Source organism: Crotalus tigris, unplaced genomic scaffold (genome assembly GCF_016545835.1).
Source record: "Crotalus tigris isolate CLP2741 ecotype Arizona unplaced genomic scaffold, ASM1654583v1 scf7180000019259.915256, whole genome shotgun sequence".
Taxonomy (NCBI): Eukaryota; Metazoa; Chordata; class Lepidosauria; order Squamata; family Viperidae; genus Crotalus; species Crotalus tigris.
In genome coordinates this window covers 80,429-148,094 of record NW_024097459.1, presented here as the reverse complement: position 1 = coordinate 148,094, position 67,666 = coordinate 80,429, and the positions used below count along the sequence as shown (strand labels likewise).

Genomic DNA, 67,666 nt, shown 5'->3' with positions numbered 1-67,666 from the left:
TCCAGAGACAAAAGTAACTGTAGATATATGGAAAATATGTTTCAATGACAGATGAACACAATAGGATGCAACCTTAGATATTGGTAATCTCAGTATCCCCTACGTTTTGACTGCACTGACTTTAGCCTCCAAAGTTTATTTAGCTAAATGTTTTCTTTGAGTTTCTTGACAGTGAGAGAGAGTAGTATTGTAACACATGACAAATATTTCTTAAATATAGAAATAAGACTTTTGGCTCAATAACTAAGAACTAGAACAAAAAACAGCGTCCATTAATATTTAATATATTGATTTAATAAATCAAATTAATATGCCTCCAGGAGATTCCAGATAGTAGCGTATCAGAAGGAAATCAAAATGTTTATGAATAGGTTAGCACATTCTCATTAATATTTTCTTTATTACTTCATTTTTAATGAAAAATGAAGAGTTTCAAAACAGATTTATATTCTCACTCCCCCCCCCTCTCTCTCACACACAAACCTCATCAAATAAAACAGGTTCTAAGCTAAGATAGGCTGAGAGTTAAGCCCCTTTGTTTGGTAAATGGCTGCTTAGCTTTGCAGGTTTTGGTTTCTCTCTGCTGCCTTCTAGCTCTTCTTGATATATTTTCTTTTCAGTTTTATCTATAAGCTGGTCAGAATTGCTATGGAGTCAAGCAGCCTTGAATTGAAATAATAAAATAAATAAATGGATAAATAACCAGTTGAAAAAAATGCTGTATAAAAAAACCAACTCTGTCTATTTCTTCATGTATAAGTCTTAAATTGATATTTCTCACTTCTTAATTTCTTTTCTGACACTACTTTCTCACAGTTAAAAGATTGTTTCCAAGCAGTTCTGTCACTGAAATTCAATGGCAAAATTCATTGTCACAAGTTTTCAGGAGAAAGGAAGAAGGGACATCATACTGAAGCCTTAGAAGGTACTCATGAGAGTGGTACAGTGGTTAAGATAGCCTGAAAATTGAAGAAGTACAAGTTAAGTCCAGCTTCAGCCACCAAAAGACACAGAATAATTTGGGGCAATCACTTATCACTCAGCCAATGTACACCCAGTTTTTATGGAAAAACCTGGAGGACTGAATGCTGCCTTCAGCTACTAGAAGAAAGGTAGCTATCAACTGAACAATAAAAAAAGTACAGCATAGAGTTGTCCACTGTTATAATATTCTTACACTTATCAAAGAATAAAGAAAAGATCTCCTTTGAGCTGACTCCTGATGATTTCATGGACACATCCATGTAGTTTCCTTGAACAATAACAATATAGAAGTAAATGACAATGCCTTCCTTTGAGACTTTTTCAACTGTCTACTCTCGCCACTAAAGCTTAGTATTTCCTTGCATATTCTTTCCAATTACTATTGAGATAAAATCTGTTTAGCTTTTTGAAATCAGTGTTAATTAGATGCTGTAGTCTCACTGTAATGAGATATACATCTAAGTTATTCCTAAAATAGTACTGCTGTTGATATTTATATTGGCAATAGCATTCTCAGATTGTTATGAATACCTAAATTGATACACATCTGTATTCCTTTCCAACATGCTCAAGGGAATGTTAAGAGTCTTATATAGCAACTGTCACTATTACATCTTGAAAACATGATCCTACTTGTTCGAGACTTTCATCATCACAGATAAATTGAAAGAAATTCTCCCAGAAAGAGAAAATGGAAGATAGTCACAAAGTCCTTTGCTGTATTTGAATCATCCAGGACCTGTCAGAATATTCCTAGTTTCTTTCAAGCTTTGTGATCACTGGTATTGTAGGAGGTATTGTGAATTGAATGCCAAATTATGCATGCAATTAAATCCAATGAGAGGTTGCCCTGCTTAAACAACATAATTAATGAGGAAACGATACAGAGATGATTGTAGCAGCTTTTTTTAAATGGTTGCCTAAATAGCATTTTAACTCTTTGGATGCTAATCTGTTAAAATATACCAAAGCTATTTTTTTTTCAAAGCTCACAATTTTCAGAATATCCAGAATTGCCCAGAATCTTTCTTTATATCAGCCAGATAAATAAATAAATACTATAGCTCAAGAAAAACGACAGAAGATCTAAAGCACATTGTGTTTCTCATGGAAAGTGTTTCCTAATGTGCTTCTGTTTTATGTTTTTGGAATATCTTTCTCAATTATTTCATTATAAAAACTGATATGCTTCCAAGAATAATTTCAGACTCTTTACAAATCTGATTTAAAAAAATTGGCAATGAAGATAAAGGAATGCTATAACATATATATTTCATATAGAAATCAGAAAATTAGTAATGCTTTTTAGGGAGGAAAGTAATATTTGGATAGCATTTGGTACCTATCAATAATTTCTGTGTTAATGACATATTTCCACTATAGAAAACTGAGGAAGAAAGTTTGCTTGATCTTCCCTTCCCCCACATCCTGTAATGCAATCTTTCTAAACTTCAGCCAACTTTAAGATATGTGGAGTTCAACTCCCTGAAATCCCCATGCTGGCTAAGGAACTCTGGGAATTGAAATTCATACATCTTAAAGTGGCTAAGGTTGAGAAATAATGCTCTAAATGCAGGGGTGTCAAACTACTGGCCTGTGGGCCGGTTGCATCATGCGGAGGTTGCGCCCATCCCAGCTCCGGCAATGTGAAAAAAGTCATGATACGCTGCAACACGTCACGTGACATGGTAAGTTTGACACCCATTCTCTAATGCATGTCTTTCCGTGGTGGGATTCAGCCGGTTTGCACCAGTTCAGGAGAACCAGTAGCTAAATTTACCTGAATTTGGAGAACCGGCTGGCTTCTGGAAGTCCAGTTTAGGCCTCGGAGGCCTCCCAGGCCTAGAACAGCCCACCGGAAGTGCATGATGCCACTTCCAGAAGTCCATTCTAGGCATCGTCGGCCCAGGCCTGCATCACATAATAGAACTGGTTGTTCAGATATTTGAATCCCACCACTGATGTCTTTAAAACCAGTTTTAGGAAACATGGCTGGAAAAGTGCTCTTTTTAGTGTATTTGGTTAACTGCAATGGAAAGAAAAAAAAATCATAGACAAAATGTATCATCATATGATCTAGTTAGGCACTTGAATTCTGGAAGGTTGGTATCCTGGATAATAATACTTCTATGAGGGTAAAAAAAAGCTTGTTTATTGAGAAACAGAAGCCAAGCCAAAATTAAATAAATTACTGTTCAATTTTATATTAAAATATATATTTCCATAGGGATAAGAAAATGTTTACAAGTTTAATAGTTCTTTCAATATTAGGATAGCTTCTGGACAGATCCTAATGTTGTTAATCAAAAGATACTGGGCAGCTATTCAATTAACAGAAAATATAGTAAGAAGGAAAAAAAACAAAAGCCTGGAATAGTTAAAAATTAAATACAATGAAGAAGAAAGCAGTTGGATAACAAAACTGCATCTGGAAGTCTTTTGCAATTAATCAGGATCAGTTACACCAATTACTTGGCAGATGCTATTAGGAGGAAGGAATGAGTGGGGTGGGGTACAGCAGTATGAGGGACCCTAGCAATATTTTGAAAAAATATTCCCTGGAAGCAAACTAGGGGAAATTAAAAGATGACTGCAACACAGATGGTTGGAGTGAATATATTTACTGATGAGCCAGTTCAAGGAGATATGTTTCCTGAGCTGCATCTGTGTCTTGTTATGTTATGAGTTCAGAGTGGCCACATCATCACGAAATGGCTTATATACGCCTCAAACCTTTCATGATATACATTTGTATTCTTTTTGCTATAGGGCAGAGATGGCTATGCAACTTCCTTTTGAAGTTTCCTGCTGAACTTCACCTGTGATTACTAACATTGAACTTAATAATTTAAAAACTGTGCTTCAGGTCTTCCTGAGTACTTTGATAAACTGATGGCAAAAAAAGGATAAATCTTTAGAAACTGGATGTGAAAGAAGATATCCAGTTTCAATTGGTCCCAACAAAAACTTCCAGACCTTGAATGTAGACACTGAATTACTATCTTATAATAATAAACATATCGTAATGAAGCCCCTAATCTGCTGAAAAATTCTTACTCTTGAAATTCCAATACTGAACTCTAAACTTATACAAGATGAAAAGCCTTCATAATTTGATAAGATATTTGACAATGTATGGATCTAATAAGAAATTCTTCTTCCCTCCATCCTTCCCATATGACTTGTTCCTCAGGTGTTGTGCAAATGAAGATATAGGATTAAACCTTCCATCCTGGAAAGATTGAACAAACATGTAAGCATCCTGTTTAAACAATCTGTTGACTGAATCACAAATCAGCTCAGTGCTGGTCATCTTGAGTGCAAAAGGACAGGGATAGCACATTTAAAAAAATCAGAACTGGAAAAAAAACTTTTTAAAAATCTTTTTCCTTAGGTGAAAAGTTGCAGTCCCTCTAATTTGGGCATTTTGGGCACACACAACATAAAAACCTAATGTTTTGCCCAGCACAAAAATTACCCTATTTGTAATTATTTCAATTCTTTAGCTGAAAGTAATCATGGGAAAACTGCAAAAGTCCTTTACAAAGCTTTTTGTATCTTAGAAAGAAATATGTTTTTAAGAGCTTTTCTACTCTGGCTAAAGTTACTCAAGGGGAAGCTGTGGACCACCAACTCTGAGCTATCTCCATCTTTGCAAGCCTGCTTCCCCAAAGGAACTTCTTTGACCCAGCTGAAGTCAGTGTCCGTAACAGACTGGAATTAAATCCAGTCAATGAAACCCTGAAGTGATCTTGGTTGTCTGCTGGTCTAGATTTGTGGTTATACTCTCCAAAAGGCTAATGAACCTTCTAAAAATTAAATTTAGTCCCCCCTCTCCCCAAGTAAGCTGCCACCTTAATCTTCAGAATAATCTTCTGACCACAGTAGCCTCAGCTGAATTGGGTTCCATCACTAGGAAAAAACACCAACTGAATCTGATCATCTGTATTCAGATCAGACAAAGGAATAGCATATCAATGCTCAGGAGATTTGTGGATTTGGGAAGTTAGGAACTGTACTGGATTGATTTAGACTCAGGGTATCAAACTGCCAGCCCACGGGCCGGATGCATCATGCCGAAACCATGATCACCCCATTGCCGGCAATGGAAAAAAAAGCCATGATATGACGCAACATGTCATGTGACGTGAGTTTGACAACCCTGATTTAGACAAACAAAGCATCGGTGAATACTAATTGATAGGACCCACTGCCTTCCTCAAACTTCTGGAGGCTTTGATTACAACCAATCCTTAAGAATTAGGACCATGTAATAGAAAGGTACACTGCTCCTCCTTTCTGTCTCCAGTCTAATTCTTATATGACTTTATATGTAAGTTTGGAAATGTAAGAAAGCATCAAAATACATTAAATGACTCTCCAGTGGACAATAGCATTGCTTAATGGGGTGGACAATATGATAATAGGATATGCATGCTTAGCTTCACTGTTCTTTGTTCTGCTTCAAAGGATAGCTTTTTTGTGGCCAAGATTTTCCAAAACCTAATGTGCCAAGCAGATAATGATAAACTAAAGGTTGCAACTCATGTGACCTACTCCGTTTTTTACTTGGAATCATTCTAGTAATCAAAGCATTATCTTTGATGGGGATTCTTCCCATCTATTGATGCTCTATCTTACAGGTGAGACATTTGGCATTCCCTTTCAAAACTTTGGGATCTAATTAGTATATAACTTCATCAAATGATTAATTTGTAACAGACAGATTGTCTGATCATAACATGATATACCCTTGTTGTGGTGGGGAAAATAGGAAAAGGAAGGAGTGTTAAATATGTTCACAATCTTGAGTTATTTGTACATCATGGAATTGGGGGATTTAGGTACTGCTGCTTTAATTCTACATAGAATATTATAGTTTACTAATTTGTTTATTTAAACACGTATGCTTTACTTTTTGTTTGAAAGGGGCCTCTAAATTGACTTTAAGATCAATAAGCTCAAAGCACAAAAGGTACACTAAATAGAAAAGGAAAACTAGAAAAGATAGCCCCCAGGGGATAAATTTGTACAGTTCTTTTAAAAACTAGCTATATCACAGCTGGCAGCTGGAAGCTTTAAGTTTTCTTATGACAACTGGATGGAAAGAATTCAACTGCCAGAAGGAGCCAAAACTACTTTGTGTTTTTTCATTTTGCCAGGATGATGGAATGGCCTTGCTTTTTTCCCCCTTCTTACTCTTCAGCAGAATTGATGATGGTTTTGATTTTATCTGTTTTGATACACTAAAGCAAAAGAGAGCATGAGGGCAGTAATTAAGTATGATAGATTAGCATGTTAATTATCCTTTGTTTCAGGTGCCCCATTTGAAATTGGCTATCACATCCTGTGTATATCAAAGCATTAGGGGGAAATCCAGTGTGGTCTGCTTACTAATTTAAATGTGGTCTGAATAAAGCTTAGCTACCTTAATACCAGTAGCTGAAGGACAATATGGGAAGCCCACATGAAGACAAACTCCACTTCTGTTGCATTTGCTTGAAATTCTGACTGTTTATACTGAATACACTTTGACACAGTGGTATTTTCATGCATTATAACATAAAATGGAGCATGTTTCAACTGGATATTTGTGGCCATTTTTTCTCTTTTGATTCCCTCTCTCTTAGACCCTTGTTGGAGCCATCTGTTCTTTATATTTAGTGTTGAAAGTATCTGAGGTTGGGTTCTATGAGTGGACTTAGCTGTGCGGGCATGGAAAATGAGCAATGAGACAGTTGAGTGAAGCAGAAAGGGGTGTTTCTTCTCTTTCCTTTATTAGCCTCACTGAACTCATAATTAAAGTTAATAACTAATTTCTTTAGGAAATTATTGATATGACGATTTCCTGGGCACATTTCTCAGTTCCATACAGAGACATAAATTACATCCCATAGTTAGCTTCTCTTGAATGTGGAGCCAACAAGTGCTTTCATTCGCATAGAGCTTCTGGGAACTGAGAAAGCTATATTGCTAAGAATCATTGTGTGGACCTTTGCCTTGAGAACAAAGTCATACCAGGATCATTGTGATGCAATGGTTCAAATTTTGGACTAGGAACATCCAGAGTCAAGTCCATCTTCAGCCACAGAAGCTCAAAGGGTGACTTAGTGCTGCTCGTTCTCTTTCAGCCCAAGCTACTGTATCTCACAAGTTGGTTGAGAGGAAAAAGGTTGAGAGTGTGCTATATGTACAAGTATGCTATCTTGGACTCCAAAATAAAAATCTAACACACACACACACACAGGTAAAAGAACTCCATTGATTTGATTGATGAAATCAATTATACTTGCATGATTAATGTACAGCACCCAACTTCATGAGGTTGACTCATGAGTTAAAAGTCTTGATACATTTAAAGAATATCTCTGCTTATGCTGAAAATAAGAAAGGTGGTGTTGGAAAGATTCTATTGATTTTTACTTCAGCATTGCAAGATTTGTATTATATGATATTTTATATAAGCCAGGAGAAATGATGGAATATGGGACCATCTGGAAGGAATTATAATGGTGGGCTCCTTGGTTGCTTTATTGCAGATGTTTCTGCAAAAAAAAATAAAAAAAAATCAACCAAGCTCAGAGAGCACCAATGACTCCACAGTTCAACCCTAAACTAAAATATTCTCTTCTATCGGAATTATAACTACATGGTTTCAGCTCAATCTGGGCCACCCCTAGGTGTTTGTCAGTTCCTTTTTCATAATTCTGATCGAAATGATTTCAGATCTGCCCTTTAGAACTGCTTATGAAACTGGCAAGATGAAAAGCTTGGTACTAAATTAATCAGGAGTAGTTGCTATGTTTGAACACAATTTCCATTTTGCACATGAATCCTAATGCAGACTCAATTCATCAGAATGAATTCAAGAGTGAAGAATGTAGTCTGTTTTAGAAGTTAAAAGAGCACATCAGCATTTTTTTTTTTAAAAAAAAAACTGTTTTCCCTGCCCAAAACACAACAGATAGGCTTTCTATAGAAGCAGGAAATTCAGACAAATGTTTGCTCTACTTGGTTGCTAAGCAACATGGGACCAAGGCTCATAATTAGATCTGCTCACCCGAGTGACCTCTTTGTTAACATACATTTTTATGCTTTTAATGAGAAATGAATGCTTAGTTTTACACCTTCTAGGTGTGATTGCCCTGACATTGCTATTCAGACATCTGTGAGGATAATTAAACCAAGAATTGTAGAATATCTGAGATATTAGAATATGATAAATGACACAAATAGGGCTCAGTCTAAACTCTTCAAAACAGCTGTAGGTAGAAACTGCATCAGATATCTGTTTTCCTGCCAAAAGGCAAGTACTCCCTACTACAGAAATATTATTTCCACTTTCTTCAAAATGATCATCTTCTCCCCATGTGCTGCACATAATATTAAATCTCTCCCAATAAATGGATTAGCCTTTGAAAAGCTGGATACTTATATGTTGTGGGCACTGTTAGCTTGGAATTATGATACCTGAAAAAGGTGGAGATACCTGGTTCTCTACCTGCAATGCTTCCCATAACCACAGGGGAAATGACACATAAACTTGATTGCACATGTGGTCCTTGACTTATGACTATAATTTAGCCCACAATTTTGGTTGTAAATCGCAATGGTCATAAAGCGGGCCACCATGTGTCCACAACTGATTTTATGACTTTTTTGTGGTGCTTGTTAAGTGGACGTATGATCCTAAAGTGAACACATGGTCATTAAGCAAACCCTTTGCTATAGGGTGTTTTTTGCTGGAAACTGAAAATAAACATCAGTATCTGGCAAAAGCATCATAAATTGTGGTCAATATCACTGCAGGGAATTGCAAACAGCTATAAATGCAGGCTGGTTGCAAAGCACCCAAAATGCAGTCAGTGAGGGAGAGGCAAACATCAGAACTTGACAGTCCATTTTTCAAAATAAATATATAAAGGTCAATGGACAGATTCAAATTCAAAGGTGCAAATGACAAGAGATGGCAATTTTAAAGGAGGTGAATTATTAATGAGAACAAATATGTTATTAAATGATCATAGATCCAAAATTCAAAGCCTATGATTTCCTGATTTACCTGACTTACCCCCTAAGGAGTAAAATCACCATACACTTGGCAGTTGGGATAGGTTGGTTACACCTGTCTGTTGGTATCTAAGGAATGTTATGTGCCTCATTGTTTCACTGTGTGAATGATTCCTTATATGATTTCCATCTTTTGTGTGATAAACAATTGTGATTTTTATCAGATGCCTTGTGAACCGATAGGGCAGAATTGAATGCACGACTGCCCTTGTTTGGATTCATACTTTACATTGAGCCAAAATACTAAAAGTCAAACTCAGGTATTACGTTAGTAAAATAATAAAGGTGGGACATAAATAAATACTAAGTTAAAATAAAATAAACTTAAGTTTATGCCTTTCAGTATCATGGAAATCTAGGAAAATATGTTTTAATTAAAAGAATATTCAAGAATGCATGCATGGAATACATCTAGAGACCTGCATTCCTTATTATTCCACATGATAACTGTGAAATAACTGGACAAGAAAGGGTGGGAGGAGTAATTAAGGGGTGGGGGGGACATAATGTGGTATTGTATTGAAATCCCATGCTAGATGCAGGAATCTAATGGTATCTCATTAAATATCTATTTCAGGCTAATTAGACCCCTCCCATTCCTAAAAATGGTAAGTCATTTTATATCAGCAGGCCGTTATTTAAATTTCAGGAAAAGTCACTAAGGCAGTAAGACAGCAATTATTGGTGCCTTTGAAATTCTAACTTGAGCAAGATTGTGCGTCTACATTAGAAGGAACTTACAAGCATGACTGCAGCTTGTATTGTGTTTCTCATAATTTGTGTCGCTGTCTGTACAACATTGTCAATGCTTACTTTCCTCTTGTGGGAATACAGCCAATAGTCTAATATAGATTCTGCCAAAACTATAACTGATTCACAAACCATACCTCTACCAGGACAACTTTCATTTATGGTAACATTTCTTGGATTTTTTTAATGACTTAAATTATTGCATTTTTCCTAAATATACGATTTTTGATAATTTGGGAGGCAATTTGCATAATCCCCAAATGATTTTGAACATATGGCAATTTAAAGTATGTTATGGCAGTCCATCTGTGCACTGTATCTGATTCCAGCCAGGTCAATTTTCAGTGGGCGATGGATTGAGGAAGGTGGGGTAGGGTTTAAGATTTTCATACTTTTGCTGGTCATGAAATAGAGCAAACAGATGGTTCATAGTTATCCACAGCAGACTTTGAAGCTACATCTCATTTTAAGGTCCATCTACATTACTGTTAGACCCATTTAAGCTGTAAAGTGGAGGTGGAAGGAAGTGACCTATTGTTTTCTAAATCCTTTTCTAAACACCTGCAGGCTTCCTGGGCCTCATACCTATTTTTAACCTCAGAAACAAGTATGCTGTCTTGAAAAAGCATTTGTGGATTCTCCAACTTAATTTCTCAATCAGAATGTTACTTACTGGTAGGAAATGTGGGGTAGGGACTGTGAGGATAGGTAGCTACTTAGAATGGCTTATTTAAGTCACCTTATTGTTAAACTAAGTTGCAGGCGTGGAAGTATTTTTTTATTTGGGCTCCTCTTTTGTTTTTAGTATGTTTTACTATGTTTAAAAGAAGACTAAATCTATATCAAAAATATCTCACTTGAGAGATTGAAGGCTTGGAGGAGGGGTATACAATGATGTAGGAGGGATGAAGAAAAAGTGTTGTAAGGGGTGGTGCTGGCAGAAGCCAGCAGCATCTAGAAGTAGCCTGTGAAATTGATAAAAGAGCATTGAATTAAGGAAATTAGTGGCACTCTGCACCAAAGTTATAAAACCAATAGAACATAACCATATAAAATCTCTCATCAACAGAAGCAATAAAAACCTGTAATGGACTTTCGTGATAGAACCAGGAATGCACAGCTGTTCTCTTTCCCAATTCACACTGTGCCTCTGTGCCTGATTTTAGGCACAGATCTAGTACTATTCCAAATGATTGATAAACCTTTTTATAAACTTACTTATGCAGGAATAATAAATATAAGATCTGAGAAGCACTTCAAAAAAATTGGTTGTCAGGGCTTGTATGGAAAGCTCCCTCTGCAAAAGCTATCAGCTGTGTCTGGCCTGGAACCCAAGCAAAAATGCCCCCAAGGACCAGTGCCTAGTGACTGGAAGGGAGGTTTGTGTCTGCTGCAGCCTAAAGCTAGCAATAGATAGGCAGATCCCAACCCATCTTCATTCACAACTACATCACTGATCAATTTTCCATGACAAAAGATGTGTTGGGAGTTTAGGGGAAATACAACTTAGAAGTTGGATAATTGAGACCGATTCCTTGAATGGAGAATGAGAGAAAGGTAATATCATGAGGATATGTGTTATCAAAAGAGTTTCTGGGCAAGTTTGAGCTACTTTTAGGGGAAGGCGAGGATGAGCTCTTTGGGAGGAAATAATGCAGGGCCAGCTGAGCCAGCAGGGATCCTGTGTGCTTTTTGTTTATGATGACTACATAGAAAATTTGAGGAGGATGCTTAAATATTCCAGGCTTTAATTCAGACAAGAAATGCAGAAATGATTTGTTCAGATAAGACATGAAGAAATAATTCAGACTGGAGGCTAAAACATATAAAGAACGGTTGCAGGAATTGGGTATGTCTAGTTTAATGAAAAGAATGACTAGGGAGGTGAAATGATAGCAGTGTTCCAATATCTGAGGGGCTGCCACAAACAAAGGGGGAGTCAATCTATTCTCCAAAGCAGTGGTTCTCAACCTTTTTAATGCTGCGACCCCCAACCGGTCGTAAGTCGAGGACTACTCAACTGGTCGTAATTCGAGGACTACTCAACTGGTGCACCGTTTGCAGAATGGGACTTTTGGCGGTCCCAGCAGGGCAGAGACAGCCTGGACAATTCCTATTGGCTTTTGAAAGCCAATAGAATTAGACTCTATTCAAGAGAGTCTATTCTATTGGCTTTCAAAAGCCAATAGAATAAAAGGGAGTAGCACAGCTAAGGAAAAGGGGGAAAAAATGGCGGACTGTGTTGTTTGGCGACTCCCGTGAAATGGTCGTTCAACTCTAAATGGGGTCCCGACCCACAGGTTGAGAACCACTGCTCCAAAGCACCTGAAGGCAGGACAAGAAACTGTGGATGGAAACTAACCAAGGAGAGAAGCAACCTAGAACTAAGGAGAAATTTCTGACAGAACATTTCCCAAAGGAAAATATCATTATTATGGTCCCTTCTTCTCTACCCTGAAACATGGTAATAGGAAGAATTTCTGTCTGAAACCTTTTCTTTTTACTACCTCTTTTTCACTTATCCCATCTTATATAAAGGGGACAGTGTTCTGATGCCTTCAGTGCAGCTGTCAGGAAAAGGCAGTAGAGCCAAAGGTCTCTTTCTCAGGACATGTTCCAGTTGGCTTCCTTGTCAGACAGCAGGAAAACAGGGCTTCTGACAGCTGTTGTGGGGAGGATTAAACCATTTGCTAAGAACCAGGTGTCATGGCAAAATCGGCTCATGTTACCTTATTTATAAATCCTCAAGTAGTGAGCTTGAACAGGGCTCTTGTTGCTTGTGTGTGAACAGGCAGGCTGGGGGAGGAGTTTATGGTGATGAAAAAATATTAGAAAAGGCAGGTGTGTTGCATGATTTTCACATGCATTTTACATGCTGCACATTAGGCGCAATAGCTTTCATTCTCTTAGCTGCATTTGTAAACATCTGCCACAACTTTATATTTTATCTCTCAAAAGTTATGAATTCTGTATGGAGAGATACATCCTTCAACCATATATTTCTTTCTGATTTATATGACTTATTTGCATAGTACAGCAGTTAGTTGCTGCCTGTCCTTGAAATATTTTCCATTTTTACCTGAATTGTCACTGGAATTAAAGTCACACCTCATTGCTGTCTTTGGACATCACCCCAATTCCTTAAAATTGACTCCTCTGTATGTAATGGATTTTAATATGGTTTCACCCACTATCCAGGATAGCTACTTTTCTGTTTCTTGGGTTAAAAAAAATGACTATCATACTGAGTATTTTTTCTTGTGAATTTCCTTTGAAAAATTATTTTAACTGGCAAGAGTCAGAGAGCCATGTAATAGCCACTCTAAATGTCCACATTAATTTGTCAAGAATCCAGAAACCTGTGGCAAACCAATGGTCTTGACACATTAGATTGTTGAGAACATTGCAAAATGCCTACCAGAAACCATCCAGATCCATGAAGTGCCTGGGTAGGTCTAGGGCAGGGGTAGGCAACCCAAAATACTCAAAGAGCCACTTGGACCCGTTTCCCACCAAAAACAAAACATCAGGAGCCGCAAAACCCTTTTGATATCTAAAATGAAGATAACACTGCCTATATCCTTTTTTACCTTTATTATAGGGGTGTGTGTGTGTGTGTATGGACATTTGTGTGTGTGTATCTATATATGTGTATACATATATATATACACACACACACACACACACACACACACACACATTAAAAATAAAAGTAAAAATATGACTCTTGGGAATATCCATACTATTAAAACAATGATCACCAAGAGAATGCTTTAAGAGAATAAAATTACATACACACAAAGTTAAAAAAAGGATATATGCAGTGTTGTCTTCATTTTAGATGTCAAAAGGGTCTCTCTCTCTCTCTCTCCCTCCCTATCTGCCCTTGGTCTGCCACTCCTCTTCCCCCACTCTCTTTCTTCTCTCTCTCTCCCTCCCTCCCTCTCTCTCTTTTTCTCTCTCTCTTTCTCTCCCCCTATCTGCTGCTCACCTGGCAAGCTTCAAGCTGTTGTCCAACAAGCTCAGGGGTAAGCAACCTCGTCTCTTTTATGACTCATGGACTTCAACTCCCAGAATTCCTGAGTCAGCCTAGCTGGGCTAGCTAGCTCTCTCCTACCCTTCCTGCTTCCTGCGCAGGAAAGGGAGGAGCTCCGCCCAGTAAGCTTTTCAGCTCCTCGGAGAACACTGTGAGTGCACTCTCTTTTACACATACACACACACACAAAAAAAAAACACAAACACACACACACAGAGAGAGAGAGAGAGAGAGAGAGAGAGAGAGAGAGAGAGAGAGAGAGAGAGAGAGAGAGAAAGCAGGGAAGCGCAATTGCCTCTCTCTGTCTCTGTCTCTCTCTGCAAAGGCAGAGGAGGCTGGGAGCCACAGGGGAAGGCTCAAAGAGCCGCATGCGGCTCCAGAGCCGCAGGTTGCCGACCTGTGGTCTGGGGCTACCTACTTCAGATGATTTTTCTCTTGCTTGCTAAGCAAGGTCCTGGGGGACTTCTGCAATATTATTTTCGAGGATTCTAGGCATCTGTTGGATAAAGTTGGGGGAGCCAACTCAATGCTATGTACTGAGCCCGCCCAGAGAAAAGCCACATTGCTACAAAATGCAATTTCCACCTGTACCTCCTTAAGCATTACAATAGGATACAATAATTAAGTTTTTAAAGCTGCTGTTAGATCAAATAGTACAAAGTCACGCTAGCCTGATCTTGTCCATCGGGTAACCAAAGCCATCTCTGTATCAAAGAGGAATCTAAACACAGAATAGAAAGGATTCAAAAGAAAGGATTCTAAAGCTTCCTTTTTCCGCTATGTATTCAAGATGGACAATGATGAACATTTATGTTATTTATATGCAGTGCTTTTTTTGTAAAAAAAAAAAAAAAAAGGTGCCGGAACTCACACACGTCATACAATCTGCCTTGCCTACCCTACAAGGTTCCATCCCAAAAAGGTGCCTGAACTCCATTCTGGGCGTTCTATGACAAAAAAAGCCCTGTTTATATGTAAGGGTGTAGGTTTATACATATGTTGTATATAGCATGTTTAAAGGTGTGTTATGTGTGTGTACACTTTTGAGAGCAAGCAACAAAATTTCATTTTTAATGTGTGCCAATGTGCCCACAGTAAAAATTGACAATAAAGGTTATCTATTCTATAAACAAGATATTTCCTTTAATATTTTCTGAAATCAAGTTAGTTGTCCACAGGATCCAACACTTTTAATCAGAATGACAAAAGCAGTATCATGCAATCAAATGTTTTGACCCTTTTGTATGTATATACATTTACACTAAGGACAGAATTGATCTCATGATGCTGCTTTTAAAACCCCACCTACCCATCCCCATCCCAACATGTCCCGAATCTCTGACTATCTTATGATTAATGATTGTAGCTATGATATATGAAGTATGACCTATCACTTTGTTGTTTGTATGTACAATAAGAGTTTATGTATTGGAGACAAATTCCTTGTGTGTCCAATCACCCTTGGCCAATAAAGAATTCTATTCTATTCTATTCTATTATTATTTTCCACTAGCTTGGATAAATATGAATGTTGGACATTAGCCAAAAAAATTTCATTGGTTTTATAAGCAAGGATCTCACCAAATGATGGAGATGAATAATAATCTTGAAATCACTAGCAGTCCAGAATCCTTTGAAATCCTTATAACTCTTCAATTGTTATGTTAAGATATAGTTAATTTTTTATTATTAAATTTGTTTGACACCCATCGTGCTGCAAGATTATTTCTGTGAGATCAATCACTTTGGAAAAATAATGTGATCTTCAACTTATTGGGAAGCTCTTTACAGAGACTAAGAAAAGTGCTTCCAAGCCTGTGGAAAAAAGAAAATGTATGCTTGTTTCTATGCCTACAAAAGATCTTTCAGCATCTTTTGATTCCTTCTAAGGGCAAAAGTAGCGTGTGTGTTATGCCTCTGTTTAATTCATTTGCAGGAGTAAAAAAAACACACTCAAGCATCTCCAGTTAACAGTCTCCTGATGGTCTTTAAAATTTGGCTGTTTGCTTTCGGTAGCTGAAACAGAAACATATTTTGTGTAATTAGACAGCACTGGCACTTATGGCTTTTTTTGTCTTCTCATTCTATGAAAATTATACAGTGCCTTCACTGACATGTCCTAAATTATTAACAGAAGTTAACATTTTAAATAGATCTGAGGTTGTATAAACTAAACTGAACTCTATTGCAACTTGAAGGGGGGATGTTAGATTATTATACATACAGATGTCCATATTCAGGAAGGGACAGGATCTACTTTCTTTTAATCAAACTGTATGCTCCTCATTAACAAAAGGTTATATTAATTCCCAAATAATGAAACATTGTGTATTAATCACTTTGATAGTACAGAGTGGTACTATCATTTGAAAGAAACAGGGATTCCATGGGCACAGATTCATATGCCTAGAGAAAGCTTATCCATACGAGATATCCTGATCCCATCAATCTCTTCTCATTTATATCTCATCCTTCCTTTCAGAGGGCTGAGAGGTATATATGGAAGTAAAATATACCTTTATTTTATTCCACAAGAGAACCCTGCCAAGTGATCCAGGTTAAAACACAGTACCTGGAACAAAGTCGCCACTAAATTCCATGATCAAATAGGACTCAAGCCTGGAATTAAAGGCTCGCTATGGTTATGCAGCATAGTTCTTATTGTACATTTCCCCCCAGAATATAAGGGTTCTGATTTGTCTTTAGTATCTACAAGATTTTAAGTATCTCCTAGAAATTTATAGTAAATACAATGTTCCTGATGTGTATTGTAGCTTTTTGACACAAAGGCTTTAGTGAGTTTCATTAAATAACTGCTGTTATAATTGGTTTCTTCATTTTCTTATGCAGACAATATAACAGTTTGCTAAAGAATGTATGAATGTACAAACAGTCCCATTTGGAGACAGATTGGAGAGGAATGTCACTTTTATTAATAAACTCTTGGGGGTCCCTGGAGAAAACTACATTTTTGCAACTATGTTCAAACACAGTAAGAAATTCAAAATGAAAATACAAAATCAGGAAAAAGTCTGGTAGAACTCGGGATTTCAGTGAGGCATCTAGAGTTTAAGGCTTTGAAGGCAAAAATCAAAGATGAATAATTCTTGCTCATCGGGATGTGGGAGTGATGGGAAGGCTACCAGTAACACAGCACTCTTTAGACATATTCTAATACAGGATGGATTGTGGTTGGTGAGACAGAAGTAATTATTTTCTAAAAAGAACAGTTAAAACCAGAAGGATAAACTGGCTATACCAATTCCACTCATCTACATTCAAGTCCCACAGTCTGTCTCTTTTTACAAACTTACATCTCATCTTTAACTTCATTGTCAAGTGCTTATTCATTTGCCTTGTGCATAATCCAGGAATCAGTGCACACACAAAAAAACAGAGCTTAAAAAAATAAATCCAATCACACACAACAGACATACACATAAGTGCATGTAACACACACTCACACTTGTGACCTAATGCTCTGTTGCAATTTGACCTGGAGATTAAGTGAATACATTTGGCAAATTTGAAGCTTATCCAAACGATCAACACTGGCAAGCACTACCCTAGGAGACTTCTAGTTCCATTTATGAAATACATTTTGTCATATAAGTTATGCTTGTGGTAGTAATGTCTAGCTACTTATATGTGTTAACTTGTTCTATAGAAACCCTCTTCTTCACTGTTTCCTCATCCTGGTCCGAGTCTGAAAAATATTTCTTTCCCTATTCTTACTTCTTTCTTTCTAGTTTTGGGCAGAACAGTTTTAGCAACTGAAATGATGAATCTTGGAATTCAGACCCAGACTGCTGTGTTAAAGTCAAACCCTGACTGAGTCTGTTCTATTGTGGTGTGGACTTTCTTGCCATGGGGTTTGGGCTTGACTTTCCTTCCTTCCTTCTTCTCACACCTGTTGGCTTTGTCTTGAGAGTTTGGTGTGCTCCCACGAATTGGGAAGTAAAACAGCGCCTTCTTTTTGCCACCTGCTTGGGGCTTTAAGATCTCAGTCTCTTTGTTTTTTGCAGGCAGCCAGCAGGACTTCTGTCTTAGTAATCTGTCTCTATCTGGCCGGACACTCCTTAAAAATTTCTTGAAGAGATTGGCTGTGAGGGAAAATTTCCTACAGAATTCTTGGGACTTGCTACTTGGCAGAGATGCCTCATTTTTTTCTCCTTTTCTGTCTATCTCTGGCAAATCCAACCAATTACCAACTAGATCAGCAAAGATGTTATCACCCAGAATCAAAGGTTGTCTGTTTCTACTTTGAGACATTAATGAGCAAGTCCAGTCTTTGTTCTCATCAGAAAACCAACAATCCTTACAAACTGACTTAGTCTCATATAAGCAGCTGGTATCTTGAGTAAGCCAACTGCTTGTTGTGTTGTCACTAGATGACTCCAACATTCTTGGTGAATGATACTCTGTTGTGCTCGCAGCTGAAGAGGGTCCACTGTCATTCTCACTACCTATGCTGCTAAGGGATGAAGCTATGTGTTCATGGTTAGTGTCTGGCAAAGAAATATGGCAACATGAGCTGGTAGAGTGTGACACAGGAGTTGAGCATAAAAAGGCTGAAGATCTGTAGTTGTCCAAATAATGTTTTCCCAGCAGGGTCTCACTCTCTTGGCTGGCATCAAACTTTGCCGTTGGCATCTCCTTATTGTTTTGACAATACTTATGCTGGCCAATTCCTGAAACCTGGTTTGGGTCACTTGAAATCTCCAGCTGTTCCAAAGCTGTCTGGACCTGGAGCAGTTTCAGTTCTTGCAGAGCACCCATCATGCAGTTCATCTGTTCATGCAGCCCGTCCCCAACCTCCTTCATGGATAACTGTTGCAAAAGAAAAATGCAGAGAATAAAGGCAGAATTCAGTAATATGTATAACTGAAATATATGTGAATATAAGTGAAATCAACTGTAAATTACTTCTGTATCTTACATGTATCATAATATATTCCATTACATTCAACTTTCATCCTGATTTTTAAATGTTCAGTTATAAAGTTCTCACATTACATGCCTCTGCTTATTATTATTTCTAGTTGCTAATAACAAATAAGACATATATTTTGAGATAATTTGATCTGAATGCATTAATTGGTTGCATCATTTTTGGTCTTCTTTGTCTTTCATCATGCTTTTTATTATTGAAAGGATGATTTTAAGTAATGAGCACATACCAAATTTTATTCCTTTATTTTCTCAGGCATGATATATTTTTAATCAATCATCAAGAAACATTTGAAGAAATTACCCCTATTATCATGTGAAATTTTATTGTTACCAACAAAAGATGGTTTAACTTGTCTTAATTCTCAAAAGCCATAATCACAAATCTATGACTTTCCTATTTAAAAATTCAAGAATTATATCCACAATCCCTCAACCTTTGTTTATTCAGCTAGGTTTACAAAGACATTGTGGGAAAAAAACCTGACAATCTTAACCTGTATTTCGGTCAAACTCACTGTAATCACTTTCTGTGCAGTGCTGTTGTAATGCAGCCATAAAATTACCACCTATATGCATGGCTTACAATTACACCTCCAGCATAATCCGCTTTCATGTTACTAAGCATGCTCTATCTGCAATTTCCATGTCTTTGGGAGCCGAATGTCACTGACATTGTTCTTCAGAAACCCGTGGCTCTATGACCCTGCAGCTATTTCCAACTGTGTTCTTCTGTAATAAGTTTCAAAACCGAATTCAGGAAGAGCTGAAGTAGAAGCAAGAATCCAGTCTGCCTGCCAGAATGTATACAGTATATAGCTGCTGAGCACGCTCCTTAAATTCAGTTACCATTTCAAAATTCTGTCTTTCTGGCCAGTTTACAGATAAATCTAAGTCCAAATCAATCAACCTTCTGCACAAGCCACAGCTATTTTCTTTTTATAGACCAGCTATTATGTTACTCATGTGCAGAATCTTGGAGGGGGGGGGACATCTGTTATCTAAGCCTCAGAGAAAACTATCACCTTACCTCTTTTCCAGGTTTGCAGTACTGTCTCTCTTTCTAATCTTTTCTGCCTTGTAAATGGAACACGCTCACTCTCTTTATCTGAAGCTTTATAAAACTGACTTTGGAAACATCTTGGATGCTCTCATTGGACACTTCCCATCAAATTTCCTTGCAGGCCAAGTGGTGTAATCAGGCAATGATGAGTGACAATGGGTCCTGAAGTAATGATTATGGCTGATATGAAAGTCAGCATATGTTGTATAGCCGGGCTGTGCAGTTCATTGATTCAATTAACCCCCCCTTTTGGGGAAAAGGAGGGGGGAATCCTCCTAAACTAGGTCTCATGTGAGAAGGAGCCATTAGGAAATATGAGTATTTCAGAAGCCCTTGTTCTCTGCTTCTACTGAGAGAGGAACTGGAAGAAATACAGCACTAAGGGTCTTCCCTAGAGAATAAGATCCATCACTCATAGCATTATGGCCTGAACAAAGATAAAATTTGTCCAGATTTTAAGGCTGGAATATTCACATGAACTATCTTAAGTGGCAGAACTATAAATTGAATTTCTCCTTTTTTTAAACATCCACACAACAATCCTGTGAAGTATGTTGGGCTAAGAGAGAATATTTAGCTCACAGGTATCTATTAAACTCAGCAGAAGCCGGTGGATTTGAATTTGGGTCTTCTGACCCCTAGGCCCACATTCTTATTTATTCTACCATACTGGAAAGATCTTTTTATTAGAAACCTTACAAGTGAAGGGCGGGGGGGGGGATAGTGTTAGATTATTATTAGGCATCAATGGCAGTTCCAAGTAAACCTGTATGAAAGCCCACATTTTGCTTCCATCACTTTTTCATTTCCATTTCACTGCTCCAAGACAGGAACAGTTGTCCTCTTATTGAAGGAGAGGTACCCCAAAACACTCACTCCTTTTCAATCTGTCCATTACTGACATGGCAGCAGTGCTGTTTTCAATGGTGGAACTCCTTTCCTCTTTCTATTATAGAGAGTTGAATGCATACTATGGTCCAACAGAATCCACCAGGGCCAAAGGACTATGCCAAAAACGTTTTATGAATACCGTACTTGCTTATTCTTACACATTTTAAGTGCCAGAAACTGCACATACTGTAAATTAAACGTAAGGCAGTAAATTCAACTATTCTTGCAAGAAAACTTTAAAAATCTAATAGAAGTCAGAGAAGGCTATAATTTAGCAAAGAATGTAAGATTGTGATGAGAAAAATGTCAGTAATAAAAGTAAAGATTCAATCTACTTGGCAAAAAACACTGCTGTATCACAAATCTTGCTAATGGGTATAGGTATCTAGTTCAAGCCACAATAATGTCATTGGCATCATGATATTTATACAGATGACAGAAATTGTGGCCCCAGCTGACTCTCCATAGACATCCAAGTTAATAATTTATTTGGTATCTAACTAATACCATCCTATGTGCATTTTCTTAGAAGTAAATTAATTCAATAATACCTATCACAATATAGAGCCGGCTTGCATCACATTATTAACTATACTTTCTCAAAAGCAGATCCTCTTTTTATTTTATTATTTTATTTATGTTCTTTTCTTTTTATTCTTTTTTTTATTGAAAAGTTTTACAAAAAATTACAAAATACACCCCAAACCCACCCCCCTACCCCACTTCCCAGAGCTGATAATAAATAAATATAATAATCATAATTTAACTAACATTAACCAACTATATAAATAAACAAATATAATGCGCTTTAATTCTCTTTTAACACAAAGTAAACAATTTAAGAATAAACTTAATCATATAAACAAATTAAAATCCTAATATCTAAACAACACAGTTGTTAAGATCCTCTTAATGGCTCTTTTCAAAGTAGACTTTTTCAGTCTATACTCTTTGTTAGCATAAGTTCTTTATCATCAGGAACTGATGAATGTTTAATCAAAAGCACTCAGAAAGCACAAGATTATTCTAGGATAAGTATGTTTAGTATTGACTACTATATTGTAGTATTTAGTACTACTACTATATTGTATCTGCAAATTTCAGATAATCACAGAAAATTCAATCTCTTTGTTACCACCTAGTAGTTACTTTGATTTTTGCAACTTTAATTAGTGAAATTTAACACAGATAAAAATGAAACACATGTACACACACATATTTTGAAATAGAAATTTTCATCCTACTTAATCGATATTTCAGATAGCTTATCTTTGTATATATAATTTTATTATATAATCTCAAATTTACATCATATTTTTAAAAAGCAGAACACGCATAAGACTGTTAGCCAAAGTTATATAAAGGCTGTTACATAAGCCACACTGAGGCTGGATGTCTAAAGTCACCAGATTTTGGTGTTCCACTTATAGGAGAATTTGCTATGAAGTCAGTTAAAATAACACAGTGAGTTGCAAGCAACCTAAAAATAAGAGCCAATTAAACACATTTGTTCTTGTTTCTAAGAAGCAGTTAACTTATGGTTTATATAACCTGAAGAGAAATCAGAATGTAAGATTCTTAATGGGAGACTTCCATAGGGAGTCCATGAAGTCACACAGAGAATTAAATTTAATTTTGGCCATAAATTAATGGGATAATACCAGGCTCTGAAACCAAAGTCAACTATAGAAACCAAACTATGATTATAAGGCAGATGTTTTGATGAGTCTTGTAATTGCAAGTATAGTTTTTTTTTTAACTTGAACTGAAAAGCTTTTAGGGTAAAAGTGAAAATCTGGCCACCATAAAGAACATGAGAAATAACCTTAGCAAGAAATTTTCAAGTTGCAGGAATAAAAAAATGATTCCTTGAATGGAAGAACTCAAGACATCTGAGGAGCAATGTTGCATAACCCTGGCCCAATAGGAGAAGGGGCGTTGTCTTACCTGAACGCCTTTTCTCAGCATGAAGATGTAGCATCCACCGATTGGGTAATCAAAGCCCTCCTGCTCAGATTTAGACTAAGACCAAACTTTAGCCACGCCTCCCCTGGGCACTCCTTTCCCAGTTTTGTCGAGGTGAAGCATTCATTAGGTCTGACACAGTAGCTCCTCCTGAAAAAAATCTGCCTAGACTAAGTGTTAAGGGTGGGTGTGGATGCTACATCTTCATGCTGAGAAAAGGCGTTCAGGTAAGACAACGCCCCTTCTCCAGCATGATAGATGTAGCATCCACCGATTGGGACATACCAAAGCCACCCGTGTCCCTGTCGGGAGGGAAGTCTAGGCTTGTGGCTCATGCGTAGAGACTACCTGCTGCAGAACCCTTCTGCCGAAGGATGCGTCTGAGGCAGTGAATTTATCAAGCTTGTAATGCCTTATAAATGAAGAGGGGGAAGCCCAGGTGGCTGCCCTGCAAATTTCCTCAATCGAGGCCTGAGTGGACCAGGCCGCAGATGTAGCAGCGCTACGTGTAGAATGAGCAGTGATGTGAGGAGGAACAGGAAGAGACTGAGTCCTGTAAGCGTTAGAGATGCAGGCCCTAATCCATCTACCAATGGTCGAGGATGATACTTTCAGACCCATGGAAGAAGGTTGAAAAGACACAAACAAGGTCTCCGATCTACGAAATGCAGCGGTTCGCTTCACATAGTGATACAAAGCCCTGCGTACGTCTAATGTATGCCACAATCTTTCAAGGCGGTGAGAAGGTCGCGGACAAAAGTCCGGAAGAATCAGATCTTGATACCTGTGGAAGCTAGTATTGACTTTCGGAATGAAAGAAGGGTCCAATTTTAGGATCACTCTGTCATCCAGAAAAACACAAAGATCCTCCCTGATCGATAATGCAGCAAGTTCCGAGATGCGTCTTGCTGAGGTGATGGCTATCAAAAAGGCTACTTTCAGTGAAAGCAAGTGTAGTGAACAAGATCTGATGGGTTCAAATGGTGAACTGGTAAGAACCTGCAGAACCCTTGGCAGGTCCCATGTAGGGTATCTGTGTACTACAGGGGGACCTGTATTAACGGCTCCCTTAAGGAAGGCCGTAACAGCTGGATGATGAGATAGCTGTACCTGATCCTCGCAAATGAGGACCGTGGATAATGCTGCGATCTGCCTATGGATGGTATTGTGAGACAGTCCCCTGTTTAGTCCGTCTAAAAGGTAGTCCAATAATATCGGAATAGTGGTAGCCAGTGGGTTGACCCTCCTGGTGTTACACCATGCACAGAAACTTTTCCACGTGGCATCGTAGATCCTGTTAGTGGAGGGACGTCTGGAGGCTTGAATTATAGCAATCACTCCAGTCGAATAGGACTGTCTAATTAAGCTCTCCCTTTCAAGTGCCAAGCGGCTAGTTGAAGCCACTGCGGGTCTGGATGTTGGAGCTGACCCTGACTGAGGGAGATGCGATCTGCTGGAATCTTCCAAGGTGGGGAGATTGATAGGTCCACAAGATCTGCAAACCAAGGACGCCTTGGCCAATGTGGGACCAGCAAGATTAATTCTGCCCCCTCTAATAGGAGTTTCCTGATGACAGCTGGAATCAGGAGAAGTGGAGGGAAGGCATACAGAAGTCCCTTGGGCCATCTGCTGCGTAGCGCGTCTGTTCCCTCCGCCCCCCCGTGACGGAAACCGCGTGAAATACCTGGGAAGCTGAGCATTTGCTGGTGAAGCAAACAGGTCTACCTGAGGCTGCCCGAACCTCTCTGATATTTCCCTGAAGAGGTTCGGTTCCTATCGCCACTCCGAGTGGTCTATCGTCGCCCTGCTTAGAGAATCTGCCTGACGATTCTCCTCCCCGGAAATGTGTTCTGCTCTGATGGATTTCAGATGGGATTCTGCCCACAGACCCAATGCTAGGGCCTCCTGCATGAGGGACCAAGATTTGGTCCCTCCCTGTCTGTTGATATGAGCCTTGGCTGCGACATTGTCCGTCATTACCAGGACATGATTCCCCTTCACTATGTTGGAGAACTGGCAAAGAGCCAGGTGTATTGCCCTGAGTTCTAGCCAATTTATATTGTGCGTGAGGTCGTGCTTGGACCATTGACCCTGAGCCATATGTGTCTGCATGTGCGCTCCCCAACCAAACAGACTGGCATCCGTGGTCAGGATAAGTCTGTGAGGCTCCTTGAAGAATGTCCCCTTGTGTATGGCTGGTGACCCCCACCATCTGAGTGACTGTAGAGTGTGGTACGGAACTCTCACCTTCCGCGTGGAGGTACTCATGTTCCGCTTCTGGAAGGGAAGCAGGAACCATTGTAGATGTCTGGAATGAAGACTGGCCCACGGCACTATTCCTAGGCAAGAAATCATCTTCCCCAACAGCTGTGACAACTGGACAAGGGGAACTACCTTCTCTCTCTGGATCCTGCGAACTAAGGATCTGATACCGTCCCTGCGTTCCTGGGAGAGGTAGACCTTGCATAGGTCTGAATCTATCACCGCCCCTAGATGCAAGATCCAAGTGGTAGGGGTGGTGTGGCTCTTCTTGAAATTTACTGAGAAGCCGTGTCTCTGAAGTGTCTCTATTGTAGTCTGTAGATCTAGTTGAGCAGTGTGGAATGAACTGGACTGAATGATTATATCGTCCAGGTAACATTGTACTTTTACCGGTATTAATCTGAGATGTGCCGCTAATACTGCCAGTATCTTTGTGAATACCCGTGGTGCCGAGGATAGACCGAAGGGAAGTGCCCTGTACTGATAATGTCTGTTTGCATGGCAGAAGCGGAGGAATCTGCGGTGATGTGGTCTGATAGGAACATGAAGGTAGGCTTCTGTCAGGTCTATGGAGGAGAGGTAATCTCCCTTCCTGACACTTGCTAGAATGGACTTGAGGGACTGCATTTTGAACTTCCTGTAGATTAGGAAGCGGTTGAGTCCCTTTAGATCTAATATCGCTCTCCATCCCCCTGAGGGCTTGGGAACCACGAAGAGAATGGAGTAGAACCCTTTTCCTTTTTGTTCCGGAGGAACTGATTCTATGGCTCTTATTTCTAATAAGTGTGATATTGCTGTGTCCACTAGTTCGGCCTTGTGTGCGTGTCTTGAGGCGGGGCACTGAAGGAAATGGTCTGGTGGTATGGACTTTAGTTCTAGGGCTAGACCGAATCTTATGGTCTCTCTCACCCAGGTATCGTTTGTGGTGACCTCCCAAGTGTCGCTGAACAGGGTTAAGCGTCCGCCTATGGGAGGGTCCAATCTGGCGTCACTTAGACCTTCGGAATGGACGGCCTCCCGCCCCCCTGAAGGGACGCTTGGTCTGGAACTGACCCCTGGCTCCTGAATTCTGGCGGTCCTGTTGGCGATCCTGGCTGGGGGAGAAGGATCGGGAACCTCTGGGCCAATCCAGGACTGCCCTGATCGAAAGGGCTGCCTCCATCCCCAAGAACTTCCGGCCCTGAAGGACTGCCTGCGAAATTCTTGTTGAGGTCTCCTATCCGTCTTCTTGGACGGATGAGCTAAGGTTTTTCTCTTATCCTTCCCTTCAACCAGGTACGGCTCTAGGATTTGGCCAAATAAATTCTTGCCACTGTAGGTGTGTGTAGCAAGACGCCATCTTGACTTTAGGTCAGCCCTCCACTGTTTGAGCCACATGAATCTGCGGGACGCAACTGTGGCTGCAATAGATCTGGCCAAAAATTTGGTGGAGTTGAGGTATTCCGCCGCTGTTACTAGTTTACCTAGAGTATGATGTGCGTGTACCTGGTCTGGAGGAATTAATGCCTGTAGTTCCCGGAGCCACATGATAGAAGTTCTCGCGAAAAAGGACGAGGACGAAGACGCCCTGATGGCCCAGGCAGAGGCCTGGTGAGCCCTGTGGAGAGAAAACTCAAAACGTTTATCTTCCGCCTTGAGATGTTCAGCCATGTCTCCAGGAACAGTGGATGTGGAGAACAAAGATGTTAATGGAGCGTCCACTGTGGGAACCTCTAGAATGGAAGAGAATGCAGAAGATACATTATACAATCTCTTTTCTGTGCTGTTAGGAGAGGGTAGGGTGGCCAGTGAGGTCCACTCTTTTTCCACCGTCTCGTGGAAAACAGCTGGACAAGGAACTTGTTTTTCCTCTACCACCTTTCTAACAAACAAAGGGTTTGACTCTTGTGCAGCCGAGGTAGATGGCTTGGGTTCCTGCTCCAAGACCAGGTTGGCTGTTGTGCAGGCTTTTAACAAAAGAGATTTGAATAGGTTTGGATCAAAAAGCCCCGATGTTGGGGTTGGATCCTGATTTACCTCCTCATCCTCAGACATAGGTCCTTCAGTTGTCACCAGGTCAACAGATTCAGTCTCCCCAAACTGAGAAATACCTGAACCCGCTGACTGGGATGTCCAGTGCGGTCTGCGGGCAAGGGTGGAGAAGGTGAAACCTGTGAGGGACAAGCTGCTAAGGAAGAAGACATGAATTGATTGAAGGCCTGGTGCATAAAGCTCTGAAACTGTTGAGCCCATAAGGATCGCTCAGCTGAAGGCACACCAGCAGCGGTGGTCTCAGGAGTATGCGTACTAATGTTAGCAGGAGAAATGGAAGGCCCTGGCAGAGGGGATATAGGGATATGTTGTCTAGGAGCAGATAGACTGACCTGTTCAGTTCCCCTTTGAGGAGACCCTGCCCTGGGGGCTTGATAAGACGGCACCAGTGAGGGCTCATAAGGTGAGCTGGCCAGAGAAGCAGGGGGAACCAATTCAGCTTCTCTGGACCTGAGCCTTTGTGCTTTGGAGAACTCTTGCTCCAGTGCCTGGTGTCTCGAGGCCTCTCGCTCAGCAGTCTTGGAGGGTTCTTTGGTTGATAAATGCTTGGTTTTAGCTTTTTTCTCCCCCCCCCTGTATTTGAATCAGAGGATCTGCGTTTTGCTTGAATGGGGGGAATATCAGAACCCTGCAAAGCCTGAGGAGACTCACCATCTGCCATTGTGCCCAGGCTTTCCAGGTAGGAGAAGCCCTGGGGTGGGGGTAACTACGCAGATCAAGTTGTCCGGGAGGGAAGCTTCCCACGCCCTAAGACAACCACAATGGCAAACAGCCAGAACAGCTGTCTAAAACTGTCTGCTGGGCCCTGCCGGCACAGCGCCAGGAGCTAAACAGAACAGGTCAGGAACCCCACAATTTAAGATAATAGGTGTTATTATTGTTATTATTATTTTTATTTTACTTTATCTTATTTTATTTTACTTTTGTAATCAATCTCTGAGAAGCAATGCGTCGAAAAAACAACAGCTAAACCCCCAAGAGGACCCAACGCAGTGAGTCACTAATGCTAGGCCTGAACTGGAGGCAAACAGCAACCTTAAAATGGCGACCACGCCCAGCACCAAATTCAAAATGGCGGCCGCAGGTCTTCTTTGTGCCTAAAAATGGCCTCTCCTCTTAGTCAGAGCTGTAAGACAGCTTCTCCAGCCTCGTCTTTGAAGTCCCCGTTCAGGCAGGCAAAAAGACGGAGGGAACCTTACACACACTTCCCCCCTTACAGCTATAAGGCACCACAAACTACTTGCGATTCTGCAGCCTGGGGGAGTCTCTGTGCGATCCTGGATAGAGCCTCGTGGCCACGAGGCAAGAGAGAAGCTCTGGTAATCAGCTGAATTCTCCAGAAACGCTGGCAATAAAAATTGTTATCACACGCAAGGGAAGCCTCCCTCAGTGTGCTGAACAAATACTCTGAGCTGAAAACTGCCTCAGGGAAAAGCTCCGACGATCCACGAGGCCAATTAGGCCCTCTGGAAAGCAACTCTCTAAGGTTGCTAATTCACTGTCCTTTACTAAAAAAAACAAAAATTATGTAAAGAGTACACTACAGGAAGCTATATTAACAATCCTAATGCTACACTATTTAAACTAACAATTGCTGAGGAGCTAACAAAACTGTGTCCTCTCTGAGCATAGACTAAGACAAAACTGGGAAAGGGGCGCCCAGGGGAGGCGTGGCTAAAGTTTGGTCTTAGTCTAAATCTGAGCAGGAGGGCTTTGATTACCCAATCGGTGGATGCTACATCTATCATGCTGGAGAAATATGTGTTCCCACATAAGGAAACCTGGAACTGCATCCCAAGATATATATAAACTCTCACCTGCTCTATTGGAGTCCTGTTAATTTGCCATTTATACATCCTATAGTTGAGTCAAGCAAAAACTAAATGTTTGGAGTTTTAAAAATAATATGTTATCAAATAACAATCTACTACAAACTTTTGTTTTAGGCAAAAGGAAGTCAAGAGCCTCAAAACATTCACTTCAAATCCTGGAATGTTTTTTTTGATATATACTACATCTGAAGAAATTATGCCATATGTGAAATCATAAATTACATTTTTTGTTCAAACACAGCAATTCATTGTGCATTCCAAAAATTAAGAAATGGAAATAGATGCAAGGAAATAGAAGGAGAAATAGGTTAAAAATGTCTCCATAGAACCTTATGGTAGACAGCAGGGTCATGCACCAAAAAATAAAAAATAAAAAAATCTTGGTATTTTTTCCTAATGAAAAATTTATTTCAAACAAAATTGCTTTCAAAATCTATTTCAAAGAAAAAGAGCATGTCAGTGACATTCTCACATAGATGTACTAGTTGTGCAAAACAGTACTTCATTTAATTATGCTTGTACAGTACTGTCTTGAGTATTTAGAACCTGGCATAGCAATATTGCTTTAAAAACACATGTAGAACATTAATGTATAATTAAAATGTTAATTTTCCCCAGACATTATTTTTTTTAAAATAATGCCCAGTCTTAATCACAAGTATAGCAGAGCTTAATGATCTGAATGACAGATGAACTGTCCATTATTTTCCTGTTTTATTATAAAACATTTCAGTATATAGAGACATGGACTGATCTAACATACTCTATTCCTGATTTCTCCATCTCTCTCTCTTTCTGTCACTCAGAGTCAGATTCTGCCAGGCTTCCCTGGAATTTGGTGACATCCAATCCCCTTGGGCCACACTTGTTTTCATTTCTAATTTGTCACCACATCTGTTGTTCTGGAGGAGTGTGTTCATATTTTGGTACAGAGCAGGGTAAGAGTGTGATAACAGAGCCCAACTGAATGCAGGGCCAGAAAAGAAGCTTCTCATAATTGGAAGGAAGACAGATGTCCTTCCCCTGAATGAAAGGTGTTGCGAGAGGAAATTGTTGTTCAGAGAAACCCTGAGAACAGGAAAGAAAGGATTGCCACAGCAGCTCTTAACAACAAGGGGGAGGAAACAGAACCTCCAGTGAACAATATTTGTGTTATTGGAAGAGGATGTTATAATCAGCAAAAAAGGAATGTATAGAAATTACATCAATACCATTGAGGAGATGGTTGGATGTTAAAGCGATAGATCCAGGTGCTTGTATTAAGCATTTTTTCAAAGATAGGTATGCAAATGCTGCAGAATTTAAAAAGATGCCTGACATTAAAATAAATCTTTTACTATAAGAATAAAATCGTATATTAAAAAAATAAGACTGACCATCTTAGACATATGGCAGATGCATAGCAACTGCAGTAGCACTTACTGTTCCATAGTGTTTTCAGTACTCTCTTGAGTGGTTTACCAATGTTAGCATATTGCCCCAACAATTTTACTGACTTGGAAGGATGGAAGGCTGAGTCAGCTTTGAGCTGGTCAGGATCAAACTCCTGGCAGTCTGCAGAGTCAGCCTGCAATACTGAATTCTAACCACTGTGCCACAAAGGAACCTTCTGCTACAAGGAAGTTCCAGCGGTCTACTTTAACAAATTCTTTTCAAAATAGCAGATGAGCTGGTATGTCCATCATGCAAGGTGGCTTTACTCTTGCAGGTAACATTGGCAGTGAAGAACATGAGTCAGCATATGTCAGACATTTTAAGATGAGATGGTCACTTCTTAACATCTTTTAATGGTAGCATTGCTTCTCCTATCCCTTGTCAGCAAACGGGATTATGTGATCAATCTGATCTCGTGATAACTGAAAACCAGGCTCTGGGATAGACCATGAAAAGACTTCTAATCAAATGGGGATTGTGACTTATCAGAACCATGTAATTCCCTCCCCACTACTTTTTTCTACCCCTGCCCTAGTGAGAAAATGAACATTAAGTTGGGATTCCTAATATCTCCCCGCGTACAGAAATAAACTAGCATAAACTTTGGAGTACATCAGAAAAAGGGAATACAACTATTTGTTTAGCAGCTGTTTTGGACTATCTATAGTTAAGTAGCCTTTTTTATTCTAGCTGTAGTTGATCCAAGTAACTCCAAGAAGGTCTGCAAACCAGATTGTTTGACAGCTCTGCAGACAATAAAATTCTCCCTAAAGCAGTGGTTCTCAACCCTTTTAATGCCGCGATCCCCAACCGGTCGTAAGTCGAGGACTACTCAACCGGTCGTAAGTCGAGGACTACTCAACTGGCGCAGCACCGTTTGCAGAATGGTACTTTTGGCGGGCTCAGCAGGGCAGAGACAGCCTGGACAATTCCTATTGGCTTTTGAAACCCAATAGAATTAGACTCTATTCAACAGAGCCTATTCTATTGGCTTTCAAAAGCCAATAGAATAAAAGGGAGTAGCACAGCTAAGGAAAAGGGGAAAAAATGGCGTTGTTTGGCGACCCCCGTGAAATGGTCATTCGACCCCAAATGGGGTCCCAACCCTCAGGTTGAGAACCACTGCCCTAAAGGAATATTCTCTCCTTAAATAAATAGGAGAAGGCATACATTTTATCTGTCCTTTCCACTCACTCCTCTCCCCATCCCACCCCATCCCATTCCACTCCACTCTATCCTTGGAATAGGAACTGGAAAAATAATGAAAAGGTAATTTTTTAAATCCTCAATTGTTCCTTTCTTAAAGGTGTTTTAGCTAAATAAACTGATATACTTTAGCAATCAGTTATTTTTTGGATATTGCTTAAATAAAAATCTTTTGCTTTGGTTACCTAATTTTTGCCACAGAAAGCACCATCCTATTATTTTAATTCAGAAGATTCTTAAAACAAATGTAAGATTGAAACCAGACGTTTTTCTCTTAGGACTATTGGATAAAAAATTAGAGAAAAATGGAACTTTGTTACTATATGTGTTGACTGGAGGAGAATTTTATATGTGCAAAACTGGAAAGAAACGTCAATTTCCACAATGGAGGAATGATTGGAAATAGTGATGGAGTTGGCATAGATGGCAAAACTAATTGTTTTAATTGGAAGAAAAAAAATTATGCAGTTTTGTTTCTGCTTGGAAATTGCTTCTGGACTTTACACTCAAAATAGAACAAAATTTAATTTGTTGTTAGGTTTTGAAGATTAATTTGTTGTTTTAAAAATGACTAGTAGTTACTAAATATGTAAAATAAAAATACTAACTGTATTTAGTATTCTATTGCATCAAAAAAGTTGGAAGTCACTGCTTTCTTTTTCTCTTTCCCTTTTATTTTGCATTCATTTTTCATCCTTGTCCTATCCCTTCATTATTTTTGTTTCTATTTGTATTTTATATTAAACAGAAAACCCCCAGAAATCATCCTATTAGGGATAACTCATGCTGCATGAAAGAGAAGATGAAACCTAAATTTTCAAGTACTTAATATTACTTTTAGTTAGCTGTTTGACTTGTTAAAATCTGAGTGAATGTGTTAATTAACAAAATATTTCAACTTGACAGTGACAGTGATGGATAGTGCTAGTAATTGGCATGGAAGAAGCCACAAATTCTTAAAAATCCCCTTCATGAATATTCTAAGGCATAACTAAAATGTTTTCAGATGCAATTGAGTCACTTCACAGTTGTACAGTTCCCCACATCTGGACTGGCCAGGGTGTCATGTTGCATGATTTACAGAGTATTATTTTTTTTTTAAAGTCCAAGGAAACTCTCTTGCATGCATGCTTTTGAATAAATAAAAAACTAGTTTCAAATGGTTTTCGACTTAAATATATTTTGGGTAATTCTCTGTTGATTTGTACAGACCAAAGGAATTTACCCAAATTTGATTTCCCCACAAAGTAATCTACCAAAACATTTACCTTTTAGTCATGTGTAAAAGGTATTCTAAAGTTGGCGCCACATGGATAAACTATAAACCACATTTCCATGTCCTAAGGAAGAATGGCAAAGACTGAGTAGTTGAGTCAGCATTCCTTATCCGGACCTTCTCTAACTAAATATGCATGCAAAATTTCTATCACTTTTCTGCTACTTCTAGTACAAGTACTTCTTAGAATAGGCTGCCAAACTACTTATCTATAATTTACTTTTCATTTTAGCTTTCCATTTGCCCCCTGTCCCCAACTATATTAAATTTCTGTTAAGAAATTGGGGATAACTTTATTTAGAATGGAACTGGGAGATCTGTATCCCTGTCCTCTTTGCTTACTTATTATCCTCAGTTTGCTGAATATCCTTAAAGTTGCAACTTCTTTCTGTCCTTTTTGTGCTGGCTTTGGCATAAAGATCAAACCAAATGAACTAAGCATGATTTCAGCATATTTTTCATTATCTCTGTTCCCCTCTATACTTCTCCCCACCCACCTGATGTTTGTCATTACATCTGTAGCTCATATAAAGATGAAGCCATTGTGTGCCTGTGCTTGCTTATGAGTTTTTACCAAAAAGTATGCTATAGTTTCCTATTTCAAAAAGGAGGAAAGCATATATTAGTTATTTATGGCCAGAATGATGCCTGTCCATATTCCACAAAGCAAATAGTTGGCATGAGGAAAGATGTAATATGACAGCATCCAAGTGACTACTTGGATACATGTGCCACTGCATTCTGGATTATCTAAAGTTTCCAGACAGTCCTCAAGAGTAGCCCCATGTAGACCAAATTACAGTAATTTAGTTGAGGATAACAAGGACATGAGAAACCATCTTCAGTGCAACCTGTTCCAGGTAAAGCTGTCACTTGCACACCAGACGGAACTGTGCAAAAGTACCTGGGTTGATTCTGAGCCTGTTCTTCCCCATGCAAACCCTGACAGCCTCCAGACACACTACTCTATCTCCCAATGGGTCTGAGATGGAGATACTTCATCATGAACTCTCAATGTTTTTATGGAGATATTTAACAGATAGAGAAAAAGACTGAATCCTAAGGCACTCGATGATAAACCACCTAGGGATCCAACCTCTCTCCCCCATAATCAGACGTTGGATTTGCTTGGTCCAGAACAGTAACAAAAGCAGCTGAAAGATCTAAGGAGCAGGACAGTGATCCCACTCCCACTCAAATCCCATGAAAGATCATTCATGAGATCGACAAATACAATTTCTCTCCCATGCCCAGATCTGACTTATTGCCAAGAATCTAGGTAATCAGTACAGGTAGCTCTTGACTTACAATCATAATTGAGCCCAAAATTTCTGTTCTTAAGCAAGACAGTTCTTAAGTGAGTTTTGTCTGATTTTATGACTCTTTTTGTCACAACTGGTAAGTGAATCACTACAAGTGTTAAGTTAGTAACACAGTTGTTAAGTGAATTTGGCTTTCCCATTGGCTTTGCTTGTCAGAAGGTCACAAAAGGTGATCACATTACCCTGGGATACTGCAACTGTTGGCAACTAGCAAGTATTTATAACAGTGTCCAAATTTTGAAGATGTGACTATGGGAATGCTGCAATGATCACAAATCACTTTTTTCAGTGTTGTAACTTTGAATGGTCACTAACAAGTAGTTGTAAATCAAAGACTAAATGTATCCTCCAAACCCCTCTACAACTGCAGCCCTGCCTGCATCCACAAAGGGAAGATTAGAGATAGGCTCACAACCATCCAGTTTTGTTGGATCTTGCCCTGGCTTCTTAATGTGGAAAAACCAGTGCCTCTTTAAGGACCTCTGGCATTTCCTTTTCTATTAAAGAGGAATTGATTACAGCCTGGATTTACGGTAACTCCCATTCTCCTCCCTGCTTGAATTAGGCAAGTTTAATCCACAGCTAAGGTTGCAGAAGACTCTGTCCACTTGGGATTTGCAGGCTCAAGAGCCAACTAGAAACTCGGTAAATTATCACATTTGTCAGTAGATTCTGCCCATCCAGCTTCTATCTCAGAGCCAATGCGAGCAATTTCACTCACTAAAAGTGCACTCAGGTGATCATGCTTTACACTGACTTCTCCTTCTGGCCCATCTCTCTCCAAAAGACTCTGGGATATTTCAAGCACAAAACTGCTTGGCATTCCACAGATGTAGTAAGAGTAATAATAGATCTGCTGCCTTTATTATCATAAAGTAGGCTTAGAACAGTGGTTCTCAACCTGTGGGTTGGGACCCCATTTGGGGTCGAACGACTATTTCACAGGGGTCGCCAAACAAGGCTGTCCGCCATTTTCCCCCCTTTTCTTTGGCCACGACCCTGGCACCCGGTGATATATAAGTGGTTGGGGGTCACCACAACATGGGAAACTGTATTATGGGGTCGCGGCATTAGAAAGGTTGAGAACCACTGGATTAAAAGGACTTCTTACTTGTGTTTGGTTGCAGTCATTTCTTGTTTACTACCAGTATCACTGCAGGTACGTTATCCGCTTCATTTCACAAAGCTCCTCAATTATCAAGGAGTGCCCCAAAATGAAAATAATAATAATAATAATAATAATAATAATAATAATAATAATAATAATAATAATAAAGTTGGAAGGGACCTTGGAGGTCATCTAGTCCAACCCCTGCTCAGACAGGAAACCCTATACCATTTCAGACAAAAGGCTGTCCAGTCTCTTCTTAAAAACTTCCAGGGTTGGAGCATTCACCGCTTCTGGAGGCAGGTTGTTCCACTGGTTAATTGTTCTAACTGTCAGAAAGCTTCTCCTTAGTTCTAGGTTGCTTCTCTCCTTGATTAGTTTCCAATATAATATCTAAAGTATGGCCAATTGTTGAATTGGACAGTGGTGAACTGTCATAAGCTCCTAGTCATCATGGAGAACATGAATTCTCAAGCTATCTTCAATTCCAGGAAGGAAAATATAAAATTGCCAAATATTAAGAATGTGAGTCTCTCACAGCCATCTTTGAAATTAAATCAAGCAGTTTGTTGAAAAAATGTTGTCAGACAACTGAGAGGACAGTACAAAAACAGCACACACACACCATTTCATATAACACAATTCAGCTCTCTATAACCTGCATCCCCGATTGATTAGTTACGTGTCATTAGGTCATTTCAAGTAAGTTACCAAATACTCCCCAATATTGTCCTCTAAAAGTATTGGATTCCAGCTCCCAAAATTCCCAACATGAATGGAATCATGAACATTGAAATGTAATGCCTCTGGAGGGCATTAAGTTGAGGAAGATTTTTTGCAGAGATGCTCATTATCCATTTCTGGGAATAAAAAGATCCTGCTATAAAGTTATATAAATCATTGAGTGCTATAGCCGCAGACCTGACAATGCCTGTATTAATTGCTCATTTTGAGAAATATTGTGATTATAGTAGCAGCTTTTTGGGGAAGGAGGCATCTGAGCTCTCTTTGATTCTAGGTGACTAATTCTAATTGATTCTAATAACAGACTAAAGCCAGTGCAATGATTTCTTCAGGAGGCATATTGGAATTATAGTATAACCCTGTCTTCATATCTTTAAAATGCAAAGAATGAACTTCAATCACAAATCTTGATTCTACCTATAAGTAGAACATAACCATTACATTTTGTACCAACTTATTATTTCTTGTCATCACCCTCCCACACATACACATATCCCGAATGTTGAGTGTAATAGTAGGAAGGACACAATTCCCTGATAGAACATTGGAATGGCAGGCAAAAAGCTCCAAGTTGATGTTCACTAGAAGCCATGAATAACCCACAAACCATTTGCAGTCACCTTTTACAACCTTCAATAATCCAACAGTAAAGGCTTCCAAATTCCCAAGTCTTTTAGAACTTTTAAGGGACAAAAGTTAGCTGGCTAACTTCCTCAAAACTCCTTTCTGCAAATGCTTTTCCCTTTTTGGGTGTTTTAAAGGGCAAAGCTTTCACCTTAATCCTTCTAAAAGACCCTGAAAGATTGGCCCCACAATTCATTTTGCCCCCTGAAGTCCACAGAGACTGCTAATGAAAGCAGTAATAGTAGTTGTAGTAATAGTAGTAGCAGGAGCCACTATTCCTGGCTGGTTAAAAGGCTCAGAAAATAAGCGATAGAAAAGAGTTCTACCTGCTACCTTCTAATAGTGCTGCTTGTCAGAAAAGACTGACTGAGGTTAAGGAATCTTTCTAAAGTCTTCAAGCTAGCACAAATGTCACTTGAGCATCCTCACTGAAAACTGGTTCAAAATGAACAAGTCACTACAAGCCAGTCCTCCGCATGTTCCACCTTCCAAAAACACCTCCAAGAGTTTAATTCTGTTAGTTTTAGCAACAGGGATGGGCTTGAGCCTTATTAATGTGTTAGGGATTACAATCCCAAATACAAGCAAAAATGTAACTCATATGATTACTCCCTATATATTAAAAAATACAGTTCAACAGCAATTTTCAAGGGCACATCCAAGACTTTGTAGGAACACAAGTTATAATTTTTTGTTTTACAATACAGCACAAGATTTTCTAGCCAATATCTTCTTGTGTATGACATTTCCACAGGAGAAGATTCTTGCTTGATTTTAAATAGGCAGGGAATTTGGGTATAGTGTACCTTAGACACTTGTTTTAATCAGCTGAGGGGCATTCTCAAATATTTTGAATAGAGTACCCTGCCACTGAGATAAGAGCAACTGACTACATCGGGAAATTTTTACATACCTGTAAATATAAAAATAATAAAATATTTCAATTACTTTGTTGCATACTTTCGAAGGTTGGTGGAGAAGGAGAGAAGCACAGAAGATTTTAATATAATAACAAGCACTTTCTTCAAAAGGCACATTTATCCCAGTATTTTTCAAGAGTGAACGTCTGTATTTCATGAAGTTCCATGGAAAGTGAAGGACAATTTCTATTCTCTGGGTTCTCCCTTTTCTTTCATTTGTAGTTTCCACTTTGGGTGTGGAACTGATTACATTTCAGCTTCAAATTCTTCCAACTGAGGCTGGAATAATAAAGGACAGCAAGATGATGAACAGGACATCCTAGAGTTATACTTAGCACAATGGTGAATTTAACAAATGAATCTTCTTGGGACAATGCCATTCAGATAACACCTTCCTAGGAACTGAATACTGGTGCTTCATGATGTAACAATGTACCGTTACTCAGAATGAAAAGAGATGGCATGATGGAAAAGTAAAACAATTTTTTCCTGTCACAGAAAATGTATTCAAATGTAAGAGTTTCCCTCAAGTTACCAACCATTAGTCTACTAAGTATCACCCATGTTCTGGCATATGATGAGTGGTTACCTTAACACCAGTTCTTTTAAACAGAGAATTTAAAACCCACATTTTGAAAGAAAAATTACAGGGGAAAGAAATGCTCCAAGATTATCCCTAGTGGACAATCACTTAAATATGAGCCAGCAGTGTGCTGCAGCTGCCAAAAAAGCCAACACAATTCTAGGCTGCATTAGCAGAGGGATAGAATCAAAACCACTTTATAAGACCTTGGTAAGGCCATACTTGTAATATTGCATTCAGTTTTGGTCACCATGATGTAAAAAAGATGTTGAGATTCTAGAAAGAGTGCAGAGAAGAGCAACAAAGATGATCAGTAGACTGGAGGCTAAGACATATAAAGAACAGTTGCTGGAATTGGATAGATCTAATTTAATGAAGAGAAGGACTAGGGGTGATATAATAGCAATGTTCCAATATCTCAGGGGTTGCCACAAAGAAGCGGGAGTCAAGCTATTCTCCAAAGCACCTGAAAGCAGGACAAGAACCAATGGATTGAAACTAATCAAGGAGAGAAGCAACCTAGAATTAAGGAGAAATTTTCTAACAGTTAGAACAATTAATCAGTGAGCAATTTGCCTCCAGAAGTGTTGAATGCTCCAACACTGGAAGTTTTTAAGAAGAGATTGGACAACCATTTGTCTGAAATGGTATAGGATTTCCTGCTTGAGCAAGGGGTTGGACTAGAAGACCTCCAAGGTCACTTCCAACTCTACTTTACTCTACTCTACTCAACTTTCAGCATTCAATTTATGCAAGTGATACTGAAGGAACAAGGAATTAACTATCAAGGGATGCTGGTTAGCAAAGTTTGAAGCATCGCACTCTTGTTAGGCACATACAATTGCTAAAGAAAATACAGCAACTTACATAGGAACAAAGAAGCTTTCATAAACAGAAAGGGCAATCTACTGTCACCACTACTGACATAGCTCTCTCCTCCAGTCCTATACATTGACCATAAAGGTCTGAGCAAAAAAAAAAAAAAAAAAAAAGCTTTATATCTATGGATTTCTGGAAACCCATGCAGGGGGAAAACTGGTGTTGACAAACTCTGTATCTCTGTTTATCCCGGGGGGGGGGGATTTTGAGATGGCAATAAAGGTACATTAAAGTAAGGATGAGCATCTGTACATGCCTAAGGTGTCAGCTTTTCTTTACTCTCTTCTTAAAGCAGGGGTAGGCAACCTTGGCTCTTTTATGACTCGTGGACTTCAACTCCCAGAATTCCTGAGCCAGCCATGCTGGGGGGAAAGGGAGAGGTTTCCAAGCTGAGCCACGCTGGCTCAGGAATTCTGGAAGTTGAAGTCCACGAGTCATAAAAGAGCCAAGGTTGCCTACCCCTGTCTTAAAGCCTATGAGTTTAAAAAAGCCTTGCCCATCACATGTGTTGAAAACTGATTCCTTATTTCTATAGCGCTTCCTTCACACCAGCATCTAATCATTACAATCAGGGGAAACCAAGCTTCTGTCTCTTTATTAAACAACTACTGATCACTGCATGTTTCTGAATTGTAGCTCCAACTGTCAGAAAGGACACTAATGATACCTAAATTACAGTTTATTAATCTCAGACCACAGTTATGGTCTTTTAATCACAGTATTAAATGTTGTAGAGCATTATGTTATTAGTGATTATTAGTGATTATATAAGCTACCTTAAAATCTGAAGAGAGGGATATAAACAATTGCAATTAATTAAAACAAACTGCAAATATAAATTTGCTATTATGGCAACTTACAGCTATGGCTATTATGCATTTAATGCTATTCTAGCTGATTCAGGATAACTAGTGAATTCTCATTCTGTCCATCAGTGAAAGGGTTGTGCCTTTAATGAAACAAAAAAGCAATTAATAAATATGTACAAAATCCATAGAATGGATGGAAAGAGAGAGAGAGAGAGAGAGAGAGAGAGAGAGAGAGAGAGAGAGAGAGAGAGAGAGAGAGAATGCTTCAAAGTGTTTCAAAGATATATTTTCCAAAGCTGTAGGTTTATAACAATAATTATGTAAATTGTTAAAATTATACATAGGATGTTGGCATATTAACAGCACAAGTGTCACATCAACATCAGGAAGAATTACCATTTTTTACAGTATAACAAATAGTGGCATATAGTCATTCATTTACAGCATTGCTAGCAAATGTCTTTCTCTTACTTTACATTTTCAGTATTTTCAAATCACAGGGAAAATTCATGTATTTCCATATGGTACAATATATCAAATATGCTAGCTTTTCATCCACTGAGCTTCACAAATCTAATAGCAACATTTTAGTGAATGAAAATATCAATTTTAGAAGATCACAATTTATAGCTAGGCAGTTCAAAGTATCTGAATGAAAGCTGTCCTGAAAGAAACCTGAAGGCATCTGTAATTATAGGCTTTCATGGAAAAAAAGTTCTTTCAGAATAATATTAATGATGATGATGATCTTGGAAGGGACCTTGGATGTCGTCTAGTCCAACCCCCTGCTCAGGCAGGAAACACTATACCATTTTGGACAAATGGCTGTCCATTCTCTTCTTAAAAACTTCCAGTGTTGGAGCATTCACCACTTCTGGAGGCTAGATGTGATCAAGCAGGTGTCTGACAGGCTAAATTTGAAAGTTCCTATGAAACCCAATGCTAATATCTTTATATTCAAGGTATATTTATATAAGGGCTGGCTAACTTATGATTCAACACAAAATGGATTATTTATTTATTAATAAAATTTATATGCCGCCCAATCCCTAGAGACTCAGGGATTGAAAGAGATTAAATTTATATACTTGCAGATGTTGGCTTTAAGTCATTCATCTGCATGAACAATGTCATCTTTGCGAAACTCTAGGATGCTGAATGCACCATAAATACGTTAGACTAAACTGCACTAGCTTGTTTGCAAGGAAAAGCAACTAACATCATAGGATATTTCTAGGCCGTCATGATATACTTTGTTAGATGCATGTTTCAATAGGATGTGACTTAGCAGCATGCAGATAAGTTCAATACAATGGCAAACTGTAGTTAAGAAAAGTAGTTGGCTGGCTTATTGATATACACTGCTACTTCAGGTACTGTACTTCGCCATGCAGTCACATAAATAAATTCTTGGGAGCAGCTGCAATAGGATATTAACTAGTAAGATCAGTGCATGTAACAGACTTTGCTTGTGTCATGATTAAAAGTGAAATATAGAATGACAGAAACCATTGAAAAAATGTTTATTATTTATTTCAGAAAGAGAAGCTAAGCCAGAGGCTTGGGAGATAGATAAGAATGTAGAATGGCAGTTCCCAAAATGAATTGATTAGAATACAGTAATTAATTCACCAATTATATGTAATATTTGGAAGTTCTACAAACCATTCATTTGCAATATAGACATGTGCTCATGATGAAAGCCTACAAGGAGTATGGAACTATCTATATACTACTAAAACTTTATTTGTAACCTTCAGTTGGATGAAGCAGTTATCACAGGATAACAATTTTTGAATCAATGTACCTCAAATGGGCTAACTTATAAAATGTGTCCAAAATCTAGGATCCATGACTCCTATGGGATTGAAATTTGGCAAAGTAGTGGCCACTTCAGTGCTACTCTTTGCTGCTGTGCTCAGCCACAATCATGTGACCATCACTTCCAATGTTGTCTGCCAGCTTCCTACAAGGAAAGTTAGTGGGGAAGCCAGCAGGAAGTTAGAAGTCACTCCCCCTCTCACTGTTTCTTTCCTGTCTGTGGTCATTCTGTTTTTCCGGTTAAGATAAGGAAATCTTTGAAACAATGGCCCAAAGGATCCTAGGTTGTGTATTATTATGATGACTATAATTATAATTTTCACAGGTAGGCAATCTATTAAGGGTATTGGGTCCCTATGGAGGGTTGTAACCTTACCTCCATAGGGAGGTATATGAGTTAATATACTTCCTACAGACTTCCCTTATAAAAATGAAACTTATGTAGGAGAATGAATCCATGTCACTTTCATTTTTTTTCTTAAAATATGTATGTATTTCAAGGAAGGGTAATCTAGTATGCTACTATGCAGTAATTCAAAGTGGGGACTTTTCCTGAAAAGAAACACTTTCAAAACTGAAACTATTTAACCACTCCAGACCACTTTTACGTTATTTTGTTGAGTGAGTGCCTAACAAAGCCCATGTTCCACCGGAGTTGAAACAACATCCAGTTCTTATAAAGTATTATCTAGGGCCACAGGAACACAAGTTCAAATCTTCCTTCAGCCATGGAAGCTCAGTCATGACTTTGAATTAGGCACTATCTCTCAGCCCAATCCACCCCAAAAATAATTATCGTGGGAATTTTTTTAAAAAAGCAAATACACTCCTTGAATTCTTGGATGAAAAGCAGGATACAATACTAATTAATAAATAAACAGCAATGACTATGGGGAGGGAGAGGAGGGGGCAGATTGGCGTCAGCACTGTAATGTCACAATGCCACTTTCATCATTGCTCTAAATAAACAAACTTTTGGCTGATTTTCTATTGAATGAGCAAGGTTCAAGATTTTAGAAACTTGGAGAATATGATCAAATTCCCCACTATAGTTCTGAAAATATGTATGAATATTTCAGGAAGTCCAGCATATTTTGCTAAACCCACAGACGGCCATCTGGCAATTCACACATAAGGAAGCTTTTGTTCTTCCTTCTAACCATATATAATTCCACACTTCCTCAATACTTTAATTGATTAAAATTTCACTTGCTTGTATTTTAATAATATTTTCTATTTTAATTGTTTCATGGATGCTGCTTTGTGATGTTTCAACACATGAATGTGATAAAATAAAATGGATAAAAAGAATAAATAACCATCTAATGTCAAGAGTTACCAAGGCTGACGGTGGAAAAGGGTTTCATTCAGAATTAATATGTCTACATAAAGCATAAGAAGTGCAAGTTTCATTATGTTCTCCTTGGCTGAACAATAAAAAGTTACAACACCCCGTAATACAAAGGAGAAGCAAAACTAAAATTTTGACACTGATTAGCTGTCCTTCTTTGGTCTGACAACCGTTAAGATATCTGTCTTTAAGTGAGCCATCCTTAGAGCTTATTGTAATATGACATTTATTCTCCTCCTCTTCATAGGGAAAAGAATTGGTTTTTCTTTTTATATTACGCACATCAGCCTTTTGTTCAATGCAAACTGAGCTCATAAAACAAAACTCCTACTTAAATTGCGCATAGACTGTTTCTTGTTGTTCTCTGGAGACCCAGAGAAAGGGCTTTGGGCTATGGCACATTCATAGCTAAGTCACGATAGGGCTGGTCATGAAAAGAGTGCTAAAAAATAGTCAATGTTTTCCCTGTCCTAATGTGGCCAGAAAATTCTAGCTGTCTATTAACTGCTTGCCCTTTTTCTTCTAAAGCTTCATCTCTTTCAATAAATAAAGCATAGATTTAAAATATTTTACATCAGTATATGAATGTAGGATTGGAGGTAAACATAATATTGTTTCATTTAACTTACTTCTCTTGTCTTGGCAAATTGATATTGCGACTCAGTTAGGTGGGATGTGATTGATATATGCATATATAGATGACTATCCCAAGCTGAAATCAGTAATGAACATAAATCAAGCGCAATAGCCTGAAATTCTAGAGCTTTTATCCTATCTAAAATAATTACACATGTTCCTAGCCTTCATTAGCAAGCTCAAAGCATAGTAAGTGGTATAAGTTGTGCTATGCCTTCAGAAGTTGTAGGGGCTTCATCACTGGAGGTTTTTGAGAAAAGACTGGACAGTCACCTATCTGAAATGGTATAGGGTCTCCTGCTTGAGCAGAGAGTTGGACTAGAAGACTTTCAGGATTCCTTCCAGCTCTATTCTGACTAAGGGGCTGCCACAAGGAAGAGGAGGTCAGTGTATCCTCCAAAGAACCTGAAGGTAGGACAAGAAGCAATGAATGGAAACTAATCAAAGAGAGAAGCAACCTAGAACTAAGAAGAAATTTCATGACAGTGAGAACAATTAATCACTGGAACAACTTGCCTCCAAAGGATATGGGTGCTCCAACCCTGGAGGTTTTTAAGAAGAGATGGGACAACCATTTGTCTGAAATGGTAGAGGGTTTCCTGCTGGAGCAAGGGGATGGACCGGAAAACCTCCAAGATCCCTTCCAACTCTGTTATTTTGTTAAGCTAGAAACCAAACCTCTGGCTTTATGCTTAAATGTTAAATGTTAAAATGTTGTGCTTAAATGTTAAATGTTAAAACACACAGAAAGGAAAGTGTGATAGAGCTGAAAATTATACTATGATTAGCTAGATTACCCATGACCTGATTGCTTAAAGTTTAATAAATGCTTTTGAAATTGATCCAGTAGAAAAATCAAGGAACAAACCTCCAAATAAATGCAGTTATGATTGGATAGTAAGAACACAAATAAATTTTCACCAGAATAATGAAAATGCAATGATTCGAAGTTGCACTCTCAGCTTCAGTCTTTTTTTCCCCCCAGCAATTCCTGGTCCACATAATATTTGGCAACAGCTGCTAACATTTCAGTAAGTGAAAGTTTTCTTATCACTGCATCTCCAGGCTTTCTGTCTAGCCTTGTCTGTCTAGCCCTGTCTCGTCCTACAAAAAGAGTTGGAAATTTAGTTGCATTTGCTACACTTGAGTACTTCAGTGTGTCAGCGCTTAAATAAAAGCACAATGATGTGAATCCAACCTGCATACTTTGAACAATGCCAGATAACTAAACTACTGAGCCAAGGCTATAGGGTTGGGTGTGATATTGGCAGATAGCTACCCTGCAGCATGAAGTTTTCCTACTATCAATCAGACAAAATAGACATAAGCATAGACAAAGTCTGATCTACTGTCTACAAGTCCTGTCAGAATTTATATAAAATCTTTATTTCATATTGAAGATTCATGAGTAGTTTAAAAGATGCAACCTCAGTTCCATTTTGAAAAATGCCATTTAATTTCATTGGATCATAGAGATCAAAAATTCTTGAAAATAAGCTTTGAAAGTATACTGACAGTATGAATATTATTAAAAATAAGCAAACATACAATCCACTGATAATCTATGCCAAAATGGCAAAACTCTGATAGCTATGATTCATGGATGTAAATTGCTTTCACATAGAACTGCAAGAGAAAATTGGCAAATAAAGAAACATGCTTAACTTTATATAGAATATAAGGCTAGCCCTGCTAGAGCAGGCAAAGGAATATCTTAATGTTTTTCAAACTTGGCAACTTTACCATATGTGGATTTCAATGCCCAGAATTTCCCAATTCAATCTTTGTGGTTGGGAAACACACATCTTTAAAGACCATACAGTTTTACCCTCCATATTATTCAGTCATTTAAATCATGAAACTGCTAAGTGCTTCAATTTTCATTGGCCTTTATCTTCATCAAGGGGAAGCTAGCATGGTTTTAATTCATACTAAGATGTATAATCTATGGCACAACCACTGGCTTTTATTTTTAACTATAGTATTCAAGAGAATGGATTTTATCTTTTCTCAGCCTCTTTGCTGTTCATCAAATATGTCATACTGGAACAGTCAGATGCATTAAAGCAAGAAAAGGTGACCTATTTTGTTCTGTTTTTATTAGGAACAGAGTAAGCTTACTGTAAACATGACCGCAATTTTTGAATGTTGCCTCCAGTTAAATCCAGGAGAACTTATTACTCAGTGAAAAATGCATTTGCTCTGGATGCACATTAAAAGGCAAAGGTTCTGATGGTTAGTGGAGAAACACTGGGGGTGGGGGAAGGGACATTTTAAAACACTGGCAAAATATGGACATTCTTGTTCACTTTGTCAGGAAGAAGACCAGAGACCGAGTTTTACAGCAGCATTTTAACATTTGATTGAGGACTGATAATATAGATATAACTGTGCATAACAAATTTCTAATTAAAATATTAGGCAAGAGAAAAGTCCTTTTTTCTGACAAATTTAAGGAGAAAAAAATTCCATTGAGATAGGATAAATTGGAAGGGATGATTTTTACTTTTAAACAACAGAGATCAGACTGACCTTTGTGCAGAAAGCAAGAGATTTTTTTGGAAGAAATTAAAGTGGAAGAAATACAAATGGACATCACATGATCCTAAAGAATTTTTTTTTTATAAAAAGCTGTATTGTTGTTATATGTTACCAGAGAAACTATATATAATATATAAAGACAATTTAAATCTACAGCATGTTAGAAATGTGAATAACATGAAGGGACATTTTAACATGCTTGCTGGACATGTAAAAAAAGGGTTGAAATACATACATTGGTACAGAGGATTTTCAAGATTAATATCCAATTGAAGCCAGAACTTTTTCTTTTAGGACTAATGGATAAACAGTTGGGAAAAAAGTTATGGAAGATTATTTCAATAAATATAAGTGCAGCAAGATTATTATATGCTGGTCTTCTTCCTGACAAGATGGAAAGATTCAACACTACTTACTATGAAGGAATAGTTGATGAAACTGACCAGATCTTGCTGAAATGGATAAACTAATTTTTTTGATTATAGAAAAGACACTTAATTTACAGTTCACAAACTCTCAGCTTTTTGTTTAGAAAAGCACAATTCCACATAACACCATTATTGAAGAAGAAATTTTGAAGGTGTGATGGCAATGTACTGTGGCAGAGATATGAAATAACAATGTGTATACTTTCAGAATAAATGTAATCTCAGACTGACAAGTAAAAAGCAGGCAAGACCTCTTCTCACTTTGTCTCATTATGTCATACTTTGATGCACAGATTCTCTTCTTATATATCTATGGAATCAGGATTCCTCTTCCTGACACTTTGAATCAGCCACTATCACCAACCATACCGTCTCCGCTATAGTACATTTTCTACATTAAAAATGTGCTAACAGAAAACTCGAGATAGATAATAAAATTCTCATGGAAAAGCTAAAATGTACACAAGCAACAGAAACAATTAACACACCTGTATCATATCTTTTACTATTTTAGTCTGTATCCATCTCTCGCCATGTGATTCCTGATCAGGACTTTCTTCCATTGCCCTGATAAGTTGGAATTTAATTCCCTTTCTCTCAGTGCTGATTCCAGAGTATTTGGCATCCCAGGCCACATTGACTGATGGTGTCATCTCCCACCAATACAAAGATTTGCATTTTTAGATTAATTTAGAGGGAGGGATGGACTTGGCGGCCCCTAAGCTTTGGCACCTTAGATCAGCTACTTCTCTAAAGCTAATTCTGCTTACTCTGCCTAATCAGTGTATCTGACTCCAAAGAGGATTCTGCAGGAAGCAGGCCTGAAAACAATAGGCCTTTCTATCTTGTTTAGTACTCAATATTACAAAATGCCAATAATAATGAATAAGACAATTGAACAAGAATCTCATTATCCAATAGGACTAGGTTAGGTAAACTAGTGGGTCATTGATCTTATTGTTGTGAAGGGAGAGAAAGGGCCTGGTTTCCTGAACATGGAACAGGTTGATTGCTTCACCTGATTAACTCAGATGTGCCTAGCTATGTGAAGAAAATCTTCCCACCTTTTCTATTGTCAGATGAACTCAGTGCCCTAATAAGATATATGAGTTCTTGGCTGAATTCTTCCTGCATTTATAATACAGTATTGGGAAGCTGATGTATCAAATTCTTGTCTGTTGATGAGGCCAAATGATTAGCTTCTGTGGTGCCTACAGGGTAAATATTCTTTCTCTTAAGAAAATAAGGAGAGCCCTGTTAGGTCAAACCAACACTTCTTTTAGCCCAACATTTTTACATTAAATGCAATAGCTCTTTTCCTCAACAGAGAATATTGTAAGCATGCTACTTGTAATTCTTTAGGTAATCAGCAATCAAGGCTCATGGACCCAGTCCTCTATAAAACTGTTCTTTCACAAATACCTCAACTGGTGTGCATCTCTACTTGTGATGGGGTGAATTCTAGTTTATTCATTGTGTAAAGAAGTGCTTCTTTGGTTCCAAATCTCCCTGGATTTAGTTCAGTAGAAGTCCTAGTGTTCTAACATTGTAAGAATAGCTTCTATCTACATTTCCACAAAACTACTGTCTGCTAACACATCAGGTGAACAGGATCATAATCCTTTCTGAATGTGTGTGTGTGAATGTGTGTATACTCAAACTTCCCAAATACCGTATATGCCGGTGTATTAGGCGACCTGGCGTATAAGACGACCCCCGTCTTTATCGCCGAGTCGCCTTCCTAGAACGTTGTCTTATACACCGAAAACTACCAGTATTTCCGGCGTATAAGACGACTCAGCGTATAAGACGACCCCCATCTTTGGCGCCGAGTTTAGCGCTTCTGGAAGTCGTCTTATACGCCGGCATATATGGTATGTGGAATGAGGCAATACTGGATGATGCTTATGAGTATCATACCCAGTTTGGATACTTCCTGGCTCCCCTACTTGACATTCTGAGGTCAACCTGTTCAGGGAGCCATGTGGGTATAGGGTGCCTTCTTTTCCTTGGTGCAAATTGTGTTTATAAAATGGTAGTTGTGAGAAGTCTACAAAGAATAAAATCATGCCAAGAGAATGCCTGGGAAATAGTGACAGTTACAGCAAATTATTGTTGGCTACACTGCTGGAAAAAAATGGAATGAAGATATGATGGTCATGTTTTATATGCATAAATATGTAGAAGGAGTGTGCCAAGAATTGATATAAGTCATTATCTGTCTCTGCATGAGAGACATGGGACAATTCCAGTAGACCTATAGCAACTAATGGCTGTAAAGAAGTTTCTACTAACACAGTAGTGGGTCAATTTTTATACCCTCATTTCTACTCCCTCATTTTGCATTTCTCCCTTCCTTTCCTGGGTAAGCACACACACATAAGGATAAGAAATATCCTGCTAATATTTGGTAATTCCAGCTGCCTTGAGCTATTTGTAAAGTAATAAAGATGGGATACAAGCAAACAAATAAACATTATAGTTGGGCTTTTGCACTTCTCCTAGGTAGCATTGTGTTTTGTTTGCACTGGCTACTTCAGTTATGCTGAATCTATTTGTTTCCTTTTGGAAATTGATAACAGCCCATTATTGCAATTTCCATTCTGTAATTGGCATACATCAGAATGGGTGATGAATGGGCCTGTAATTGTTTTCCACCCTTGCACAAAAGCAGTGAATGAGAGAAACACACTTACAGAATCACTGCTCTGAATGAAATAACTTTTATAGTGTGCAATATGATTAAATCTGTAGCAGATTATAGTCTTAAAGCACTAAAATCCATTTTGAATTCTAGTTTCATCTAGCCCGTTTGGAGTTTGCTCTGTGGTGATAGTAATCTTTTGGATGGAAAGCAGCCTTTTGAATTGTAAAGCTCTTCCTCTCATAATGACTCCTACATGACCTTTTCTTTTAAAAAAAAAAAGAAAGAACAAGAACCGAAATCTGCAGTTCTATTATTTATTCATTTGAGACATATACCTCCCATGTCTTTTCTTGTTCGGTATCCTCTTTTTTTGGACTTGCACATACTTTATTTAAGAGCATCCTGAATCTTCATTACTAATCCATTAGTACAAAAACTAGGACACCAGAAGGAAGCATCTGCTGGTGGGCAAGCTTAAGCCTGTCACAGCAAGCAAGGCTTCTGTGTGAGCAGCGGCAGGGAGAAAGGGCAGATCCTCAACAGGCAGAACAAAGCACCATATCTGCTGGAGTCTTCCTAAAGGAATTCTTGTTGCCATTGCAATGGAAGCAACAACTGGAGCTCATGCAATGCAGTTGAGTAAAGTCAATTTACAATTTGGACTATTTGGCTTGGGAACCACCCAGGCTTAGTTATAAGATGGATGGCTATAGAAACGTTATAAACAAACAAACAAAGGTGCTTCACTTCACTGATATACAGATATCAATCTAGGTATACTACTGGTATACAAATATCAATCTGCACAGTGGCCTTCCCCAAACTGGTGTTCTCCAGGGGGAACTAATCTTCAAGCCCACTTGCTCCCAATTAAGCTGCTTGACAAGTTATGGGGTTGATGTCCAAGACATCACTAAAGTATCAGACAAGGTTTTCTGTAATAATGCAGAGGTGATCTGCCTCATAGGGTGTGGTGAAAAGGCTAAGAAAAAAGGACTACAAAACAGCATCCACATCAGGTGTTATAGAAGCAGCACTATGATTGTACTTCAGATGAAGACGTAAAAAAATTTGCAAAGCAAGGTAGGCAAGCCCTTAAGAGAAAAGTCTGGGTGGAAGAAAAAAGCTGACTGGCTTCCCTCCAGAAAGGTAAATCTGCCTAAAAATATATGGGTGAAACAGGCAAGGACAAGTCAGATAAGAAGTTAAAAACTGATTGTGGGGAAGCCAAAATGCAGGATACAGTGATGATTTTCAAGCAAACCTCTTTGCAAATAACTCATCATGTATGCATCTTCCTTGTGTGGAAATCTGCTAGAATGCCAGAGTCCTTTAATTATAATGTATAGCTGCATTAATTCAATGCAGTTGAATTAATTCAATACAGCTCTACATAACTATTTTCAAGTCTGTTAAGAGGACTTCAGCTATGAAATGGAAATGCAGCTCACTGCACATCTTAGGAAATCACAATATCCAATTTATTGTGACAATTCAGTTTTTTCATTTATAAAATATGATAATAAAACCAACTCAGATAGCTGGGCTGTGGGGTAATTAAATTTACATTTTTCAAAAGTGCAATGTGTAGAAGCACTTTCTAAATATGTTGAGGATACAAATCAACTGGGTATTTAAGCAGACCTAGGCAGCTCCTTTGCATAAAAATGACACAATGGAAACCTATGCAATATGAAACAAAACAAGGAAACTTACCAGAGACAGCTAATAATAAGAAAACACCAACTGGAATATGTATTTCAGAAATGTCCACAGAAGATTTGAAGGAACCCCTATAATTATATAAAATATCTTCTCCCAAAATATCTGCAAAGTACAAGTGGCATGTCTGGGCTCTGGCAAGCAAAACGCAATACTCAAATTTGCATTTGATGTACAAATTTAAAGATGGTGTTTTGTAAACCTTCATAATGCATCCATATCAGGAAGAAAGAAGCAGAGCAAGATTATTTAGAGTGCTGATTCAGTGTTTTTGTTTTGCTCCAAGTAAAATTGCTTGTTAAACATAGAATAATAAGCCAAAGTACTCAGCAACAGGATACATTATGAAGTCAATTACTCATTCTAGTTAGATACTTTCCAGTTTACAACTGATTGGACTGGATCCCCAAATTTGCTAGTCTCCCCAAATTTACTAGCAGAAGCTCTTCCTTGGCAACAATAGGCAAGAGGTGGGGATTGTGAAAAATTCTGAGCAGAAAAGTTTAGGATTCTGGCTTTTTGTAGAATGTCTCAATCGCTTATGCATTGCTGCTCCTCTCCCCGAATACGGTTCACCAAATACCTATCAGAGGCAACTGGATTCAGTTTTCATGTCAGAGGAAAATTCCAAAAGTGCGAACAGAGTGCGAAAATCATTAATGGGGTTGACGATGCATCCCTCTTTGCACACCTGAGATAAAGGCTAGTGGGATATTTTTCCAATAAAGCCTGGAAAATATGCATTTTAATGAAAGGGGTGTGTATTTGTTGGGGCGTGGGCGGTTATAGCATCAGCCAACTAATGCTGGATCGATATAACAATAATGAAACCAGCGTTTTTATCCCCACGGTATTGGCGTGGTTATTGCTATTAATCTCTTGCCAAAAAGTGCCTAGAAAGTTACAAAGAGGATTACGCGCGTTAAATTTGCAACGTTTAATCAGAATCATCTTCCCTTATTTCCCCATTAATGCCTTACCAACTCTTGTTTCAGACGGCGTAGATAATGATCCATGCTCTTCATTTCCATCCTCCCATCCGAGTCCAGCTTGCCGACTGCTTCAGACGCCGCGCACAGCAAATCCTGCCTCAGCCGCGGCACTTCTTTCCCGCCCCGCCGGCTTAATCCAAGGGCCCCTTTAAATGCCCATTTGCCGCTTCACCGCTACGAGAGCGCTCTTCCGCAGATCGCCAAAACTTTCTCCGCGAGGAAACGGCGACCGTGGCCCCGACGTAAACCAGAAGCCAAATCGCTTTCTTTGAAAGTTTAAATACGCTCGCAGAAATGTCAGCGCTCGGAATGGCAAGGCTCGGGATTGGCCAGGCTCTCGCCCGCCAACCCTCTGCAGGCACAGGAGCTGCAGAGAGGCGTGCGCGGTTGCTCTCCGGCGCTGCTCGTTAGTCCAGCCTGCTTTGGTTTTTCATTGCAAGAGTCGCGCGGAAAAGCCCGTTGCTTGGCAAAGCGCCAGCCCTAGGCTGGGGAACCTACGAGCGAAGCGAGGGGAAGGGAAGCTCCGTCGCGCTGGACACCAGTTCCAGTCGCTCTCGCACGTGGTAGCAAAAGTGAAGCCTGGAGGAGAGGCTTGCTAACCAAATTAAAAGAGGCGTTGCTGCTTTTTTGCACCGGCAAGGACATCCCGCCCCAAAGGGTGGATGCGGCGATCCCAGTCCTCTCACGCTCATCTTTCATTTGCAATCCCGACGTTATGCGATCCACATGGAACCGGGAGGTTGCTTCGCATGGCAGAACCTTCTTGATCTGAGAACAATTAGCTAATTTTAAATCCGGGACTGTAGGACATTGCGATGGACCGGTGTTGTATCGTCAGGTAGATCACGGTGAAGCCTACAACGGATTTTTCCCCATTCTCCCTCCATGCCAGTCTAATACAACTGCTTTGTCAGTTATCACTACATCATTTGATATCCTGGGTTTTTTTTAAAGTACTCTAAACAAGTGGTCTTTGGCATTGTGACAACAGGAATAAAAAGGAGTTTGCTTCTGCTGGTGTGTTAGAAAAATTTACTTGGGTTTTGTATATACATATATATCGTCATCAATCATCATCAAAAAATATCTATATCAATGCCCAGCCACCTGACTAAAAATAGCTTAAATTTAAATTAAAAAATATGTCAAAATGTTGTGGAGAGCAGCATGGACCCAGAAAGTTCTTTCCTACCATGCTGAGCAGGTGCTGATTGCCATTCCTGGATAATTATTTGGACCTCTTTTTGGTTAATGGGTTTAGAGGCTCAAGTCTTGAGGATTACGAACAGTCCACTTCAAGTGACAGCTTGTATGTGATCCAGTTCCCAGGATCAGACCCATCCTCACAGTTACTGCCCAGATGACACCAAGGACATTCTGAATATATAGACATCCCAATGCAGGATCAGTTCTCGGACCAAGAGTTGTAAAGCAAACAGTTACTTGTTCTTTTTACCCAGTGATTTAGATACATAGAATCAAATATAAGTTTATAGTTTACTTTCTGAATCAAAAGCTAATATTTGTGCCCTCACACCTACTTACTCAACTCAAAGTTCAAATGGCCAGATTAAGTTTGAGTTCTAGAAAAACATGAAGTGAGATATTCATCATGCACAGTTCCTTATTCTACATGATGGCTCCAGAGAACTGCCATACATCTTAATAATATACTGTACATTTGAAAAAAAAAAAAAAACCTTGGTCACTCTTACCTTGAGACTTTTATTGTGGTACTTATCCACTGGAGTGCCATTGCCTCATTTCTGGGAACTGGCTGATGTTTTGGGAATCATCTTTTGTTATAAGAGCTTCCATAACTTATAGCATTTTTTCGGTCATTATTCTCCACACATTCCTAGGCTGGGATTCTCTGTTCACTGTCACTCATGCCCTCATGATCTCCTACCTGGATTACTGCAATGTGTCTACATGGGGCTGCCCTTGAAGAACATTTGGAACCTTCAGCTGGTACAGAATCCAACTGCACAGGTAGTAAATTGTGTTTGGTTATTCACCACATTTAACCCCACTGCCTTGATTGGTTGTCACTGTATTTCTGGGTGCAATTCAAGGTGCTGGTTATCATCTCTAAAACCCTTCATGGTTTGAGACTAGGTTACCTGAAGGACTGTCCTCTCCCTATTCCTTCTACCCATCTAATCCTGTCTGGAAGGATGGGGAATAAATTTCCATAATTACAATATTAATTAACTAAGAGTATCTTGTAGGATCCAATCTGGGTTGGTCCCCGGGATCAGAGGTTTTGTTTTCCGAGCTTTCAACTCCTGGTGGAGCCCATCATCAGGGAACTTCTATCTAGAAGAGCGTGTGCTGGTCTGTGTGTGGTATTTATGTGGTGCCTTTTGTATGTAGCTTTTTAGATGTTGATTTGGGCGTGTTGATAGCTAGCTATTAAGTCGTTTGCTTGTGCTGCCCAGACTTTGCCTTCTAAGTATTTGATAAGCTGGTGGTAAACCAGCACTCCTGTTGAATGATGAGGGCTACTTGCCCAGGTTTCAATCACTTCCCTGGCTGTTTTTGTGCCTGCTTGTCTAACAATCTTAGTAGCTGCAAAATTGAATGTATGTCCTTCTTCACTGTAGTGTGAGGCTACTAATGAATTTGGGTCTACTTGTCCAAACGCTCACTTGTGTTCTTGTAATCTGGTGGTTAGCTTCCTCCCCATCTATCCTACATAGTTACAAGGGCAATCCATGAAGGAGATTTGGTTTGTTAGTATCTCCCCCCTCCAAGCAATCTTTTCAATGCATAATTTGTCCTCGTATAGTAGCCTCTGGGCGTTGTGTGATGCCCACTTGCAGATCTCAGAAGCTATCTCAGAAGGAGTATCTTTCTCAGGGTAGATTCTTAAACCTAGACCAGGGGTGGGGAACCCTGGCTCTTTTATGACTTGTGGACTTCAACTCCCAGAATTCCTGAGCCAGCATGGATCAATAGTCATAAAAGAAAAGCAGTCTAGCAGGCAAAGGGAATCTAAATATGTAGATAGTCAGCCTGCTGTTATTGTTACCAAAGAAATGCCTCAAGAACAGCCACTTTATCAGGCTGTGATAAAAGGAGAAAAATCCATCCAGTTCTTACAGACTCCTCTTCCAACAATTGGCACCAGCTCATCCATCAGCCTTAGGTGATAGCAGGAAATAATAGAACTGCACATTAGTACAGCTGTGAACACAGCAGCTTAAATCCCTCTTATCCTTGAACTGTTTTAATTGCTACTCTTTGTTGTTAAATAAAACCCTGAAAACTGAGAGTTAGTGTTTAAATCTGCTTTTAATTCTGCCTTCCTTTTGTTCTGAATGTTTGAAAAAGAAGTCATTTGATTAGAGAGATTTGGATCTTTTCAGTGGAAGAACACAGCAAAACTGAAGACAAATCTGTCAAAAGACATGATGCCAACATCGCTAACCTTTCAACAACCTCAGACAACCAGGAAATAGTACAAATTTTAGAAAACATGAAAATTGCTACATAATTATTTAAAAGTATGTGAGTTTCCAACCAATGAACACGTAAGTGGTTTGGATGACTTTAATTGTGCTGGCCTTTAGAAAGGCTTTAAAAATATGGTTCTTTACCCAACACCGGAGCAGTTTGAATATAGGAATGTGAGTTGAGATGCATATTAATGATTATTACTAATTTGGACAGAGTCACAGAGTTGGGTGGCTATATAAAGTATTTAAATAAATAAGTAAATAAATAAATATCAGTATAAAACCTGTCAAAAAATACAACCAAAGACTTAATTCATATGCAAATTAACACCCAAAGAACTCCCTCTTCCAAGCATGGATATGTAATAGAAAGATACATACAACCCTTGCTAACCAAGGAACCTGAGTTCCCACATCTCCAGTACTAATGTTGTTAGATAGCATGTTGATAACACATTTGTAACCTAATTTAGATAATTTGAACAATATGCCAACTCTGAGCTACACATACATTTATTTATTCCTGTTAGAAATAGAAATGTAATTATTGAAAAGATGAATAGGTATACAGTATATGTATGCTTGATACTTGATTCCTCATCTTTCACTTGTACAACTCTCAATGTAACTATTGTAATAGTTGGATTATAATCCACAAAAATTTAAGCCCTTAAGGTAGAGCTACACATTTAGGCTACAGAAATCCTAAAGACCAGTAGATGGCAGGAAAACTTAGGTTTTGCTGCCATCTTTGCTGACATGCTGACATACCCCATCTATGGTAGTCTTGTTTAAGGTGCAACATTTTTTTCCTGGTGTTTGCTTTGTGAAACCAATCTGAAAACTGAAACTTGCTCAGTCACAGCAAAATGTATGGATTCCCTCTGTCTGAGGTGATAGGAGATGTTCCATTGTCTTTGCTCTAGGAAGACATATTGTACAGTAGCCCAGATTGTTATTTTAGATACTAAAATCATTTTACCAGCTATTTAAACACACAGAAATTACTCTAGGACTCATTGTTTGGTTGACATGCTCTTATTTCCTTTTATCTAAGCCCACATTTGCCCTCACAGCTGGAGTTATGTTTTGAGAGAACTACATCTTTTTTTTTTTTAATGATCTCTTAAGGGGAGGGAGTGGGAAACCCTTTGACATTCACAGCAGGTATTATCTTTACCAGTGGCTTTCAAACAGGAACACTCTGCATGAAAGCCTTCCCTTCTTAGATAATGGGAAAAAATATGCTTCTTACCCAAGTCATCTCTTTGCTATTTTTCTTAAAATCTGAATGACAGCACAACATACAAATTCAGCGTTATATAGCAGAAATTGCTGATGTAATAATCAGTGAAAAGTAATGTTTATGTTTGTGAAACCTAAACATCTCTTGTGATAGCATAAAAATGTATAAATCTGGCAGAAGTAGACGGTGTCTGGATAATAATAAACCACAAGGTAGAAAAATCCATCTAATTTCTATTTAAATCAAATAACCCTCTGGAGCAATATCAAGATAACAAACAGATTTGGGGAGACATACGCCATACACAGAAAACACTGCACAAGCAAAGGAAGTGGGACCTAGCCATACATGGTGTTTACACTGATTTGACATGGGTGCAAAACTGCTGCCTTTCCAAACACATTTAAAATATGATCCTCTTCTATTTTTGAATATGAGTGAAAGGAAGAGTATCAGTTTAATAGGTAAGTGGATAGGAGGAATGGGCTGTAGCCATAAGTGACATATTCTACTGTATATAAGGAAAGGATTCCCACATACAAGGTGTAATGGTATACATGAAAATGTGATGGGAAAACCTGCTATATCAGTCATAACTTCAATGCCTTTCTATACTTTTCAGTGATATGACAATTATTTTCCTCAAATTTATCAGTTAAATAAAAACAACAACAACAACAACAACAACAAAAGGGCTCAGAACAAAATAGTCTCTAGGCAAGTTAGAATTCTTTTGGGTTGAATCTGCAGTAAATGGACCAGCATCATAGATGGGCATTATAGCCTTTTTTCTCACATTAGCAAATAAGTAAACATTAATAAGAAATGTATAGCTAGTGAGTAATAATAATGTGATGAACTGAAGCAAGAACTGAAGCAGGAAAATTTCCTTCTGTAATAATTAACAAGCTTTAAATACATGTGATTTTGATTGTTCCTTCTCCTTGTATAGTGTAAGATGAAGGAATAACAGGATGAAGATGGAAGACTGGAATTGTTCATATTTCCTAGAATACAGATTTCAAAATTTTGGCACAGCATTCTACTGTGTATTTAATAAATAATAATAATACCAAATAAATGGTATTGAAACCATTGGGACAAACTTTAAGCATGTACATGATTTTACTTATGCTTTACTAAATGCCCACTCTTCAGAATCTATGGCTTTCCCTGACTCTTACTTCATTCCAAACTACACTTTTCACAACAATTTACTGTGTTATATGGCCTAATTACCCAAAGCCTTGCCTTGTACTAACATTTTCATTATCTGATCTTTGAAAAAGGTGGGAACAAAATTTCTTGATTCAGAAGTCTTAATATAACTCTTGATTCAATATGAGAGTCTTATGTTACTCAAAGTATCTTCTGTAACAAATAATCTATTAGTTGTGGGTGTTCCAACACTGGAGGTTTTTAAGAAGAGATTGGCAACTATTTGTCTGAAATGGTCTAGTGTTTCCTGCTTTGAGCAGTGGGGTGGACTAGGAGACCTCAACTCTGTCATTCTGTTATTCTTTTATAGTCAATTTCATTATAACAGGTTTTGAAAGGATTCCCCCCCCCCATGTAACAGGTTTTTCCATTTCACATGCAGTAAATGTAAGTTTTAACTTACTGATCAAAAATCAAAGTCAGAAACCATGTGCTCTTCCCACCCAGTTGGGCTTTCCCAATAGTTTATGTTGGAATATTCATGAGCAGGAAGAGTCATGTGGTAACTCAGTCAGCCAATGTGAAGAAAGTGCTACCGTGTCTGTGCAAAAAGGATATTGAGTTAGGAGCTGGATTTCCAGTCTCAGGTTTGTCTCTGTATCTCTCTGTAAGAGGTCTTCAATTGGACTATGTTGCTGTAAAGAAGAATGTATAGTATTGTAAATATTTTTATATGAATATAAAGAAGTTATTTTGAATCAGCTAAATGCAGTCAACTGTGAGAGCTTCTGATTTATTTTTTCACCAATAGAGAAATTAAAATTCTGTGCACGTGAATGTTTCTGTATGCAATATAGTGCAATTGTCAAGAAAACTTTACAGGGCCTGTTTGCAACCAGGTGAATCTGTGGAACAGCATTTAAATAAAATGCAAAGTTTATTTTTGGACATAGAACAACATGGGATTAAATTTGCTGAGTCCCAGAAGGTTTTATTGGTGTTGAACAGTTTAGATAAAACCTGGGACACAGTTTCTGCCACATTTGAGTGTAAAGAAGAGCAATACTTAAATTTTGAAGCTTTAAAGGCATGTTTGCTTAATGAAGAAATAAAGCACCATTTTAGAAGCAGCCAAGAGGAGGTGAAATTCCTGAGGAGGGGGTCCAGACTGCAGGTCTCCGAAGAAGAAACATTTTGCAGGCAAAGAGCTAAGCAAGAAAAGAATTGCTACATTTGTGGAGCAAACAACCATCTGAAAAGGAACTGTTTGCAAAGGAACAATTTGCAGCAAAGGACATTTGTGCAACCAAAAAAGACTGATTTGCAAAAGGAACATTTTGGTGTTGCAAAAGTTTGCTATAGCCACAACAGAGACAAGTGGCTAATAGATAGTGGGGCAAGTCAAACAATTGTTAATGACTCTGAATTATTTTGCAGGTTTGTTCCAATAGCACAAGAAGCTGTGGCTTTGGCAAATGGCCAGAAAGAAAAGGCGATGTAAAAATTCCATATTTGGAATCAAAGTTTACCAATGTGCTTTGTGTACCTGAGATGGAACATAATTTGTTAAGTGTGTCTAATTTAGACAAACAAGGTTTTGAGATCATTTTTGTAAATGGGAAGTGTCTCATCAAAAGGAATCGGAATATTTGTGCAGAAAGCATAAAGGAAGATAATCTATATGTATTGCAGGGACAAAAGGTTCAATGTTCCCATATATTTAAGAATGTTGCAAAGCATGATTCATGTGTTCATCTTCTACATAGAAGACTTGGCCATGCAAGCTTTAAAGTTTTGCAGCAAATGCAAGATTTTGCAGAAGGGCTAAATTTGAAGGGATGCAAAACATATTTGGACTGTGCAGTATGCAAAGCATTGAAGTCAAAGGCATTCCCAGTTAGTAAATGTAGCACAAGACAAACAAAAAGAGTTCTAGAGCTGGTCCATGCAGATATGGTGGGACCTACGCAAGCCAGTTTGGGAGGAGCAAAATATGCACTGGTAATTGTTGATGATTATAGCAGGTATAGTTTTTGCTACTTGCTTAGAGCAAAGACAGAGGTGCTACAACAATTCAAAGAGTGGGTAGGTTTTGTAGAGAGAAAGTACAGACAACAAGTGTGTCAGTTGCAAACTGACAGAGGTACTGAATTTATGTCAACTAAATTCCAACAATGGTTGGGGCAGTTGGGGATAAGACACAGACGTACAAATCCTTACACAGCAGCAGAGAATGGTGTAGCTGAAAGAAGGAATGGTGTTTTGCAAACAATGAAAGATTCATTATTAGAGGATTCTGGTATGAGCAGGTCATATTGGGGAGAAGCCATATTGACTGCCAATTATATAGTTAACAGGTTGTGGAGTTCCTCCATTAATAATACTCCATATGCAAATTCTGGGTATGTCTCACTTAATGACAGTGATCTATTTAATGACAATAACTTATCTAATGATAAAAAAATAGGGGCGTAGTTATTTATGTTAAGCAAAACTTATCAGCCTGTTTGATAGAATCTGATCTTCAAGGGAGATATGTTATGATTGAAGTTGGCTTATATGGTAAGAAAATACTTATAGTGGGACTCTACGCACCAAACCAACAACAGGAACAATTTTACAGATTGTTACATCAGAAATTAACTTTGTTGGATTATAGATCCGTGATATTAATGGGCGACTGGAATGGTGTGTTAGATACACAAAGAGACAAGAAAGGATCTTCTATTTCTTTTAAACAGGCTAAATTACCCAAAACTTTTTTTGATTTGAAAGAGGACTGGGAGCTACGAAACTACTGGCGTGAACGCAATCAGGAGGAGAGAGACTTTACTTTCTTTTCATATAGACACCAATCCTTCTCAAGAATTGACTTTTTTTATTACAACAGACTTATACTTTAGGGTAAAGAATGTTAAAATTTTTCCTAGGACATTGACGGATCATAGTCCAGTTTGGATGGAGTTGGTTGATGAAAGAGAGGAGAGGAGATCGTGGAGGATGAATGAAAATCTATTTAGACAAGAAAAGAATGTTCAAAAATTAAAGGAGCACTTAAAGGATTATTTTGTTTTAAATATGCATAAGGGAACTTCAATGTCAATGATATGGGATGCAGGTAAAGCCTTCATGCGTGGGATTTTGATACAAATGAATAATGCTCATAGACAAAAGCAGATTCAGAAACGTAAGGAATTGGAAGATGAGATTAAATCAAAAGAAAAAATTTTGATTTCAAATCCTACAGATGAAAAGGTTAAAGAATCTATAAAATTGCTTAAAACACAATTTAATATGTTGATGGCTGATCAAACTGCAACTAACTTACTGTATATGAAACAAAATACATTTTGTAATGCTAATAAACCAGGGAGATGGTTGGCTTATCAATTAAGAAAGAAACAGAGACAGAGAATTATAGATAAAATAAATTATAATGGTAAATTGGTATACCATAAGGATTTGATTAAGAAATCTTTTTTAGATTATTATCAAAAATTATACAAGAGTACTAAAATACAGGTTTTAGATATAGATAATTATTTAAATGAAGCCAACTTCCCTAAATTAACAGAAGATCAGAAACAAGAAATTAATGGTTTAATTACTAGTGAGGAAATTGAGATAGTGATTAAAGAATTAAAATTAGGTAAAGCACCGGGTACAGATGGTCTGACATCTATTTATTATAAAACTTTGGTACAAGAGATGATTCAACCTTTAAAAGAGCTTTTTAACAATATACTACAGGGTTTAGAGATTCCCCCGTCATGGGGCAGAGCTTTTATATCTTTAATCCCAAAAGAGGATCAAGATTTTACTTTACCAAAGAATTATAGACCTATATCTCTTTTAAATGTAGATTATAAGATTTTTGCAAAAATTTTAGCTAATAGGCTTATGAGGGTTTTGCATCAGGTTATACATAAGGATCAAACGGGTTTTATAACTGGAAGGTACATGAAGAATAATGTCAGACAAATTATTAATTTATTAGAATATTTAGATAAAAATAATCAAGTTTCTGCAGGACTGATATTTCTAGATGCTGAAAAAGCTTTTGACCAATTGAATTGGCAGTTTATGTTAAGATTAATTGAGAAAATGAATTTTGAAGAAAAAATTTTACAAGCTCTTGGTGTTATTTATCAAAAACAAACGGCACAACTTATTGTTAATGGGGGTTTATCAGAGGTTTTTACAATAGAAAAGGGGACTAGACAGGGATGTCCATTGTCACCACTGCTGTTTGTTTTAACTTTGGAAATATTGCTGATTAAAATTCGAGATTCACAGGAAATAAAAGGAATAGAAGTTAATAAAAAAGAATATAAATTAAGAGCTTTCGCAGATGACTTGGTGGTTACCCTGTCCCAACCTACTTATTCTGTAGTAAAGTTATTACAATTGATATACCAATATGGACAGGTTTCGGGTTTTAAAATTAATAACAACAAGACTAAAATATTACCCAAAAATATGACCAATTTGGATAAGCAGACTTTGGTTAAGTTGACAGATTTTGAGGTTGTTGATAAGGTAAAATATTTGGGGGTTACTTTATCTGTTTCTAATGTAAAATTGTATAAAATTATGAAAGGTTGTGGGTCAGGATACAAAGAGACTTGAAAAATTGGGAGAAATTGCAATTATCTCTTTTGGGAAGAATTGCGGTGATCAAAATGAATGTTCTGCCAAAGTTCCTTTTTTTATTTCAAATGATACCTATCTTAAAGAATGAGATTAACTTAAATGAATGGCAGAAAGGTATCAATAAATTTATTTGGTGCGGGGAAAAAACCAAGAGTAAAGCTTAAAATAATACAAGATATTCGTGAGAGAGGCGGACTCAAGGTACCGAATTTGAAATTGTACTATGATGCGGTGGTCTTAACATTAATTAGTGATTGGGTTAATTTAACAAATGTAGAAATACTCCTCTTGGAGGGTTGGGATTTACTTTTTGGATGGCATGCCTATTTAATTTTTAATAAAAAAGTAGATAGGGTTTTTAAATCTCATATTATAAGGATTTCTTTATTTTGGGTTTGGAGGAAATATTATAGAAGTGATTTTAAAATCCCATTATGGGCTATACCTTGGCATGCGATAGAGGGGATAAGGAGAGGAGTCAAGATGGATGGTGTTTCTTACGCACAATTACTTAGATGGGATGGTAAAAATTGGCAGTTAAAATCTTTGGAAGATCTAGCACAAGAAAATATTATATACTCATGGTTTCAGTATAGACAAATAGTGGATAGATGGAAGTTAGATTGTAATGTGGGTTTACTTAGAGAAGATGAAAATTTTCTTAAACAAGTAAAAGATCAAAGACGAACTCATATTAAGAGAATTTATGGGGTGCTAGTAGAATTGGACTCAGAGGCAGAATTAATTAAAGAATGCATGATTAAATGGGCACAAAATTTTGGTGAACCAGTTCTACTAGATACCTGGGAAATTATTTGGGTGAGGAATGTCAAATTTACACAAGCCCAGAACTTAAGGGAGAATTTTTATAAAATGTTTTATAGATGGCAGCTTGATCCACAAAAAATGTCTCGTATGTATCCTGACTTACAGCCCAAATGTTGGAGATGTGGTTGTTTGGATGCTACTTACTATCATATTTGGTGGTCGTGTAAAAATATAAAAGCCTTTTGGATTAAGATATGGTGGAATATTCAAAGAATTTTTAGAAGGAGGGTAAAATTTACCCCACAATTGTTTTTGTTAGGTATTGTTACTGATTGTGATACTAAAGAGACTACATTGATGTTAAATTTAATTACAGCCGCAAGGTTGTTAGTAGGGCAATGTTGGAAGAAGGAATCTTTGCCTACTTTGCAAGAGAGGTTTTTTAAAGTTTCTTATTTGGCGGAAATGGCAAAGATTTCGGCTTTCTTGAAGGATCAATCGCAAGAGAAGTATTTTGCGGTATGGAAAAAATGGATAGATTTTATACAATGTAAGTTGGATATTAAAAAATATTATTTAGTTTTTCAATAACTTATATTTAAAATTTAAAACATCTTATAGATTTTATTCCTTTTTTATTTTTTATTTTTATTATACTTTCTTTTATCTTTTTCTTTTTTCCTTTTCTTTATTCTTTTTCCTCTCAAGTATTATTCTTTTGGTATTTATGTTTTTTTATATATATATCATTGTTAATTATCTTATAATTTGTTTAATTAATGTATTTAATATTTAGATTTATTCATGGTTTATATCTTTCTTTAAGACTTTTTGAGAAATTTCAATTAAGCCTATGTTCAGCTCTGGGAAGGTTGGGGGAGGGAATGGGAGGGTTGGGGAGGTTTGGGGATGGGTTGTTTTGTTTTTGTAAAATTTTAAAAATTTTAAATTCAAAAAAATAATTATTGAAGATGTCAATGTTCAGGGAGGAGAGGCTGAACAAGACATGAAACCAGAAAGACTTGAGACACAGGAGCAGTTAATACCACTTAGGTCAGAGTAATGTAACAAAGGAATTCCACCTGACAGGTATTCTGCCAGCAAGGTAAAGGTTTGCAATGTGTGGTATGAGCCAAGAGGTTATAAAGAGGTGTTGGCATTACCAAAAGCTGAACAAGAAAGATGGAAGGAGGTCATGGATAAAGAGATGAAATCCATGGGAGACCATGAAGTATTTAAATCAGTGACTTTGCCACAGGGAACCAAAGCTGTGGGTTGTAAGTGGGTATATAAGAAAAAGGTATTGCCAAATAATGATGTACAGTATAAGGCCAGGACATGTAAACTGCCCAGGTTCGAATCCCATAAAGGATGTGGCTAACTGACGAGAGCAGAATGAGCTCAAAATGGCCATCTTAGTCTCCCAATTTAATTCTTTGTCAGAAAAAGAAATTTGGATTTGTAATGTTTCGCAGTTGCGACTTGAGCCTGCTTAACGCCCCTAGTTGGGGGCTGCAAGGCAAAAGAGATTGTAAAAAGTAAACTGCAGTATAGCAGTTAAAAAATGTCAATGTGTAATCAATTAGACATCTGTCTGAAAAACTTCCTGCATATACTCCCTTGACTCAGCTGGCAAAGTGGGAGGAGAGCCTGTGGCTTGGTGGTTAAATCACTGCCTAGTATGTAAACTGCCCAGGTTCGAATCCCATAAAGAGTGTGGCTAACTGACGAGAGCAGAATGAGCTCGAAATGGCCATCTTAGTCTCCCAATTTAATTCTTTGTCAGAAAAAGAAATTTGGATTTGTAATGTTTCGTAGTTGCGACTTGAAACCCCAAAGATAAAATTGAATTAGAAAATCAAGGAGTATACGAAATCCCATGCACCACTTGTCCCACCACATACATTGGACAAACCAACAGAAGAATAAGTGCACGCATTGAAGAACATAAGAACTCAGTCAAAAAAGAGGAACTCTGTAGCCAAGACACTCATCTCCAGAACAAAATGCTTAGCTGATGAACAACACCTAAAAACCGAACTACACACTCTCACCAATGTACTAACATCCAATGGATTCCAAAGAAATAAGATCACAAACCTAATCCAAAAAGAAACCCCCACTAAAATCCAAGACAAAGAACAAGAAAACGGCAAAGCCCTCCTCCCATACATAAAAGGCACCACAGACAGAATCAGTAAGATCCTCCATAAACACAACATCAAAACAGCATTCTGCACAAACAGAAAAATATCCACCATCCTTAGAAACCCCAAAGATAAAATTGAATTAGAAAATCAAGGAGTATACGAAATCCCATGCACCACTTGTCCCACCACATACATCGGACAAACCAACAGAAGAATAAGTGCACGCATTGAAGAACATAAGAACTCAGTCAAAAAAGAGGAACCAACATCTTCCCTGGTCCAACACCTTAAAGCCACAGGACATGAAATTGACTTTAAAAATACCAGAACCATTGCCAAAAGTGAACATTTTAATAACAGAATAATCAGAGAAGCCATCGAGATAGAAAAACGCCCACACAGCATGAACAAGCGAGATGATACCTCCCGCCTACCAGCCATTTGGAAACCCGCCCTTATTGACAAACGACTCCCTAACACAAAAAATGATACCAGACCCACACTCACAAAAACCACACAGGATGTCACCACCAAACATCCACGCAAAAAACAAACCCAAAGCCACACCGATGATGAGGCACGACCACAAACCAGAAGCCAGACCACAGCTGCATCATTAGCCACTTTAAACCCCTCCAATCCATACATGAAGCAAACTGACACCCTCCATGAAAAGGAGGCACGACCACGAACGCGAAGCCAAAAAATAGCAAGGCAGCCCAAAATCTTAAATCCCTCTGCAACTCAGACTAACCTGAGCACAACCAAACAGAACACTCCCCCAGCCAATCAGAGCACAGCCAACCCCCCAGCCAATCAGAGCACAGCCAAGCCCCTAACCAATCAGAACACACCTCCACCCAATCAGAACACAGCCAAGCTCCCACCCAATCAGTTCATACCCCCACTGGCAGTTAAAAGGAAGAAACAGCTAAGACCACACATTGCTGCTCGAAGCACGAAGCTGAAAACACCAGCCTGAAGATGACGAATGGGACTTCGTCGAAACGTCGCCAAGACACTTCCAATTTTACGCGGGAGAAAACCCGAACAACCAAAGACCTACATACAAACACCCGCGAAAACCTCAGAAAACATATATATTATATATATATATATATATATATATATATATATATATATATATATATATATATATATATAAATGGAATGAATAAAGCGCGTTCACCAGGAGAGTTTAAAGTTAAAATACTTCAATTAAAGTATTTACTATATTAAAAGGTTGCCAAGCTTTCGTTGGGAAAACTCCCCAACGTGTTTTCGTGTTTCCCAACGAAAGCTTGGCAACCTTTTAATATAGTAAAATACTTTAATTGAAGTATTTTAACTTTAAACTCTCCTGGTGAACGCGCTTTATTCATTCCATTTATAATTATGCCCGGGAGTCGCATTTTCACCATCATTATTGAATATATATATATATATATATATATATATATATATATATATATATATATGTTGTGTGTATATATATATATATATATATATATATATATATATATATATATATATATATATTAAAGACATCATCTTTGTCTTCTGGTACACGAAGCACAAACATCATTACATCTTTGTGAAACAATGGTGTTTCCCACACTATTTTTTTAGTTAAAATATTTACTATCAAAGGGCTGTCCTCCCAAGTTCCATCCCCCACATCACATATGGGGAGTGGCATATAAATTAAAGTCTGTGAAGATGATCATGCAACTGTATGTAGAAAAAGGCAATTCTTTACATTCTTGGCTCTAGGCCAAATAGCTACTAAGCTGTTGAGAAATTGAGGGCTGAGAAAAGCCTGAAAAAACTGGCAAAACATTAAGTATAATTTCTGTAGTCTTACAGTCTGACTGTCACAGTTTGACTAGTGATATAATTAACTGCACAATTATTAATCCATTTTCTTATATTTCCATGGAATATTAATAAAATGGAAATTGGCTGCTTACCAGGAAGCTAACATTTCATATTCAAACAACACATATTCTAGTGATTGGTCAATTTGCATTTTAGATTATTGTTGTTTCATTTTACATCCTCTAATTTTGCTTGTAGTGTAATTTCAACCACTCCTTGGCTTTCATGCTTTCATATTTAAAATGGTCATTATTAGTTGAATCATTGCAATGTTTATAATATACACGTGTGTACCTATCTTTTACGTGCAATGTTCTGAAATTTTCAAAATTGCTGCAAATTATTGTTCATGACAGAAATAAAAAAAAACATGGATGTATAGCAGCTCAACAAGGCAAACTGTGCAAAAGCAGACATTCTAATATTTTGAAACATTTTTATAACTTTAAAAATAGATTGTCACAGGACTGTATCA

The 67,666-nt window shown here is 38.1% G+C and overlaps 1 protein-coding gene across 1 annotated transcript; it reads right to left on the bottom strand.

The window, feature by feature from the left end:
* Positions 1 to 16,770: 16,770 nt before the first annotated feature.
* INKA2 (inka box actin regulator 2) lies at positions 16,771 to 52,809 on the bottom strand. The gene is made up of 2 exons (XM_039361369.1): positions 51,866 to 52,809; positions 16,771 to 18,670 (listed from the first exon to the last, which is right to left on the bottom strand). The coding sequence occupies exons 1-2, from the start codon at positions 51,914 to 51,916 to the stop codon at positions 17,636 to 17,638; spliced, it is 1,086 nt and encodes a 361-aa protein (XP_039217303.1). The 5' UTR covers positions 51,917 to 52,809; the 3' UTR covers positions 16,771 to 17,635.
* Positions 52,810 to 67,666: the final 14,857 nt, after the last annotated feature.

Bases quoted from the DNA above. Each gene is read 5' to 3' on its own strand.
- INKA2 (XM_039361369.1), bottom strand. From the start codon at position 51,916: ATGGAAATGAAGAGCATGGATCATTATCTACGCCGTCTGAAACAAGAG. The intron at 18,671-51,865 runs GTAAGGCATTAA...CTTTTGCAACAG, and splicing joins GCCGTCTGAAACAAGAGTTG to TTATCCATGAAGGAGGTTGG.